The sequence below is a fragment of the Hibiscus syriacus genome, unplaced genomic scaffold, assembly GCF_006381635.1.
Source record: "Hibiscus syriacus cultivar Baekdansim isolate YM2019G1 unplaced genomic scaffold, ASM638163v2 tig00110676_pilon, whole genome shotgun sequence".
Classification (NCBI taxonomy): Eukaryota; Viridiplantae; Streptophyta; class Magnoliopsida; order Malvales; family Malvaceae; genus Hibiscus; species Hibiscus syriacus.
The window spans coordinates 2,438,485-2,510,573 of record NW_024062820.1 but is presented as its reverse complement, the minus strand read 5'-3'; the positions used below and the strand labels follow the sequence as shown (position 1 = coordinate 2,510,573).

At 34.4% G+C, this 72,089-nt stretch overlaps 2 protein-coding genes, 1 long non-coding RNA gene and 2 pseudogenes across 6 annotated transcripts; 3 read left to right on the top strand and 2 right to left on the bottom strand.

Moving 5' to 3' along the window:
- Positions 1-23,520: 23,520 nt before the first annotated feature.
- LOC120137708 lies at positions 23,521-25,300 on the top strand (annotated as a pseudogene).
- Positions 25,301-25,750: 450 nt separating this feature from the next.
- Positions 25,751-28,434, bottom strand: LOC120137709 (bifunctional bis(5'-adenosyl)-triphosphatase/adenylylsulfatase FHIT-like). 2 transcript variants are annotated; one of them, XM_039153405.1, is made up of 5 exons: positions 28,284-28,434; positions 28,087-28,198; positions 27,033-27,178; positions 26,222-26,320; positions 25,751-26,135 (listed from the first exon to the last, which is right to left on the bottom strand). In XM_039153405.1, the coding sequence occupies exons 1-5, from the start codon at positions 28,404-28,406 to the stop codon at positions 26,013-26,015; spliced, it is 603 nt and encodes a 200-aa protein (XP_039009336.1). In that variant the 5' UTR covers positions 28,407-28,434; the 3' UTR covers positions 25,751-26,012. The 2 variants fall into 2 exon arrangements, with proteins under 2 accessions (XP_039009336.1, XP_039009337.1); XM_039153406.1 differs by having other exon boundaries at positions 28,087-28,201; positions 28,296-28,434.
- A 5,218-nt stretch (positions 28,435-33,652) lies between these two features.
- LOC120137707 lies at positions 33,653-43,241 on the top strand (annotated as a pseudogene).
- LOC120137710 lies at positions 42,960-54,523 on the bottom strand. The gene is made up of 4 exons (XR_005517448.1): positions 54,511-54,523; positions 54,315-54,316; positions 44,949-44,955; positions 42,960-43,044 (listed from the first exon to the last, which is right to left on the bottom strand). It is a non-coding gene; the product is annotated as an uncharacterized LOC120137710 (long non-coding RNA).
- A 14,109-nt stretch (positions 54,524-68,632) lies between these two features.
- On the top strand, positions 68,633-71,610 carry LOC120137659 (guanine nucleotide-binding protein subunit gamma 2-like). 3 transcript variants are annotated; one of them, XM_039153357.1, is made up of 6 exons: positions 68,633-68,810; positions 68,916-69,060; positions 70,836-70,888; positions 70,965-71,009; positions 71,098-71,193; positions 71,552-71,610. In XM_039153357.1, exons 1-5 carry the CDS (start codon positions 68,746-68,748, stop codon positions 71,180-71,182), a joined length of 393 nt encoding a protein of 130 aa, XP_039009288.1. In that variant the 5' UTR covers positions 68,633-68,745; the 3' UTR covers positions 71,183-71,193; positions 71,552-71,610. The 3 variants fall into 3 exon arrangements, with proteins under 3 accessions (XP_039009288.1, XP_039009287.1, XP_039009289.1); XM_039153356.1 differs by having other exon boundaries at positions 68,634-68,810; positions 71,098-71,185; positions 71,544-71,610; XM_039153358.1 differs by having other exon boundaries at positions 68,648-68,810; positions 68,919-69,060; positions 71,098-71,185; positions 71,544-71,610.
- The last annotated feature ends 479 nt before the right edge of the window (positions 71,611-72,089 follow it).

Here is a 72,089-nt window from a genome sequence, read left to right as displayed (position 1 = left end):
GTCAGGATGACAGAGACGGAGCTGTACCTCATTAGCAGCTGACACCGAGGACCAATTCGTCCTAGATATATACCAACATGAGGTACACGTAGACAATGGTTGATGAGGTGACATTCTTTAGGGACATCACCTCAATTCATGGGTAGAGTGTTAGGTCATACCTAGCGCCTCAGCTATAGCTCCTCCCCTATCGGTACCTCCAGCCCAGCCTGCAGTAGTGCCCTAGGTGTCCCAAGTCGAGAGGCCACATATAAGACAACCAAGTTCTTTGGTTTTCCGTACCCTCAACCAGTTGCACCTTACCCTGGATGATAAGCTTGAGTATGCCAATGCCTTGCTCAAGGGAGGCACCACTGACTGGTGGGAGACGATAGAATTAACATTGGATCCAGAGAGGCTGACTTGGGAGATGTTCTTATCGGAGTTCAGACATAAATACATCGGCAAGGCTCACACCGATTACTTGAGGGAGTAGTTTCTTGCACTTAACTTAGGGGGACAATATTATGATGGAGTACGAGAGGGAGTTATTCATGCTGATTAGATACACACTAGAGTTAATATCCATAGAGGAGCACCACAATCTCAAATTCTCCAAGCCTTCATTTTTTTAGATAAAACCTGTCACATGAATTTGATGTAGTTCAGATTTGCTCCAAAGCTTCAATATACAGGATGTTGATTGTTAATTGGCAAAGCACATCAATAAAGGCTTTATATTACTGGTCCTCTTTTGTCTTCTTGAAGCGTTGAGAAAATGGATGAGGTATTATTGATTGTGATTGCTTAGCATTGGGATTAAAAAGTTTGGCAGTCTGGTAGGTGATGAAGAAACAGATGGACACCTATGAGCATGGTTCCAATTGTACATGAACGCAACAAGAAAAAGCATGGAGAATTGGAGAACTTAGTATTACTTCTGACAAGTCTACTGATTGCAAGGATTAAAACACCATAAAATAGTCATATGTTTATAATTTTATTTTAATGTTTAAACTGTGTGTAAGGTTTGTTATTTATGTCATTAACGTATTGTGTTAGTGTTAATTTTGTTGTTTTTATCTTCTTAATGTAATATTGTTTTTATTTATTACAAGATATAATTTAGTGTCCAATCACATCATTTAATACTTCCAACTAAATTAACCCACAAACTGTCTTGTACAAACAAACAAAGAAATCGGGCATTGAGAAAGCACCAACCATGTATTCAGTGAAAAATAAATACCAATAAAGAATCTGTACCGAGAATCTACAACACTGGTAGTCATGACACCCTTTACTAGAAAAAGGGCCAATGAAAATTATTATTGAAAATACGATAAAAAAGAACTAAAAATGACCAGATGGTGGCCAGAGAAGACCATCACCACTGCCATGAACAAAGAATTTTAAAAACTGACCGGTAAGTTATGTAACTTCCGCAGAGGAGTTTGTAGTTTAGATAGTTTTATATTGATTTGGTGATTATTTCAAGTCATACAAAGATTTCTTCGATTCACGTATCTTGTTGGTTTTGGAAATTCTTTTAAACCTGAGAAAATTTTCATATAGACATCTTATTTAAGATTTTTATTTAAAAAGATATTATTAATGTTAACTAGAAGAGGGATAAGTCTTCGTTTATTGCTAGTGATAACATTACACAACAATATTTAATTTTGTTATTGCTGCAATGTCTCTTGATAGTATATTTCATAAAATTATGTGAATTTTTGTCACAGTCTTGTCTTGAATCATTTAACACTTCTGAGTCATATTCATTGTTTTGAAAATCAGACCGGACCGGCCGTTCAACCGGGAATCGTTGACTAGTCCGGTTCAATTTACACCGGTTGAATCGTTACTAGTGAACCGACCGAAACCGTTGAACCGTTCAAACCGGACCGGCTGAAAATCGGAAAAAATCACCAATTTTGTATTTAAAAAAAAATTAAACCAAACGACGTCGTTTGGTAAACGAGCCAAGTCGAACTCGAGTATTGCTGAGCTTGACTCAAACTTGAAAACTTTAAAAGTAAGCTAAACTCGACTCAAACTCATGAGCTAAAAATTATCAAGTTCAACTCGAACTCAAAATATAATATTGAAACTTGAACTCGAAAAGGCTTGAACTAAAAAAAATTTAGAAGCTCGATTGAAGCCTAAAATTCGAGCTGATTAAAGTGAAAGAATAGTTCACTCAATGCTCACCAAAAGGCTCCATGATTTTGAATGCCAAATTACCTCTATTATTTATAGAAGTTATTGAGATGCTCTTTTGTTTCTTAGCCATGTAGGATTGTTTTTTCTCATATTTTACTCTTTAGACTTCTGTAATGCTCTTCTATGTTTCTTAGCCATGTGAGATTATTTAAAAAAAAATTAACCAAACAATATCATTTGTTATGATTTTTTTAGCCCTAAATTTATTTTTTAATTATAGTTATATAATTATATTTATTGTTTAATATGTTTTACCTAAATATTATGTTGTAGTTAATTTGAATCATTTTGTTTCACTTGATTTTATGGTTTTTAACTTATATATGTTATGATTTGCTTTGAATATGACTTGTGATATAAAAAATTATTTTTATTAAATATTTTTATATTTTTATTTAATTTTTTAAATAATTATGACGTCGTCCGGTTATTCTGATCGATCGAACCAATTCGATCGGTTGAACCAGTGAACCGATAGCATGACCGGTTCGCTAACCGATCTGGTTCTGAAAACCATGGTCATATTAACTACTTTCTTAAAGGTAGATTAATATGAATTCACATATCATTATTTTCTAAGACTGATGATTTCTTCTTCCACAGTTTTCCTCCATTATGAATTTTCAATCGTTTCTGTATGGTATTTGAAATTTAAATTTTGTCTACTAGGTTTGTAAGCGAATCGAATAAGATAACTGTTTAATAAAAAGTTTATTTATGTTCGTTTATTTAATAGACGAACGAACATGAACAAGATTTTAAGTTAATTTAATTAAATGAACAAACAAGAACAAAAGGCTCATTTGTTCATTTACGTTCGTGAGCGTTTAATAATTTGTTTGTTTATGTTCGTTCATTTATATTTGTTTGTTTATATTTAGTCCAATCTCCAAACTCATTTAACATATTAAGACCTAATAAATTTTAACCTTAAATTCATTAATATTTAAAATCCAATTAATTTTAAACTCAAATAAAAAAATATCCAAATCAATTAAAGAAAATAAAACCTAAAATTATTTAGAAAGAAAATACTCTTCTCAAATATAAACCCGATTAATTTTATGTTCGTTCATCTGTGTTAGTTTATTATTTTAACGAATAAATATGAACGAACATGAACAAGTTACATTTCTTAATGAACGAACACGAACAAAAACTTTTGTTCATTCAGTTGTTCGTTTTCATTCGTGTGTTCACTTAAAATTAAATGAATGAACATAAACATACTGTCGTTCATGTTAGTTTACCGGACTAGAACTGACAGTCACAATAGGCATCGAAAATTGATGGTATTAGTTTGAATGTCATAAATACTTTGAATGATGGGATTAGTTTTCTATAAGCAAGATATGTAACATCCCAATCCCTAACGACCTTGAATCTTTTCTCCCATCCTTGAGCGATTCTCTCGAGGATCTTGCTGCTGCATACCGAACCTATAACTCCTACAACATATTTTTGCAGCTTCCATACTATCTTCATCAACATGACCTTTCTTTAACTTGGAGCTTTCGCCTTTTCCCAACCTTATCTCCTTCTCTCCTATATCGCCTTTTCTACCCATATTTTTAATGTATCTTCCGATTCGATCCAAAAATTGATGCTGAATTTACACGTTCATGGGGAGACTGCTTTTTAATTAGGCTTATATATGTTTGTATATTGAAATCAACTTCCATAGATGCCCCCCAACCCCACCCTCTAAAAGAAATGAAAAAGAAATCAATATCCATACATTATTGGAAAGATAAGAAGAGGACTTCGATTTATGAAGCATCCATAGCTTCTCTAGTCTTTTTCGTTAAGGTCCCAAACCCCAGCTTGGTCTTTAGGTTTCAAACAACAAATAGTGCCCTACTGAGTCACCCGGTCTATGCGCTCTTCTTTACCAAATCTGATATCCAAAGATTCTTACTTTTCTACTGAGATATCCCCAGGGTCAGGTCTTCTTCTAACCTACAACCATATTCACTTTAAGTCTTTTTATTTATACAACACTTCATATCCTGGTTTGTTTCTAAAAATAGATAAAAATAAATAAATCTTGTCGGTCATTAACGGTGCATTATCTATAATTTAAACGATAAATCTCAATTTAATATAATAAGTTGGTTGATGTTTTTCTATGAGAAAAATAAAAACATAAAAGAAAAATGAGGGAAGATGAAAAATTGACATAATCCCCTTCCAAACTTTTTTCGATATATAGAGCGATTGGTATCACATTTATGATGACAATAGTAGTTTGTATGTTGACTTAAACAAGATAATTACAGTTGTTGAAACATGTATAACTCGAGTAAATCATGTAAGATCGTTAGAGGTCTAATTATTAAATTATATCATGTGAGATCATTAGAGAATTATAGTCATCTAAAAAGTATAAAACTTCAAATGAATAATAGGCCAAAATATTATTTTTAGAGTATATATTTGTAGAATGTCTCCAAAACATAACATGCTAATAAAAATAGAAGACCCATTCAATACACTAATATCTCTCCTTTTATTCACCTAAACAGTACCCTAGCCTAGTGGTTAGGGCATGGGTAACCATGTTGCAGAACGTGGGTTCGAGACCATGGTTGCATTTAATTTCCTAAAAAAAGAAAATCTCTCCCGAGTAAAATTGGGCAAGGAGATGCTACAAACTAATCCAATCCAAGAAAAAAAAAGCAAAATTTGGGGAAAAATGTGATAAAAGGCTCGATGAGCTTAATCGCGGCAAAGCAGCAGCAGCTCACTAAACCCATCTAGGATAACCTCAGGTTCATTAATTTTGGGTGTGATTGACCAAATGTAATTTTTATATCGAATTTATATTATAAGATTATTTAGCATGTTAATAAATGTAAATTATATTATTAATTATTAAAATTTAAATAAAATATAATTTCAATCATTCATTATATTTGTCAGTTAACATTTTGAATCATTTTTCTCAATCATTAACAACATTATAACATCATCATTATTTTCTTGGAAAAAATCCTAAATTACATTAACTGTTATTATCATTTGACTAATTTCACTTATGATAATACTTGTACCAAAAAATATCTTTTTATCTTTTTTTTTCAGTCTAATTTTATAAAACTTACTCAAAATTGATGAATATGTATCTAAATCCCTTTTAATGCCTTGATATTCTCTAGTGATTGTCCGATAAGACTATTTTTAAGATATATTACTCGTCTTATCCAAAAAACTATTAAATTTCAAACCGTCATCCTAAATTTCACAAATGTGACTTCTTTCAAGCTCCAAAAATAATATAATTTATGTTTAATTTCATGAGTTTTAGAGGTTTTGAACAACCTAAATTGATTGAATGATAAAAAAGACAAATTCATAGAATTTCATAAGACTTGATTTAAGTTTTGTTTTATATTCGATATTAAACAATTTTTATCTAAAATAAATTATTTTATTCTTCTTATACACGTATCAAAAGTTAAATATAAATAATTTAAGCATTTCGTTTTTAAACAAAATAATGAGATAATTTTCTAAAAATCAACATAATATTATCAATATTAAAGTGTAATTTCATCAATGAAACAAGAGCTAATGGCTCAATAATAAAATTGTAATATATCAATAATATAAATGGACGAAATATAACTTTTAAGAGTTGAATTATTTAAACTAAAAATCAAAATTGACATTAATTTTGATGTACCCTGTAAAAAGTTGGATTATGTTAAAATTCAAAATGATTATAAAAAAATTAAAATAAAATGTTGAAAATTTCCATTAGTTTACAAGCACACATTATTTTTCTTTAGTCAATTTTTCTTCAGTCCCTCTATTATTAGAAAGCATTACTTTTATTTATATTTTCTTCAAATTTTGATTTCGTCTCTTTATTATATTAATATTTATAATTGTATTTGACATAACTTGATCTCCTTAGTCAACAAAACTACTTTTGATTAAAATGCCAACATTCACTTTTAAAAATTAAAATTGAGTTCAAAAGGATGGTTTGGAAAAATCATTGTCAGTCTTTTAATCAAAATGGTCAATATTTTGAGCAGGTAATAATAGTAATATACAAATAAAAAATATAAAGTATATAAACTAAATTCTAAATCAGAGAATTTAGAGGGACGGAAACCAAGATTTCACATATTTTCTCCAACTAAAGGTTAAAGAAAATAAAAGAAACTAACATATACACCAAGTCTCCTTGAAGCAGCCAAGCAAATATAAAAAAATTAAATACGAACAAATTAGCTGAGACATACAAATCAGTAAGCAATAAATATATATTTGTGAAATGCATCTCAACGTCCCTCTTAAATGTACCAGATTTTGTTTAACAAGTCAAACTAGTTTAATATTAGTGGATATCAAACCAAGTGCCCCATACATTCCAGACCAGATTCAGGATGGAATTTCCTGCCTTTCATTCAGTTTCTTAGGAATGTTTAGGTCCCAACAGCATGCATTTTCTTAAAACTTGTGTGTGTGTGTGGGTGGGGGGGGGGGACATTGACCTTGTTTTTTTGTCTGCATTCTCGCTTTGAACTCTGTGGTCTGTACCATGAAAATGTTAATTAATTGTTAGAAGGACTTAATCAAACTTACCTCGTCTATATGTCGAGAGTACATCATCTCCACCCCACTAAACAGTTTATATAATACAAGTAGTTTTATTTATTTATTTATAAAAAGTTTAATTGAAATTCATGTTGAATTCATTCGCCTTAATGATAAAAGAAATATTGTTCTTCTTAAATGATCTGGGTTCGAGAAATTGCATTTACAGGATGTGTATGTATTATCGATTAGTTATAAAGTTTCAATTTGATCGTTTTGAAAATTATAATATTATGAACTGATATAATGATAATTTGCCTTTTGACAATCTCAAAATTTTACAATTTAATTTTCACTCTAATATAAAATTTGGTTTAATGGGTATTTTTTTTATCTCATATTCGATCAAAATTACTAATAGAGAAAAAACTCAGTGACCGAATTGTCTTATAATATACGATTTTAACAAACTTTTTTTGGATTTGCGAAAATGATCAACAAATTCGCAACGCGAACTCCAATTTCGCAACCCAATTTCCAAATTCGCAACGCGAATATGTAAATCGCATTGCGATTTTCCAAATTCGCAACGTGAATATGTAAATCGCATTGCGATTTTCTAAATTCGCAACGCGAAAATGTAAATCGTAACGCGAATCTCTAAATCGCAACACTGAATTTCAAATTCGCAACTCGATTTTCGATTTCGCAACTCGATTTTCGAATTCGCAACATGAATTTTAATTTCGCAACAGGTTTTATTTTCGCAACACAAATGTTTTGGGTAGATAACTACGTATCAACAGCAACTCATAACCTAAATCCCTAAATCGCAACTCATTCCATCTCCATCTATCACTCTCTCCGGCGACATTCGTTCCTATATCCAACGACATCCTTCCTTATCTCTAATTTTTTTACATAATTTTATTTCTATATAATTTTTCAATGATTTCTCTCCCAAATTATCAACTATCAACTTAATAAAGGTATGTTCTTCTCTAAGTTAGTGATGATATGTAGTTTATAGCTCGTTTGTTTAGTAAATTAATTTACAATTTGTAGAATGAAATCATCTAATGTTGATCATGTTTGGATAGATTTGTGTTTTGGAGGGTCATGAGAGAATGTTCATGGTGTTTTACGATATATGCCTTTACCCATGAATCTTCAACTAAAACTGTCATTAAAAAAGTTAACTTATGAAACTCTAATGTTACGTGTTGCAAAGAAATTGAATTTAGAGCCTCTAAGTGGATTTAGGCTATCTTATCAGAGAAAATGTAAAGTTTATTTGTTAACCGACAATGAAGATGTTGAACGATTTATTGCTTACATTAATGTTTCGCAAGAAGATGATGTTACATTGTATGTTGTTGAACCTAGAAGTAGTGAAGTTGGGTCAGTAGCAGGTAGTAATCAACTAAGTTCTTCAACCCCAGTTTATGGTGCTCACAATGTACAACGTTATTATCAACCTCAAAATTTAATGGTTCCACCACAATTTCATCGCCAAGAAAATTTTGTTTCACCACATTTCCAATACCAAACACAATATCAAAGACAATCTCAAAACCCACAACATTTCCTAATCCAAATCCGAATCAACTTTTAGCACCAAATTTCGATTTTCATATTGACCAGTTAGACGTTGATGAGCCAACAGAAAAAATTGTGAGTACTAGTCAGTATTCGAAATTTGATCTTGGTCAATACCCAGACTTTGATCTTGGTCAATACTCGAATTTTGATGATGTTTCATAAGAAGAAACAGACTCTCGTGTAATGATTTTGATATTGGTCAATACCCGAATTTTGATGATGAAACAACCGCTGCCGAGGAAGATGTTGGATGATAATGAGGAAGAAGTTACGACTGTGAATGAACATGTTGAACATCCATTCTGTAATTCATATAACCCTGAAGAAGAAAAAGAAGAAAAAAAGTCCCCGAAGAAAAAAAAAAGAAGAAAATGCCACGGGAGTATAACTGGAATATGCTAGAATTACTTCAGATACCGGAAGAAGAGTTGGTAAAGATAGCAGTTGATTGTTACACAAAAGTTATTCGTATCAAGAAAGATGATTGTTTTGATATAAAGGAAGACTTGAAGATAGCTTTGTATACGAAATGTGTGGATATGGCTATCAAACTAAAAGTTAACAAATCAAGCAAAGATCGTTTCGAAACAAGGTGTATGATTGACAAAAACTGTACATGATGTATGATTGCAAAGAGGAAAAAAGATTACGAAATGTTTCAAGTTAGGACTTTTATTGATAAACATAAATGTTCAAGAACCCAAGTTTTTCCTCACTATAGACAAGCAAACAAAAAGGTATTGGGTGGTTTTCTGGCTGAGTTAATGTTTTTGAATGACAGGGTATATCGGGGACATGCAATTATGACTGACATGAATGCTCGTTCAAGATTAGTATCTCATATCTCAAGCTTGGAGAGCCAAATGTTATGCCTTGGAATTGTTGAGGGGGTCACCAGAAGCATCGTTTGCCCAACTGTCGACTTATTGTCACAATTTAAAGCTGAAAAATTATGGGTCGGTAACTCATATCAAAACAGATAGAGATAGACGCTTTGAGTTGCTGTTTATCACCATTGGTGCTGCGGTTAGTAAATCAATATAATTTTGTTGACTCATTTTGTTAGTTACATGCATTTCACATTTAAATGATTATATTTCTTGTGTATATTATTTTGTAGATTCGTTCGTTTATTACTTGCATAGTCCAGTTATTATAGTTGACGGAGCATATTTGAAAGGTCGATACCTTGGAGTAAACTTATTAGCAGTAGCCATGTATGCTAACAATGGGATACTGCCAATAGCTTATGGGGTTGGCAAATCTGAAACCTCTTATTCATGGACATGGTTTATGGGGCATCTTAGGGATTGCATAGGTCCTATTAGCAATCTGACAATCATATCCGATAAGGCAAACTCAATTGACAACGTTGTTAGAAGGTGTTTCCCATATGCTTTTCATGGACTTTGTGGTGTTCATTTATACAGAAATCTAAAATCAAGGTCTGCTGGTATAAAAAAATCACAAATGGACATACTAGAAGGTGTAAATGCTTATTGGGAAGTGGATTTTAATAAGCATATAAATTGTTTAAGACGTGTTTTGCCTCAATGTGCTCAAACACTAGAAGATGTCGGGTTTGAAAGAGATCAAGAGTACATCAACTTGGAGCATGATATGGTTTCATGACGTCTAATAGTGCAGAATCAATCAACGCTCTAAGTCGTCATTCCCGAAAATTACCCATTACTATGTTAATGGAGTTTTTTCGAGCCTTTATTCAACATTGGTACTACAAGAAAAGAAAACATGCAAGCATTATTTCTTTAAATTCGTAACTTATCATATTTATATATTTTACTAAATATTATTATTTAAATTTACAGGAACATTGGAAATTCGTGTTACACCATGGACTGAAAAAAATAACGAAACGTGTTGTGAAGTCAACGTCATGGAGAGTTGAACCATGTTCAAACACTTTGTTTAAAGTATTGGATAATAACTTAAATGGGCTTGTCGATCTAAATGAAAAGACATGTAGTTCTATGAAATGGCAAACATCTGGTTATTCATGTGGCCATGTTATAAAAGTTGTCTTCATCTAAACCAAGATGATTCAAGCGTATACGCTATGAATTGCTACACTACAGAAGTATATCGACAGACTTATGCCGAGATTGTCTACCCTATTCCACATCCTTATGAGTAGGACATACCAGATGACTTACAAACAGTTTTGCCACCAGTCATGGACAACAGGCTACCTGGCCGACCAAAAAATCACAATCGTATAATGTCTAAGGGTGAAGAGAAGAGGATATCAACATATAGTCGGTGCAAGGAAGTGGTCATACAAGGTTGACCTATGGATCATCAGTGCCATCACAATCATCTTTTCCTCTACCAAAAATATGGATCCTCATCAAATCCAAAGCTCATATGGTGCCAAGTAAAAGGAAATCAAAATCAAAATCTCAATCACAACCGGCTTCACCTTTTGAGAATTATTAACTTAGGGTGATTTTTAAATGCAAACGTTGTATTATGTGTATTTTATGTGTGAATGCATACATTTTCAGTTAGACATGCATTAGTAACTTGAGTTTGAACATTGCTATGATCTGTTCAGTTGTTATCACTTATTATTGTTGTCTTTATCTTTTTCAGTTGTATTTTATGTAGTCAAATATGCAACGTGAAAATCAAATTCGCAACACAAAAATCGCAATGCGAATTTGACTTTCCCAACAATCGCAACGCGAATTTTACTTTCGTGTTGCGAATTTGACTATCGCAACAATCGAAATGAGAAAATCGCAACGCGAATTTGACTTTCGCGTTGATAAAGTGTATCTTCAACAGGTCTTTTTTACCTTCAACATAATGCAGATTAAAAATTAAACAACAAATCAATTAAACATTGTTGTGGGTAAATTATTTGAACATTGTTATGGGTACATTATTTGGAAAATAATGTTCTGAACTTCGTTAGAAATAACCCTTTTTCATCGGATTAATTTTGTTATTGTGGGTACATTATTTGAACATTGTTATGTATAAATTGTTGTATGTTTTGGTTTGATTATATTGTATGTATATTTTCATTCAGATGGGATGAGCTAAGCATAACAAAATAATCTATCTCTTCCATGTGAGTACTTTATTCCCACCATGTGAAAAATGTGACAACCTCATCAACTCACAACTCAGCTTGAACTCAATCAATATTGTCTTTTAACTTGATGATTCAAAGCATGTTACTTAAACAATATGAATCAATTATGCAATTTCCATGTTCAATTTAACACTGCATTTCAAATTCATTTAATATGTAATTGGAGTTTGAATTTAAATTTCAATTTGAGTTTGAATTTCAATATAAATTTTGGCTCCACTATAAATATTAGCCCAAGCCTTTGTTCCATCCAAACAACAACTTACTCAATGAAATAACTTAGCCAATATGCATTTTATCATTGATTATTCCTAATTTCCATTGTTTTTTTCCAACTTTAAACACGAGGGAAATCCCGACCATCGTAATTTTTGGTTAACAAGCAAGAAGATTGAATATCCGAAGAATGCCTTTCGGATATTATCCATTTCAGTCAGCTCACTGAGGTAGTTTAACCCTAAACCAAAACTTCCTTAACTAAACATACTTGATGTAGAAGCAGTTGCAGATTTAAAATCTCAATGGTGATGCATTTGGTTCTCAAACAGTTAAAGCGTCAGAAACGTTTTGGACGTATGATCTGGAATGTAACACCCCCAACTATATCCAACTCGAATACGAGTCCGAAGTGTCACATTGACTTTTCATTCAAATAAAATACTTAATTTACATAAAGAGACCATTTAATACAAAATCTATCAATTATTCATAATTAACCACTTGTTACATGCCAACACTATACATAACCAAATACCTACTTTGTCAATTACTTTTGATCTGATCTTCTAGTAATGATACTGTCTTTGCCACTTCTATTCTTGCTCTTCTCGTTTCTTGGTACCTACGTGTAAATCACTTACACGCTAAGTCATAGACTTAGTGAGGCATATAAACATAATAAAACACAAACCATTCATATAACATAATGCATACTTATACATATATCATTAATATACTTATCAGTACTCATATCATTATTACTAATTTCTTTCTATCATGTAAGCATATATGAACCTTTCTATACTCACCATCGAGTATCCATGTCATTTCACAACAAAGCATATATATATCATAACAAGTTATTTATTATCTTTAAATCCCTTGCATTAGCCCATGTATACATTTGAGAACTTAAGGTATGTGACTATATTGAGGTTGTGCACTAATGCTGTCACCACAGCTCGTATCAATTCCCTCATGGGGCACCGAACCTTAGTTCAGTATTCGTCCCGAAGGACCAGTCCATAGATCCCGAAGAACCTAGGTAAACAGTCCATATGTTCCGAAGAACATATGTAAACCCTCGACCTTGGCATGCCACTATACCACTAGCTCTCTTATCACATAACATGGGCATTAACATAGCAGTTCAATTTACTTATTCATATCCTTTCTCTTATGAACATATATTTTCTTTTCAGTCACGTACCAAATGTACGTGTAATCATGATCTTATAATCACATGTTCATTCTCTTCGGTCACATACCATATGTATGTGTAAACATATATCTAATATCATAACACGCATCACAATGCATGTATTCACATAAATCATTTCTTATAGCTTTATTCATATTACATATTCATATAAGCTCATATCTTATTTCACATATACTTTCCATATAAACTTATATATCTCATAATCACACAAATCATAACATTGATCACCAATCAAATAACATTTTAGGAGTTACTTCTTACCATAGTAACTCCATCACTGACTCATCGCAAGCCAAATGTTTATTCAATAATAAGTACAAATTAAATTGCACTCACCTTAGCTTTGCTTTGATTCGATTATAATCCTTCAGTTGATTTGGAACGGGATCACGTTCTATATCTACATAATCATACATAGATCTATATCAGTATCATAACTAATATACTCTAATGGTTCACTCTTTAGACTAAGAAAAGTCAATTTCATCTTTTAATGAAGGTATGCATCGATGCTACTAATGCATTGGTGCATAAAATGTATTCGATGTTTCATTATTATGGATGCATCGATGCACTACTTATGCATCGATGCACGAATTGCATTCGATGTATTTATTTTAAAAGAGCGCATCGATGCACTTCTTGTGCATCGATACACCTTCAAACGATTTCTGGGTTTTAACCTTGATGCATCGATGCACAATGAATATGCATCGACGCACTCTACCCAGAATCCTCTTTTTGAACCCGAAAATTCATTCATTTTGGATTAAATCCTTCATGTTTCATCCCCTTTTCATTCTTAACTCTAGTACACATTCTTAAACCAATCTATATTCATTTATTTCATTTTAAACCTCAAAATCCTATATTCCATATGTAATTCAATAATTACATCAATTTTGTAACATGTTTCAAATCCAATTCTATTACTTCATATCTCTTACTTAGATTGATAACAAGTCAAATCCAATTCTTGTTATGAACTCTATTCCAATATTTCATTCAAGAACCTCTAATCTTTAATTCTCTATCTCCTTTATCTTTTGATCTTAAGATAACTTAAGCTTTCCTTAAGCTTAGTTATCATCTAATGATCAAAACCCAATCTTAAACTTAACAAATATTAACTAAGTAGAAGACCCACCTTTGAGCTTGGAGATACGGGAGGAGAGGAAGAAGAAGGAGAAGAAGTTATGGAGAAATATCTCCCTACATGCTTATCTCTTATAAAGAGATAAGATAATTATCTTTTAGATAAAAAGACCATTTTGCTTTTTAATTCCTTTAATAATTACTAACTTTTAGGATTTATTTCCAGATAAATCATTGAACTAATCCATTCTTCTACTTTAATCACCAAATTCTAAAACTTTACAATTAAGTCACTAACCCATAGTTTGGGATGTTACAACTCTCCCCTCCTTATAAGAAAATTCCTCGAATTTTCATTGCACAAGGAGCTAAAATACTTTCTATACTTCTATTCATTTTCACCTATTACTTCTTCAATAAATCTTTCGTGATATCATAAAACTTCACTTCATTGCTTAATTCTTTTATTAACATTTCCTTGAATTCTAATGGGACACCTTCAACATATCCTACTTACTCAAACACTCTGCCCTAATAAGGTTGTCATTACTACATCACTATAATAATTTTCATTCTCAAAAAACTAAAAATGCAAATCTAATGTATATATATAAAAACCCTATCAAAAATAGTATAAGTATATTATATCGAGGAGAGTATTTCCTGTTGAGTAGAGGATTCAAGTTGGCTTCTTCCTCTACCTCTTCCTCTCTGAGACATCGAAGCATATCGCTCCGATTGTACTGGCCCTTTTGTTCCAAATGGACAATCTTTTACGAAATGTCCCGTTTCACCACATCAAAAACAAGCTCCAGAAACCATTATACATATTCCACCATGGTATTTTCCACAAGTCTGACAATGTCTGTTGTGTTCTGCCCTCAACAGATCCTACTGACTGAGTCTGTCTCACTTTCATTTGATTTTATTCCCTAACGGAGGATACTACCGATCCAGATCTTGCCTGAGACTGAAAACCAAAATCTCTACCTCTCTTGAGTGGTGCAAAACTCGATGAAGCCCCCATTCTTTTATATAGTTGGGTTCTTGATCCTTAAACCTTTCATTCTGAGCTCTCTCTAGAGCTTTAGCACGATTTACGATTTCTTGAAACGAGGACAAGTTCAACACTATTACCATTTCTTTCAATCTCGGCGCAATCCCTCTACAAACCATTCACACGCATCATTCTCTGTTGAAATTAACTCGGCCACAAAACGACTTAACTTGTTAAATTCACATCATATTCATATACAGTGAAATCTAATTGCTTCGGATTTAAGAATTCTTGCTTCATTTTGTCTAATAAACTGGTCTCCTATATACTTGTGCTTAAATTCTTCTAAGAACAAGGACCAGATCACTTGGTCATTTGTCATTCTCAAGTGACATTTGTCCACCAGATTCCCGGTTACCCACGAAGCAAGGAGACCACTCCATCTAACTTTTCCACATCAGAACAGTGGAGTCCATCTAACATTATTTTCACATCATTGAGCCAAAGGTCCGTAATAACAGGACCTTCCTCAACTTCACCTTTGAATTAGGAGCTCCTAATCTTTTAATTCCTTTGCTACATTCATCCTGATAGAGGAAGTAGGAGGTTGAAAACGCGTCAGAATAGCGTTCAACGTCCTGAAGAAACATCTTGATCTTGTACAGGCACTCCAGTAGGTGATTGTTCTTCACCTTGCCTGGCCAGGGCAGGTGAATTACTACTTTCCGCGGGTCGATCATCTCCCTCTTCATTTCTAAAACTACCTTGTTCAGACATCTATAAAAATACAACCATAGTTCTATTAGCTAAACAATATACTTACTATTCCATCAGATCAGAGTTTCCACTATTTTGTTGGCATGTATCCTTATAAGACACTCTAGACTTCGGTTTATGTCGAGAATCGACTAAACCGTAGCTCTGATACCATTTAAATGTACACCCTCAACTCTATCCGACTCGAATACGAGTCCGAAGTGTCACATTGACTTTTCATTAAAACAAAATACTTTAATTTACATAAAAGAGACCATTTAATACAAAATCTATCAGAGTATTCATAATTAACCACTTGTTACATGCCAACACTCTATACATAACCAAATACCTACTTTGTCAATTACTTTTGATCTGATATTCTAGTAATGATACTGTCTTTGCCACTTCTATTCTTGCTCTTCTCGTTTCTTGGTACCCACGTGTAAATCACTTACACGCTAAGTCATAGACTTAGTGAGGCATATAAAACATATAATAAAATGCATATATACATATACATATACATATACATATACATATACATATACCATTACTACTTATCAGTACTCATATCATTATTACTAATTTCTTTCTATCATGTAAGCATATATTGAACCTTTCTATACTCACCATCGAATATCCATGTCATTTCATAACAAAGCATATATAGTATCATAACAAGTTATTTATTATCTTTAAAGCCCTTGCATTAGCCCATGTATACATTTGAGAACTTAAGGTATGTGAGTACATTGAGGTTGTGCACTAATACTGTCACCACAGCTCGTATCATTCCCTCATGGGGCACCGAACCTTAGTTCAGTATTCGTCCCGAAGAACCAGTCCATAGATCCCGAAGAACCTAGGTAAACAGTCCATAGTCCCGAAGAACATAGGTAAACAATCCATATGTCCCGAAGAACATAGGTAAACAGTCCATATGTCCGAAGAACATAGGTAAACAGTTCATATGTCCTGAAGAACATAGGTAAACCCTCGACCCTTGGCATGCCAACTATACCACTAGCTCTCTTATCACATAACATGGGCATTAACATTCAACAGTTCAATTTACTTATTCATATCCTTTCTCTTATGAACATATATCTTTTCTTTTCAATTACGTACCAAATGTACGTGTAATCATTGATCTTATAATCACATGTTCATTCTCTTCGGTCACATACCATATGTATGTGTAAACATATATCTAATATCATATAACACGCATCACAAATGCATGTATTCACATAAATCATTTCTTATAGCTTTATTCATATCACATATTCATATAAGCTCATATCTTATTTCACATATACTTTCCATATAACTTATATCTCTCATAATCACACAAATCATAACATTGATCACCAAACAAATAACATTTTAGGAGTTACTTCTTACCATAGTAACTCCATCACTGGCTCATCGCAAGCCAAATGTTTATTCAATAATATAAGTACAAATTAAATTGCACTCACCTTAGCTATGCTTTGATTCGATTCTAATCCTTCAGTTGATTGGAACGGGATCACGTTCTATATCTACATAATCATACATAGATCTATATCAGTATCATAACTAATATACTCTAATGGTTCACTCTTTAGACCAAGAGAAAAGTCAATTTCATCTTTTAATGAAGGTATGCATCGATGCACTACTGATGCATCGGTGCATAAAATGTATTCGATGTTGTATTATTACTGGGATGCATCGATGCACTACTATGCATCGATGCACGAATTGCATTTGATGTTTCATTATTAATGGGATGCATCGATGCATTACTTATGCATCGATGCACGAATTGCATTCGATGTATTTATTTTAAAAGAGTGCATCGATGCACTTCCTGTGCATCGATACACCTTCAAACAATTTCTAGGTTTTAACCTTGATGCATCGATGCACAATGAATATGCATCGATGCACTCTACCCAGAATCCTCTTTTTGAACCTGAAAATTCATTCATTTGGATTAAATCCTTCATATTTGATCATCTTTTTCATTCTTAACTCTAGTACACATACTTAAACCAATCTATACTCATTTATTTCATCTTAACCTCAAAATCATATCTTCCATATGTAATTCAATAATTACATCAATTTTGTAACATGTTTCAATCCAATTCTATTACTTCATATCTCTTACTTAGATTGATAACAAGTCAAATCAAACTTTCAATTCTTGTTATGAACTCTATTCCAATATTTCATTCAAGAACCTCTAATCTTTAATCTTCTCTATCTCCTTTATCTTTTGATCTTAAGATAACTTAAGCTTTCCTTAAGCTTAGTTATCATCTAATGATCAAAACACAATCTTAAACTTAACAAATAATTAACTAAGTAGATGACTCACCTTTGAGCTTGGAGATACGGGAGGAGAGGGAGAAGAAGGAGAAGAAGTTCTGGAGAAATATCTCCCTACATGCTTATCTCTTAATAAAGAGATAAGATAATTATCTTTTAGATAAAAAGACCATCTTGCCCTTTAATTCCTTTAATAATTACTAACAACTTTTAGGATTTATTTCCAGATAAATCATTGAACTAATCCATTCTTCTACTTTAATCACCAAATTCTGAAACTTTACAATTAAGTCACTAACCCATAGTTTGGGATGTTACAATCAAACTATCCTAATAGGAGACACAAGTGCACTAAAATTGAAGCAATTAACATGGATCAAATCTATCAAGAGAATCAGGACAACCCCCTTCAGTAACGCAGCAAGAGCAGTAGGACGGAAATCCAGACCAGATTTAACATTTGAAGCCAGGGCAGATCGACATGATAATGAAGAACCAACACTGGAAGGTAAAAGCTACCCCAAATGGATTATGATGCCTTGAGGATGAGATGGCTGAGAGATTAGAACTTAAGGATGATATATAGGTCCTCGTACCTTTGGATTACCCTTACAATCGTTAACAGTGTGCTAGTTGTTTTTTTTTTCTTTTTCCATTTGTTAGTTGATATTTGATAACAATTATATGCTAAGAGTTTGCACTAACTTGAAATGCCATCCTTATATCAATTTAGCTTCTTGGCTCACTACTAAACCAATACAGTGTATCATATGAATGTCTAACAGGGTTTTTATTTATTATTAAAATGTAGTTTTCTTGCCTTATTAACTTTTAGCATTTGGGTATTACCATAATTGTTTTTATCCATTATTGATAAGTTTTGTGTAGCATCTTTGCTGAGAAGCCTGTTCCAGTATTTTACAGTATTTTTAATGGATGTTGTAAGTTGTAACTGCATGATTTCTCATTGAGCTTTATTGTTTTAGTATGATCTGCATCTTATTCTTTCAGTTATTTAAATTTACTTTTTCTGATAAGGCATGATCGTTGATGTGGTGAAGCAACATGTGTTGAAAGTCAAGTCATTTCGGTACAATTAATGCACTGAATGGCAATTGTCAAAAAGCTTGGGCTGTAGAAATTGTTTTCAACATTCGGTGCAGCATTTGTTGATTTTCAACAATGGTAAAACCTTAATTTTAGCCATTGTAATTTAGGGTATTTACAAATTAGTCCTTAAAGCTTCAACTATAAATACCCTAGCTCATTTAGCTTCAAAACCATCCCAAATCATTCTAGCTTTCTTCCAATACTAGAGAGAATTTAGAGAGTTTCTTGAGAGTTGTTTTCCTCCTTTTTATCAAGAGAGAATTATCATTGTTTTCTCCTTTGTAGATCGAGAGAGGTTGTAATTCCTATTTTCTCATAGTGAAATTCTTCTACCATTGCCCGTGATTTTTACCCTATATTATTTAGGGGTTTTCCACGTAAATTTTGTGTCTTCTTTATCTTCATTTTTATTTTCTCAAATTATTAGTTGCGATTTTGCTCTATCCGATAGCCTTCTTCCGCAACAATTGGTATCCGAGCTAGATTAGAGTGTGTAATATCTGCTTATTGTCTTTGTGGTTGCCACCAAAAGATGGATCCTCCAACATAAGAAAGTAAGAAGGTATTACCCATTCTTTGAAGGTTCCAGAGAACTATTCACGATAGTGAAATAGTGGGAGCTATCCGTAAAGAAGCTATGGCAATGAAATTTGATATTGAAAAATTCAATGGGAGAAATTTCTCATTGTGGAAATTAAATATGAAGGCCATCCTCAGGAAAGACGGTGTCTAGCAGCTATCAGTGAAAGGCCGATAGATTTCACAGATGACAACAAATGGATCGAAATGAACGGGAATGCTATGGCAAACTTTCATTTAGCATTAGCAGATGAAGTATTGTCAAGCATCGAGGTGAAGAAGACAACTAAGGAGATATGAGATCATCTCACCAAATTGTACGAGGCCACATCGTTACACAATAAAATTTTCCTTAAGAGGAAATGTACACTCTCCGTATGCCAGAATCTACTTCAGTGACAGAGCACTTAAATACGCTGAACACTTTATTTTCTCAGCTTACATCCTTAAGCTGTAAAATAGGAGAACAAGAACGTGCTGAGCTTCTACTTCAAAGTCTACCGGATTCGTATGATCAACTCATCATCAACTTGACAAACAGTAATGTCACCAGTCTAGTCTTCGATAACGTTGCAGTTGCTGTTCTACAAGAAGAAAATCGGCGCAAGAACAAGGAAGACAGACAAGTAAATCTGCAACAAGCAGAAGCGTTGACAACGACGAGAGGGATATCAACAGAACGTGGCCAAAGCAGCAGTCACAAACATGGTAGATCGAAGTCAAGGAGCAAGAAGAATTTAAAGTGCTACAACTGTGGAAAGAAGGGTCACTTGAAGAATGATTGTTGGAGTCTAAATAAAAACTCCAATCCACAAGGCAATACTGCAAACACTTCAGATGATGGAGATGTTCTATGTTGTGAAGCGTCAACCACCGTGGAAGGTATAAAGAGATATGCAGACATATAGCTCATTGATTCGGGAGCAACATATCACATAACCTCAAGAAGAGAATGGTTCCATCATTATGAACCTATCTCAGGAGGATCTGTGTATAGTTACAATGATCATGCCTTAGAGATCATTGGCGTGGGAACCATCAAATTGAATAGTATGATGGAACAATTAAAGTTGTTCGAGATGTGCGGCACGTGAAAGGCCTGAAGAAAAATTTATTATCCTACGATTGTTGCATAATAATGCAAGCAAGATTGAAACACGTAAAGGAATCATGAAGGTGTTCTGTGGAGCACTTGTGGTGCTGAAAGGTGAAAAGATAGCTGCAAACTTGTACATGCTGAAGGGAAAGACTTTGGAAGAAGCAGAAGCCTCTGTTGCCTCATGTAGTTCAGATTCGACAATGCTATGGCATCAGAAACTTGGACACATGTCAGAACAAGGAATGAAAGTCCTTGTGGAGCAAAAGCTACTTCCAGGCTTAACAAAGGTATCACTTCCTTTGTGTGAGCATTGCATAACAAGTAAGCAGAACCAGTTGAAATTCAACACATCAAATTCTAGAGGCAAAAGTGTTCTAGAATTGGTTCACTCTGACGTATGACAAGCACCAGTAACTCCTATCAAACCCATTCAGAGGTTCTATACTAAAATCCATTAGAAGGACCAGCAAATATGAATAAAATATATATAATAATCAGTAGAATCAAGCTAAAAATGAACAGATAAAAGTTAAACAACCGAACAAGATCAAGCTCCAAGCTAAAAATGAGGTAAAACAAAAGAATACTACAATACGAGATCATATCAACGATTCCAGGCTATCCAATAAAAAACCAGATCAAATATACAAAAAAATCTATCAGTGAAGATTAAAAAAATTACATTAGAAAATCAAGGAAAACAAGAAAAGAGAAATTTAAGGGGTTTATTCTATATAGAAGAGAAGTAAGGACCTGCATATCTTGTTGCCTTGGCCGACCTGGTACATCCCATAAGAAAAGACACCGAAAGCAGCTAGAAAGATAGCCATAGCACTGGCCCTTGTTGGGTATAACGGGCGTATCTGACGGGGGAGACCCATCTTGGAGGATCGGCATGTCCTTGACGCTCGCCATTCCTGGCTTCCTTATCATAAACTCCGTCATTTTTCTTTCCTTCTTCTTCTTAGTTCTAGACGAGAGAGAGAGAGAGAGAGAGAGAGGGAATTCAGGACGGTGGTGGTGGCGGCGATATAGAGGATTAGGTTCTTAAATTAGTTTGGGTCCGTTTTGGGCTGCGGCACCTGGTGGGCTCATTTTGGGGAGCAGTTATATTTTGTCACCCAACTATAAGGTTATCATTTTTGCTCTCCCCCAAATTATTCGATAATCAAAATTTTTTATTTTAATTATTAAATGCTTCAAAAATTATTACAAGTGGTATCATTTGTTTTAAAGATTTTAATCATGTTAAACACATAAATATTATGTAATTACTTGTGTTCGAACTCAAAACAATTAAGTGTAACAACTATCCCTTTATCAATTGAATTCACTTAATTCATATTAAAGTGTTATTTATTAAATTAAAAAGAAAAATATTGAAAGATTATCTATTAATTAAATACAGAATAAGCAATTAGATCAAATATGTTTATGTTGTCCTATCTTATATGAGTTTGAATGATAACATTTGTCTTAAAAAATATATATTTATACTTAATAAAAATATAAAAATAATAATATTGAATTTAATTATAAATATTTAATATTTTAGTTAGAATTGAATGTTAGATAAAATTAGATTATTAATAAAAACTATTAATAAAATAAAAGAGTTTAAATTTTAATACTTTTTAATTAAAAGTATACTTATCAAATATAATTTTAATTATAAATTATCAAATATACTTCAAAATATTGATGTTTAACTTTTAGTATCAAAATATTGTGAATTATTATTGAACAAATAATGTCTTGTGTTACCCCATATTAATATAAAAAAAACTGTAACTACTAACAAAAACATTTTTTTCCTGTAAATTCATTAACCATTCGAAACAAATACATGAAAAAATAATAAAGGGGAAACTGTTTTAGATACCACTGAATTTTATTAGTTGATTTGTTTAGATCATTAATTTTTTAAATTTATCAATTATAACACTAAATTTTAGTTTTACATTCAATTATAACATTTTTTATTAATATAGAGTAAGTACAAGATAATATATATTTATAGATAATTTTTTATCATTTGACATTGAACACTCACACTTTTATATTTCTAATGCTAGAACTCAAGACATTAAAAAATACTAATAATTCGTTTACTACGAAAATCATTTAGTTTGTGTCAGTTATATTATTTTATCACTCATTAACGAGACGATATTAGAGATGACTATCCAACTCAGTTGGTAGAGCACAAGGTTCTTAACCATGAGGTCGTGGGATCGAGTCCCACAGAGGACATTTCATAATTCGGAAGTTTTCTACGGAAGCTACTCTTAACTTGATATTAGAGACAACCTACTATCTTACCTCCCTTTACTTCATTATATATAATAACAAGGACATCATTTTTTTTTAACGAGACATAACACAATGAATGGTTGCTTGCGTGACCTGATCATTATATAAATACTCTAATTGAGGACTACCTAATTATAATGAATGGTTCTGATTTCAATAACAGGGTGTGGACACCACTTCCTCATTCACAGCCCGCGTTGCGAACAAAAGCAAAATTTACACAAATTAAGAACCCTAAAAATCGGAATCTCCTCCTTTCCCATTAAAGAGAAACCTCAACGTTTTCTTCACCTTCGTTTTTTTCTCTTTTGTCGGGTAGAGTTGTTTCAGAAATGGAAGCTTTTGATATGGCCGTTTGTTTTAACGACGAGTTATTAGACTCCGGCTCCGACGTCGGAGAGAAAATGAAGACGAAGATGAACAAATCAACAACTTCTCGAAGCTTAACCATAACCGTTCTCTTCCTGTAGGCTATTTTTTTTCTTTTATTGGCTTGTTATGCCTTTTTGCTTATAGTACTAGAATTTGCTAGCTTTCTCGGCGAGGGCTTAAAGAGGCCAAGTTTGGTGCTAACTCGGCCGAGTCTTTGCAGTTTGGTAGGTTTTTCTCAAGGCTTGGGGGAACTAGAAAGTGAGCTGACTCGGGCGGTTGTTCCGAGTCAGGGATGAGGATGACCCGGTTCGGGTCAAAGCGGAAGGCATTTGAATCTGATTCATGCTTGCGTATTATGATTGGTCCCACTATATTTTTTTGGAGGACAAATTTACCCATCACGTTCGTTACATTAATAATGACGGCCAGTTGATGTTGAAGGGTAGTTTTGGGTTTGTGATATAATTTTCCAGCAACCTCTCCATTTTATGAAAATAAAAATTGATATGTACACCCCGTTATGATTTTTTTTAAATCTTTTATTGTGAAAAGTCAATTGTGTCCAACATTCAAACATTCTCTTTTTGCTGTTGCATGCGTATCCTACAAGACCCACCTTTGTCTTTCCCCCCTTATACGGCAGAGTTAGCCAGCTGAGTTTAAAAGCTTTTCTCTCCACTGCTGGTAGTAAAATGCACCCCTAAATATTCATCGAGGAGTAATTTTATTCTTTGTTAATTTAAATATTTATCAAATTAAAGTATATCATTTTTAAATTTTGGGTAAATTATATATTCAATCACATCTATTCTTGTTGTTTTGTTTTGTTCACCTAATTATTATTTTTTCAAAATCATGTCTAACGTTACGTATTTGTTCTGTGTTGTTCACCTGCAGTTAAAAAATAAATAGAACTGTTGATATTGTAATATTTATGTTTTTCAATGATGATATGATATTATTTTATAGTGACTCATCAACAACATCAATTAACGACGAGTGATCAAAATAAAATCAAATTGTTATGTATGATTTTGAAAGAAAATAATACATCAACAAAAACAGAACAAGAAGAATAGGTGGATAACTAAATACGTAGTTTACCTTTAAATTTTTGTTAGTTATATTAGATGTTAACTTTGAGAATAGATAATGTAACCCCTACACTACTGTTGACAGGAATTTGGAGAGGAAGAACTAGAATGGTTATCAAACAAGGATGCATTTCCAGCCGTGGAGACATCGTTCGTGGATATTTTAGGGGCCACAGCTAAGCACCAGAGCCCGGTATCAGTACTCGATAATAGCAACAGCAACAGTTCAGGTAGCACAATTTTAAGCAGCGGAAACGTTGTGATGCATTGGTCCGACGAGTTTAAAGTACCGGTGTAGGCAAGGTCGAAGCGTGTGCGTAAATGCCGGGACATGAGGAACCAAGAAAACAGGTGGTGGGTAAAGGAGAACGTGAAGAACGTTAGAGGGGGTCGTGTAGGAAGGAAATGCCAGCATTGCTTGGCGGAGAAGACATCTCAATGGAGGGCGGGGCCTCATGGACCTAAAACACTTTGCAATGCTTGTGGGATAAGATATAAGTCGGGGCGATTGGTGCTGGAGTATCATCCGGCAAGTAGCCCTACTTTCTCCGATGACTTGCACTCCAACTCCCACAGGAAGATATTGGAAATGAGGAGGCAGAAGCAGTTGGTGTTTTCTGCAATCAAGCCCATGGATAAAGGGTAGTTTTCTTGCTAGCTGAGCACTGCACATTTCCTTTTGTTTAAAATTTTGGGTTTTTTTTTTAAGTTAGTGTGCTTAGGAGTTGGTTTGTAATGGGGTTAGATTGGATTCGTGTTTTTTCAAAAAAAAAAAGTAGGGGAAAATGAAAGTTTTTGGCTTTTATCCAATTCTTTTTTGGTTTTAGACAAAATGTGTATTCCAAGAATATGTGTGTATCATGGTGGAGATGTGCTCATGTTGATTGTTTTGAGCTAACTTATAGGTAACGGGGAGTTTCCATCTGTAACGTGGATTATTTTCAATGTATCTGTCCATAAGAAGATATTGTTGCAGTTTTGGATAAACTCTGTACTTCAATGCTCTTGCAAGTCTCTAAGCTGTTCTGTCTTCCCAAGAACAAAACATGTGTCCAAATGGAATAATTTTTCTCTTTGCTTCCAAACAGAGTCCAAATTCTAGTTCATGCAAACAATTCAATTATAATTCATTGAAACACTTACCTTACTTTCACTGTTTAACATAAGCTTTGTTATTACAGCACATAAATGCTGGCCACATTAACTACATGCTGAAGTAACTACATCATCATCAACAACAACAATATATGATAATATTCTTCGTCCAGACACACGAAAACGAAAGAAAGTTGCAAAAAAGTTAAGAACTATCAACGACGGGGAAATCCAGTGCGATGTGTTCATATGCAACATGGCTGTCAGGGCAACACAAAAAGCGACCTGTATTCCTCTGCTTCTTTACACATCTCTTCCATACTTCTGTCCTTCCTTTCTTTATCTAAATCGAGCTTTCCTTTCAGTTCCTTCTCCTTTGCATCTATCTACACCACGAACAGCAGACAGTTAAAACGAGCTTATCCAATCTTTTAGCTAATAAATGCTAAGCTAATCAGAGTATCTATCTTACTGCATCGTAGATCTCATCGTTATTCTCAAAGTCACCATCTTTCCTTGGAAGGATATGAACGTGAGCATGAGCAACAGTCTGCCCTGCCTTTGGTCCATCCTAACAACACATTGCTAGTCTTTAGACTTTAGGTTTAAGTGATCCTTTAAAAGTACCAAACAGCATAAGCATTAACACATGGTCATAACAGCAAGAACTTCCGTCCGTATCGCACCATAAAATTCTCATACTCAATTTTCTATAAGAAAACATAGTTTTCAATCACATATGGCCAATCACACACTAATTACTGGTTATTGCGTGAGAAACCAAAAATTAGAACTCAAAATGGGAGATTGTAGCTGTAGGAGTCGACACGAGGTACTTAGCAATCGCATTGAAAGAGTAAAAAAACACAAATACCAAGTAAGGGTCATCCCAAATTGAAGGGGTCTAACTTGGCCAAGAGAATAATGAATAGGATGAAGATTTTACAATTTTTTTTTGATAAAAAAGGGAGGCCATCGTTAAAAAACCCCTTCATAACAGTCAAGCTACGAAAATTGCTTAACGGACTATATATGCAAGCTTTGGAAACAAAAATAAGAAGTGAGCAAAAAAGAACAGCAGATTAGTAAAACCATGAACAAAGAGGTCCACATCCCCATCACCTCAGTAACAGCCAGACAAGGAGAATAAATAAAATTTAATATTGGCCAACATATGATATGTAACCAAAACAATGTCATCTACTACGACAACACTAGTGCAGAAGCCCTATATGTACTTGATCAAAAGTAATAGATCAAGACTACAAGTCTTATCTCCTTACTTGGATGGTAAAAGTGAGTGATGACGCCTTATGGAAACGCTCAATCCCTCCACCGATCCTCTGTGCTGTTAGCCATAAATCTTGCGTCTCTTCAACAGTGAGATCAACAAACCGCTTAACTTCACGCCTTGGGCAGACAAGCACATGTGCACAATGTTAAGGAAACTAGATTCAAGCATGAATGTTTCAACAATGAAGATTCATGGTTTCCTAACATATTTTTATCAAAAACCATAGCAGCTCACATGAGAAAAATGCATCATATATTTCAGTACCATTTTAGCATGCAATGCTTTTTTTTTCTTTTTGATACAAGAATGCAATGCTTTGGATATATAGTTAGAATGACATTGTACACCATTTTCTTTCGCATCTTCCTAAAATTGTGCGTGAATTCTACATATACATACAAATATCCACGAATACATACATATATGGGTGTGTGGGTGCACATATACTATCAATACTCCTCTGCCACAAGCTGGCATACTTCCCAAAACATTAGTTTTATCTATGGAAGACATTGTTTCTTACTATCAAAAGATCAAATAAGGCAACCTCATCATTAGGATTTTTTTTTGGTAGAAAGAGAGTAATATAACATAACTTGGAACAAACAGTAACAAAAATTGTCTGCAACTTGAAGTCGGCAACCGGAATAACCTAAAAACAAATAACAAATGAAAGTAACCAAACAGAAAAGCCCACCATCCCTTATCTTCGGGACATTCTTCCTAGCCACAAATACACTTCTCAACTTTCCAGCTTTCCAGGTCCATCCATCTTACTCTGATCCTTTTAGTATCTACCATGTTACATGTAAATAACTAAAATGTAAACTCGTAGAATACAGTAGTGAGAGAGGCGAGATTAACGTAAAAGGATCAAAAGAAAGCAGCCACCATTTATCTAGATGAATGCTCAATCTCGGAGGTAAATCATGCTTAATATCAACAAATTACCACCATTTATCCTGCTTGTAGCCCAAAATAATACACGTAACAAAGTAAAAAAAAAACTGATTGGATTTAAATTCCCGAGGGTAAAAGGATATGACCTGGAACAACAGGACGGAGGTTGACCATGGCATAGGAAAGGGGGGTGGAGAAGAAGACCTCCTTGGGGTCTATCTTGTACGGGCCGAACGTATAGAATTCCGTTGACATCTGCAGCAACAATTTGGTCGTAAATACCAATTTTTAAATTGTTGGGTGAGCACCGATACAAATGAAAAAATGTTTTGGCACTTGCTTTGGCAGAGGAGGCGGCGGCGGAGAATGAGGTGGTCTGGAAACCTCTCGTAGAGAAGCTGATAGAGCAGCAACGCCCACCCAGACCCGAGCCTATGGAACAAAGCAACCCAAGCTTTGTCATTCATTCATTTAGGGCTCTTACTATTAGGTTTTAGTTTCGTCAAATCATGTGCGCGATTTTGCTACTAAGTAGTTTTGTAAATTATTAAGGGTAAATAACACATTTAGTACATAAATTATTCTGTTTTAGTATATAGTCTTTCAATTATTTTAAAATCATTTAACATTTAGTCTTTGTTTCATTTTAGTATGACATCATTAAAAACTTAACGTGTTTAGCCACTTAGTACCTAAACTATCAGTTTTATTATTTTAGTACATAAACTTTCAAATTTTAAAAAATTAAGTTAAAGTTTGAACGATTATATTAAAATGAAATAAAAACTAGACTTTATATATGATTTTGAAAAAAATAAAAAAATTAAATATTAAACAAACCAAAACTAATAATTTAAGTATTAAATGTGTAATTTACTCAATTATTAACTAAAAGAATCTATCTGGTTTTATAAAATATAAATTGTTTTTATATTTTAAAAAACAAAAAACATTAACTAAAATGTGTATGATTGTAAAACTAAAAATGGTTTTCGAAAATAAAAAATAATAAGTGAAAATATAAAACATAAAAAAGATAGTTTCAATATTTTTATTAAAGTTATTTTAAAATTTAAAAAAATAATAATAAAATATAGAACCTAGATTTTTAACAATATTTAAAGTTTTATAACTTTTAAAAGTTAAAATAATTAAAAATATCATTTTATTATAATTTAATAATCATTTGTAGATTTTACTTTATTTTAAACCGATACACATAAATAATAGCATTCGTTGTAAATTCATCCTATTATTTTCAGTTAGGATGAAATTTGATTTTTAAACTATAAATTATCTTTAAACTTTAAAAAATAATAAATTAATTTATTATTTTTTAAATCAAGTAATTATTTGAAAAACAATTTATAGTTGGAGGTTATTTGAATATTTTATTCTAAAAAATATAATGAAAATTCAAACACCTTCTTCCTTTCTAATAAAAATGTAACACTCTCAATGATTGGTTGATTTAATGGCATAGAACTAAATCCCTTAACAAATTTTTTTTTACGTTTATGAATTGGGTAAATTAAGTTGGAAGGATTATCCTCGTATATAAAAAATAAGATAAATTATACGTTTAATGTCTAAACTACTAATTTTAGTAACTAAAGTTTTAATTTTTAAAAATAATACCTAACATTTAATATTTATTTCATTTTAGTACTCGTCGTCAAAAAACTTAACACGTTTAGTATCTAAACTATCAGTTTTAGTCCGTTATAATACTTTAACTTTTATATTTTTTTAAACTTAACGTTAAGTTTTTTAACGAGTACTAAAATAAAACAAAAATTAAATATTAGAAGTGATTTTTTAAAAAATTGAAAGATTAAATACAACAACAGATCGAAATTGAATGAGGATTATATAAAAATATAGCACTTTCAAAGATTGGTTAATTTAATTGGATGAGGATTAAATTTTTAAATAATGCCAGATTTGTGAATTGAAAAATTGAATTGAAAGAATTATTTCGATTTTTAATATTTGTCTTAAATTAATTAAATAATAAATAAATATAGACGATTATATATATAAAAAAAAGACTGGATTTTCTACTTGATTGCGTCATCAGTCATTCAGACAAGCAAAGGAACTGCATATGTAACAGACATTAGTCATTTATTCCCTCTGTTTTTGCTTTCTATTCTAAACGCATCACCCTCTCTTTTCAAAATCCGAAGAAATAAGCTTTTTCTTCTTCTATTTATCGGTAAATTCACCTTTTTGTTTATCCCTGTGCTCGTTTAGTTCTTAATTTTCTACGGTTATGGCTTGTTTCTTCAAACAGTTACTTTTAACGACGGTCTAATTAAGGAAATGCAGCAACTCTGAGTTTTTTTCCCCTGAAAATTTTAGTAATTTTTAGTTTTATCTGTGGTTCTAAAGAAAGTTTGATGTTAGTAAGGTCAATAAATTCCGGTTAATTTTGCATGGTAATGAAATCCAGTTATTCTTGGTTGGTTTAGGGTTTATAAGTTCCCTTTGAATGTTTTCAAAATGCCATTTTCTTTCACCATTGCTGCTTAAATTTAATCAGAGTATTAATATTGTCTTCCGAGTGTTTGCTTAAATGATTGACTGAAGCAAAATTTAAAGCTCAATCAATAGCTTAGATGGTGAGTTTTCGAGGTCGATTACAAGAACCGAGAGTTTCCTTTAAAGCCCAATCATAGTAAATTTTCTTTATTAACAGGAAAGAAATCAAGGAGTGGGGAAATTAAGGAATAAAGAAAAGAGTTTCCTTTAAACATGTTTGTTGGGTTTATTGTCTGGTTTTGTAATATTTGTTTCATTGTTTAGCACATAAAAGTCCGCAATCCATCGATTAAGTATCTCATTTCGTCGAACTCAACAGCAACTGTGAATTGCTTCATTGTCTGATTTCGTCGATAAGTATCTAAATTTTAAATATACAAAGAGTATGAGAACGTGTATCATATTTTAATATTTTTCAATTCATACACAAATATTAAATAAAGTACAAATAGTCCACGTATGGATAATAAAATGGGTCCCGCCCACTAATATTTTATATAATTGGAAAAAAAAAGTAAGAAAGATTAATCTATGTACGATTGTTCCCAAATTAATTAATTAAAAGATAAACTAAATATTATTAGTGTTGGTTTATTTTAATATTTAATTTTTAAAAAATTTAAATTATACTTAAAGTTTAATTTTTGTTTTATTTTAATTATTTTTTTAAAAAAAAATTAACGTTAAATTTTAAACGAGATAATAAAATGAAACAAAAATTAAACTTTAGATATGATTACGAAAAAAATGAAAATTTAAGTAATAAAACAGATCAAAATTAATAATTTAAGTTTTAAACACATAATTTTCCCATAATGAATTACAGTAACACTAAATTAGAGAAATAATGGGAAGTTTTGTTTGTTATTTGCTGACGATTAGGGTTTAAACTCACGGTTAGGAATGTTGCCACGTATTCAAGTGACATAGCACATCGGCTGTACACGTGGCATAGCTATGGGTATTTTGCGATAGCGTAGAAATGGAAGGTATCACAAGGAGACAAAAGGTGACCCACCGTAGTGGGTCCCACATTCTGACGTGGCGACCATAACTCCTGAAAAAAACGAGTTTCTGTTTTATTTATTTATTATTGCTCGAAAGCCTTCATAAAATGACATCCTCGTGCATTGAACCCCTTTTGCTCACCCACTAGAAACTCGCAAGTGGACGACAGGCTATGAATGTGTGTCATTAAACGTCTAATTATGCCCTCAGTCCTTTTATCCTTAAAATTATGATATTTAATCCCCCTGGCTTTAAAAATTGAATTCTAACTGATAAACTATGACTTCTGTCAAATTTGAATATGTATTTTTAATTAGGTTTTCAGTTTCAGATTAAGCATTTAAATAATAACATCTGACATATTTATGCTGTACATTAGCCTTTAATTCTTAATAATACACATAAATAATGGTGTAAATGATCGTTTGGTAATCTGTTTATGAATAATTCGTATATCATTCATTTTATGTTTTTCTATTAGATTAAATAAATGTATTAAAAAATTTAAGTTTATTTCATAAACGTACAAACATGAAGAGAGACGTATTCGATTTATTTATGTTCACGAATAAGCTCGTTCAACGACTCATTCGTTCATATTTATGAACAAACTCGTTTGATGACTTGTTTATAAACTCGTTTTTCTTTTACAATTTGAATATAGATGAATGTGTGGACTAAATTGAACATACTATTAAAATTTGAGTTTAAGCACTAGTGGAGGTTAAACAAATATGTTCACGAACATCGAACAAACAAACATGAACACGAATACGAAATTGAAATTTAAATGAACACGAATCGAACATAGATACCTTTAAAAAAATAAACAAATGAACACGTCCATAAATACTAATATAACCTTATTCATTTAAGTTCTATTTTTCAAGCCTACTTGTAAAATAATTAATTTTTCAGAATTATTAAAGAGGAGGATTAAATTTTAAGTTTATAAAAGTTATAGGGACAAGGGAAGGGTTAATCCATAATAAAATAGATGGGAAAGCCAAAATGATTTCTCCGACTGCCATGTTATTAATTGTGTGCAAAAACATCCGTGTCGTATTATCTTATATTTTCACCCATTTTAATCTGCAAATATTATATTTATCGAATGCAAAAAAGCAGCCAATAACAAGATCCGAGGCAACTAATAAGCGGGAAACATAAACCACGTGCCTCCTTTAGAATCCGACACATAACGAAAGGAACATTGCCACGTCAGATTGCCTTTTTTATTTACAATTATTTATCTCTTTTCTTTTGCACGTTTGTTTGAAAGTGTGAATCCCACCACCCGTAGCGCGCGTGACATAAATGCGTGGGGCGCTTTTATTTCCTCTTTTCATCTGCGCGGTGAAATTTGACCGAACGCATAGGTTCCCCATTTTTTTAATTAAAAAAATATTTGTGGGGGCCGATTTCACACGTCATCACTAGCGGCCACATATCTCGAGCGTGAAAATAGGCCAAGGCGAGGAAAAAATATATGATCGGCAGATGAACGTGGGGCCTACATTCTCGGAAGTTCCGTGACCGTGACCCATCCATCGGACGGTCCGGATCCGTTCGTTGATCCACAACCACGAGTCTCCTGTTACATTCAGCCCGAGGGTGTTTTTTCATGGGTAAATTAAATATTTATTATTTAATTTATTAATTTTAATTTGTTTTACCGTTTAAACTTTTAATTATCTAAAATTCTATTTAATATTTTTATTTTATTTTATTTTAATACTCACCTTTGAAAATTTAATGTGTGTAGACACTCATTTTCGCTCGGAGTTATTTTGATTTCTTTTTATTATATATTATATATATATATATATATATATATATAGTCTTTTTTCTCAAAACATTTTTGACAAAGTATAATATATAGTTTTCAGAAAACGGTTTTTCAAAAATATATATTGTATAATTTTAAAAACATTTTTTATATAGTTTCGAAAACATTTATATATTATATAGTTTTTAAAAGTCATTTTGAAAATATATATAATATATAGTTTTTTAAAAAAATATTTTTGAAGTTATATATGTTGTATATGTTTTTAAAAAACGTTTCTGAAAATACGTATAATATATAGTTTTAAAAAAAAACATTTTGAAAAGTTATATATTATACGTTTTTGAAAATTTTTTATATAGATTATTATTATTATTATTATTATTATTATTATTATTATTTCCTATTTATTTATTTATTTATTTTTCTTCTCTCTCCAGGGTCTATCGTTTTGGTCCAGCAAAAGTCCAGTCAGGTTTGGGCCTGACCCAGCCCGTCTAGGTTTAGGGTTTGGGAAACCCTAAAGTGATATCAAGTTAACAATTCAGGCGCCGCATGGAGAACAAGTCACGCATCAGTCAAACGCCGAAACGGCCGGCCGATTATCCCGGGACTGACCCATCCCGGGATGGTCGATATCACGAACGGCATGCATGGGAATAGTGGAACCATCACAGCACTCATTTCGGGAGTCAAGCGACCAACACCGGGGCTATAAAAGCCCCCGGTGAGGCCAACAAGGGGAGGACGGTATCACACAAAATAGAACCCACAGATAGCATCATCAACAGAAGGGAGAACCCCCGAGAAACACAGAAACCAACGGCAGAATCACGGCCACAAAAAACCAAACATCAACACAAAACAGAGAACATAGATCTACACCAAACGTCAACCACATACAGAACCACAGTACACCGAGAGCCATAACCAAACACAAGTCCAAACGAAACACAACCAGAATGCAAAATAAACCAAGACAACAGCAAAAAAACAAAAACAAAAGCAGACAGCCCCGATCTAAGCCACGAAGGGCCACCGGAAGCGGAAAGGTCGCCGGAGAAGGGTAGGTGCCGAACGGTTTTTGTAGATCTACGGTTATTTGGGTGTGTTTTAAAGATTTGGGGCTCAGAATCGGGTGCACGACGTTGAGGGAGTTGTTTTGGTAGGTTTGGGTTTCCTACGGCCGCCGACAGCGGCGGCCGGCACGGCGTTGGCACGACGGGGAGACCACCGGAGCTATGGCCTGATATCTCCCATTTAAGAGAGTTTGAGAGACGAGAGAGAGCGCAGAGAGAGAGCGCAGAGAGAGAGGGAAAATGGCCAAATGAGAGAAATGAAAAACAAAACCCTATTTTCGGCTTTAAATACGAGATTCAAAACGGCGCCGTTTTACGAAGGATTGATTTGCAAATAGAGGATTTTTAAATCCTCTACGCAGTCCCTGGTATTTTGGATCGGTTTTCATTTTGGTCACTATTTGTAATTTTGACCCCGAATTTACAATTCAATTAATTTGGTCCCGGTTTATATTTCTTTTATCTTTGTGAATTGGCTCCTAACTTTTTCATTTTTTTTGCAGTCCATTTTAATGTCAATTTGGCCCGTTAATTCTATTTTTTTAATTTGGTCCCCCTACGTCTTACTGTATTTTATCGCTGTCATTATTATTATTATTCCTTCATATTTTTTGTTACTATTAAACTTTACCTTTTTTTTCTTTTTCCTGTTTTAATTTTATTTTTATCTATCATATTTTTCTTTCCTCTTTGACTTATTTCTGTTTATTTATTTCTTTGTCACTTATTAATTTTTTTTTCTTTTGACTTGTTATTATTATTACTATTTTTGTTTTCGATTCAATTAATATTTGTTTATTGTTTTTTATCTAACATTTTCGATTTTTCTTTTAGAAGAATTTCAACCGATCAAAGGTAAGTAATTCGAATCGGATTTCTAAATTTAAATTTAAATTTTCTAATTTTCGTAATTAAAGACAACCGGCAAATTAATTGGTACCGAAAGGGCGGTTCAAGGGTGCTAATCCTTCCTTGACCGTAAACGACTCCCGAACCCGATTCACTTCTGATAAAACGCAGATCAGGTAAGATGGTGTCCGACCTACCTAAATTCGTTTTAAAATGGTCGGTGGCGACTCCAATCCACATTTCTCAAGTCGAAGCCCAATTCCGGAACCCAACCAAAAGACGGTTCCGACAATGTGTTTAATGCGAAGTAACGAATATTGACCGGTTGTGAGCATATATTTGGCGGTCACCTCACCTGATTCCTTGGATTGGTCAAGTTCAAGTAGCCTTTTTTATCAAGGTCTTTGCCACTGGTAATAGCCGGTCATCACATCGCTTCGGCAAATCCTAGAGCCGCTTCCTCCCCTAACCTTAAAACTACGTTCTTTATATATTAGGGTAAACTAAATTTTTAGTCATTAATTTATTTTTTAGTTTCATTTTAGTCACAAACTATTTTATATTTTTAAATCACACTTAATGTTATATTTATGTTTTGTTTTAATCACTCAATATTAAAAAAATAAATATAATAATTGATATGATATTTATTTTTATTTTTTAATGATAATCTGATATTATTTTATAATGATATATCAGTATTTCTGTTAATTTTTTTAATGATGAGTTATTAAAATAAAATCAAAATATAACCTTCAATATGATTTAAAAAAAGTAATTAAGTGACTAAAACGGAGCAACAAGAATAGATGGTGACTATATAAATAGTTTACCCAAATAGTTATTTATTATTAATTAATTAATTATTTGTTGCCAAATCGATAGGGAGTGAGATGAAACTACGGAGGCTTAGGTGGGAAGGAAAATAAATATGACACGTTGCGATATGGAATAATTTAGAAAAAAGGAGATAGAAAAGATAATTAATCAACAGTTAGGATCTTGCCATGTTGGTCTAGAGACAATGAGAATCGTTGGATTTGTCTAGGAATGAAGGGTTAGGATTTTGGTATTATTTGGCAATCAGAGATCTTTGGCCGTTCATTAAGGCTTGGAGTGGTTTTAGTTGAGGGTGAAATACCCAGAAGACATTTAGAGCACAAAAAGAGGAAAGAGAGAGTTAGAGAGAGGATCTAAAATCTTTCAAGTCTGAGTGTGACAGATTGTTTCAACACCAGATCTTTGAAAACTATTTAAATCGGATTCTCGCCGGAGATTGTCACCGTTGCTCTGTTTCCCGGTGGACTATGGTGGATTTTAGACGATTCACTGATGAGGGATTCGATTACTCTTGTTTCTATTTCAACTGATTTATTATTATCTGCAAAGAAGATTTATTTACAGAGATGGATAGAACCAGAGAGGCCAGGAGAGTCACTATGGCCGCCGTTGCAGCCACAACACATGGCCTTTCACGGCGGCGGCATAGAAGTAACTCTCATAGAGACTCACCAGGTTTTTCTAAGTCAGATCTGGTCCTCCTTTTCCCTTTTTGTTTCTTTAAAGTGAATTTTTCTGATTCGTTTTTGTTTCTTTTCCCTTTCTGTTCGGTGCAGAGGATGATGGACTGGTGGAGTTACAAGAAACGACACGTTTAAGGGATCGAAAGAAGGATCGAAATCGAGAACGGGAAAGGGATAGAGAACGGGAGAGAGAAAGAGAAAGAGATCGCTTGAGTAGAACGAGTAAGAGAAGAAGAGGGGATAGATTGATAAGTGACAGAGAAGATGGAGCTGATGAAAGTTCTGAAGAAAGTGTAAACGACGATGAAGATGATGAAGACGGCGTGGGAACCACCGCTGGTGGAGGTTCTGTTCGGATGATTCCGCGAAACAACGTTGCCGGGTCTTTGTCGATTCATCATCAACAGCATCAAAATCAACACCAACATCAACCCCGGAAGAGCTTCCAACTACCGGTGAAAGTTATTAGAACGACAACGCAAGCGGGCCCTGCTATGGTTACCACCACAACTACCTCATCTACACGGAAGGCTGCTGATGAGATGATTGGCATGTCGGTGCCTAGAAAAGCTCGGTCAGGTAGAGAGATGCAAGAGATCGGCGAAATTCTTTCTTTCTGTTAGCTTCTAATTCTATAGTCACTGATTTTTTGTGTTTTTCTTTTTTTACAGCTTCAACTAAAAGGTCTCACGAATGGGCATCAAGTGCCGGTGCTGTTGGTGTAGTTGGCGGAGAACATATTCACCGTCAAGCTTCAACTTCGCCGGTGAGAACAGGTGTAGCTGGGATGTTAACATCACCGTCGCCAGTTTCTGCCTCTCCATCTTCTTCCAATGCTTCTGCGAGGAAGAAGATGGTTAGTTTTCTGGTTAAATTTTTTGTTCCTTTTTTTTTTCGTTCAAATTATTGACGAGGATTTGGTTTTTGATGTAGAAGCCTAACGGAGCAAAGCAAAGGCCACCCAAATCATCGTCGAAATCGTCATCTTCAGCTCAAGAAGAGATTGAGATAGAGATTGCCGAAGTTTTATATGGTTTGATGAGGCAGCCACAAGTCCCATCGAAGCAAGATATAAATGGGAATGATTCAAGCGAAGTTAATAAACACAATAATGATTCTAAATCAAGAGTTTCTTCACCGATCTCCCACTCCGCATCATCTATTCCTCAACCATCTTCCATTTTACCTTCCAATTCTCTCTCGTCCGCTATTCCTATCTCTGCAATTGGTTAGTAACTTTTAGATTAGAAGAAATAGAAGCTTGTACCTTTTTGAGCATTTGGGTGACAGATTTTGATTCGGGTATTGTTTTTTTGTAATGTTTACGCAGCTCCAAAGAGTAAAAAACCAAGACCAGTGAAGTACGAGGATGAAACTACGCAGATAGCACCACCTCCTATTTTCCCTGTTATGAACAATTCCATTTCGTCTACTACAACTAAGGTTGAAATCTATCAACCTGCTAAAATTGAAGCTACCTCTCCCAATTTTGAAAAGAACATTGTACAAGTGGCTGAAAATTTGGTGAATTCTTCTCAAGCCGGACCATCTTCATCAGGGTTGGATCAGGCTGAACCAATGAAGGAAGTGAAGTGCAGTTTGGTAAAGGATTCTAAGCCTTTGACCGAAGAATCTGAGGGTAGAGATCTGGGTATCTGTAAAAAAGAGGAGTCTCAATCGCTGATGAAGGAAACTGCACCATCTCCTGTTAATAATAATCCTTCTTCCGCTGGTCTCCGATTAGATGATGAGCGTTATAATTTGACCATGACGAAAGCGTGAGCATTGCTCCCTTTGCTCATTTCCTTTATTTTTTAATGAGGTGTTATAAGTCTGGAAACCTTTGGTGTCTCAGGAATTCAATGGTTCGTGAGATTGAGAGTCAGCGGGAAGAGAAATTCCAGATTGATCTGATGGTACGGATCCCATTGTTGTTAAAAGATCCAACTTTATTTTTTTTCTTAAAAAAATCTCCTCCTTATTGATTCTTAACTATGGAATTCTTGGTTTCTCCCACCGTTTTTTGGTTTTAGGCTCTTCCTCTATCTAGATCATCACCAGAAAGGGATGATGAGATTGGTTTTGGGGCTTCAGATCCTAATCCAATGTCCACAGATATGGAATTGGTGAGTCACCAAGCTGTCATATCTTTCACTATGATGTTTGTCATTAACGGCTTTTGGTTTGTTTCCACATTCAGGAGATGAAGTCTGCGGTTAAGAAAGATGATAAAAGAGTGAAAATCGGAAAGGAAGATGTGAATGTGGATGCTGATAATAATAAGAAGCCCAAACCGATTGCTGAAGAAGCGGAGTCACATAATCCAGTTCTAAATAGTGAGAGGAATATTAATCTTGAGCTTGATTTGGAGAAATCTGATAGAGATAGTGGCACAGGTAGTGTCTGTGCCAACAAGTGTAATCACCATGCACAAAAGCAGCAGCATCAACAGCCTGATATTGAGAAATCCGGTAAAAAGCAATCCCTTTTTCTTTTCATGGGAAAACTTCTCTCTGGTTTCTGATTGGATTTCTGTTATTTGTCCAGCACAATCTGGTGCTCCTCTATCTTTGCCGATGTCATTGGCTAGCTGGCCTGGTGGATTTCCTCCAATGGGGTATAACTTGTTGATTTATTATTGGGTTTTTGTGCGTATTTGGCATTAGATGATATAAACCTGTGGTTTAGATGTTACAATGGGGGTAATGACTTCCCCCCTCCCCCCCCTTCCTGAGCAGATACATGGCTCCTCTACAAGTTGTTTCCACGGACGGGAGCGCTGTATCATCAGCATCTATTCAGGCATGACACAATGTTCTTTATGTTCTCTTGTCTTTGTCATTATTATTATTATTATTGGTCCTAATCTATCTTTTAACTTTCGGACCATGCAGCCTCCACATTTGCTTTTTAATCAACCAAGGCCAAAGAGATGTGCAACCCATTGTTATATTGCTCGGAATGTACGCTATCACCAGCAATTCATGAAGATGAATCCTTTCTGGCCAGCAGCACCTGGCTCAGCTTCACTTTATGGACCAAAGGCAAATCTAAATATTGTGCCCCCTTCAGAATTGAATGGGAACATTCCTGGGAGAGCTATGAATTCTGTACAAGATAAGGGGCAGAGTCTTGCAATTTTCCCTGGTCATGTTGGTAAAGATAAAAGTTCGCAAGCTGCTACCAATACTGTGGATGGTGCACAGAGAAAGCAAATACTTCTCCAGCCAGCTCTACCCACTGGAGCACCAAGTAATATTCTGGTATGCTCTTGACTGAGAAAACCTCTTTTCTATTTATTTATTTTTAACTGTCTTATGCTGCATAAAATTCCACAATTATATCTGATAGTGTTGTGAACTTGCCCTTAACATTATACAATAAAATTGCCTAAGACCCTTTTGGGCGAGGCCACTTGATCAGGCACACGGCTGGTGCATTCAAACACTATTTATCAACATTTCTTGTTTTTATGGAGGCACTGTGTAACACCGACAGTAACACTTGTATAGGTTTTTTCAGTATATAATAATATAGAAAATACTTTTAGAATTTAAATTCTTATTAACTGCTGTTCACTCATGCTGTCTAACAGATCGAATCTCTTTACACTGAAAATTTGTTAAATTATACAAATATTTTAATTTCATTTTCCATTGTCGAATTTGATAGTCTTGAGATTTTATTTGAATGTCAAAAAAGAAACATTTTAGTTAGACTAAAATTTTATAAATCTAAATTTTAAAAATTTTGTAGCAGATTCAATGTGACGGAGTATTTATATGTATTAATGGGGTAAACACAAATAAGGTTGACAACTTAGAGTCTGGAGTGATATTTATTTAAGGATAATTATATCATATGGACGATCAATTTGATATTTTTCTTTTTGATGTGTTCTATTTCAGCATGGCCCTGCTTTTATTTTCCCATTGAGCCAGCAACAAGCTGCTTCTGCATCTGTCCGACCTGGTTCTGTGAAATCTCCTGGTGCTGGCTTCAACTATGCAAATATGCCAGGCAACGAATCCCAGTACTTGGCAATTCCGCAGTATAATGCATATCCATTTCCATCTCCTGCACATGTTGGGGCACCGCCTGGATATCGAGGAAATCATGCACAGCCTATGCCTTTTATTCCTGGATCTTTCTATTCTTCCCAAATGCTTCACCCGTCACAGATTCAGCAACAGCAGCAGCCTACACAGTTACAGCAAAGCCAACAAGGTCACCAGAACCCTAGTGTGTCCAGTGGTGCATCCTCCTCCCAGAAGCATTTGCAGAGGCCTCATGGAACTGGGGTGGGTGGTGGCAGTGGAAACTTGCAAGTTTTTCCTACTTCCAAAAACCACTCACCTCATCCCCTACAGCTTCTGCAACGGCCAAGTCAGCATGCTTCTCATCAAGCTCGGCGCCGTGAGGGTGAATTAGGTGGCAAAGATAGCCCATCAACTGCTGATAGCCGAGTATCTGGTGTTAATATGAATATTTATGGTCAGAATTTTGCCATGCCCTTGCAACCTCCGAACTTCACTTTGATGACTGCTGCGCCATTGGGTGGTTCCACCGTTTCTGGTGGTAACCATGGGGAAAAGAAGCAACATATTCGACAGCCAAGTTCGAAGCCTGGAGTTGAGCCTCTTACATCGCAATCTTTTGCCATGTCATTTGCCTCCATTAATGGTACTACTACTGCTTCTGGACTTGATATTTCCTCCTTTGCACGTGATCATGCAATTCTTCAAAGCCTTCCAGAGAATACAAGGCAAAGCTATCAACAGATCATGGCAGCTGCCGTAGCTGCCCAAACAGCACAACAGAAGAAGAAGAATTATCGTGCTTCTGAAGAAGGGAAGCATGGAACTAATGATGCATCTAGTGTGGAAGAAGGGAGGAACGCAATGGCAGGAAATATTTCTGCTACTGCTGGGCAGTCCATTGCCTTCTCCAGACCGGATCTGTCTGATTCGTCTGTTTCCACTCTTCCAGGCAGCAATGTTATTGATAGTTCAGCCCGCACAATTAATCTTGGCTCTGCTCCTGGCAGAACTTCAGGTTCTGTTATGCCAGCTTCGATCAGTGGTGTAAATTCTCCTAATGCTCAGCAGCAACTTCAGCGGAATCAGCAGCAGCAAATGCTTGGGACTGCCGCCGCTTCTCGAAGTAAACTGCTGTCAACAAATAACGGAAGTGCTTATTCTGATCACCTTCCTTCGTCTTCTATGGCTGGAAAATTTCCAAATCACCTGTTTCCTCAAAATATGGTGCAAACCGGCAGCAGTCCAACTCAATCTTCTCAGTTGAAGAATTCTGCAGGAACAACTACTTCTCAAGTTTCTCCATCTCTCATCTTCAACTTCATCAACCCTTAAAAATATTTCCCTGCAACAAGCCCGGCCACAACAAAACCACAGAGATTTCTTTTACAGCTAATCCTAAATCAACACAAGGTCAACAGCCTCCTAGTAGCACTCCATCCCCCTCTTCTCCGATGGTGGTTGGCTCTCCCATAACTTCAATCTCCAGGAGTGCAGGTGGTAGCCCCAAGACAACAGGTTCCGCTTCTACTGGCAACAAATCTAGTTTATCATCTCAGCAGACCAAGAACACACCATCTAGTCAGATGTCATCTCCTATTGGTGGGAGTGTGCCTTCCGTCCTGGGAAACCCTCGCTTAAGCTCATCTTCAAATATGGGTACCAAGCCCCAGGTGGTGCTACAGCAACAGCAACAACAGCAGTACCAAAAGCACGCAATGCATCCTGCACAGCTATTCTTCTCAAATGCTTAATGAAGGCCCAAGCTCAACACGCACCAAGTATCACAGCTGCAAGTGGGTGCTATCTTCAAAGACATCATAACGACCAACAACAGGCACAACCTCCAGGATCATCAACAACTTCAACGTCCATGTTGTCATTGTGTTCTACAGCCAACACTGGTACCACCGACTATGCAAAGGCAGCTGCTGCGGGAAATACAGAAGGTGGCATAATAACAACACAGGGGCTTATCCATGCTGCTCAATTTGTTACCACACAGTCCTCTGGAAAGCCTTATCAGCTTGTTCCAGGTTTGCAGTACGTTCATGCCGTCCCTGCAGCTGTTTAGGTGAAACCAGCAGAGCAGAAACAACCTGCTGGTGAGTCGAATTATGCCCTTTCTGTGCTTTTCGTATTGGTTATTGCCTTGCAAGGAACAAGAAAAAGATAGGGCAGCGGGAAGAGATGTTTGTATCGCAGAGTTTCTTGTGGGTTGTACTTACTATGATATTTATCCAACATATATGTATACACTTGTGTTGATAAACTCGATCATCCTCAAGTCTCTAATTAAATAGAGTGGTTTGATGGGGAGATAGGTTGTCAAAAAACTGTTTTTGCAAGGCAAAAGATGTAGTAGGGGAAATAGGGCTGCAAGGGAGGCAACACCAAACTTTTCCATCTATTGTTTTGGCAGTAACGATGGTTCTTTCTGCTATATAATTTTATTTTCCTCTTTTTTTATTTGGGATTTTGAATAGACGAGTAGACAAGATCTTTTGACATAATATATGTAACTGAAAGGTGTATATGTATATGCACATTTAATTCTCTCCATTTTTTGCTTCTGATCTACTTTGCATTTTCATTTTTTCATTGTTATACTTGATGAATTTTTTTTTTAATTTACGGGGAGTCAAAGTTGCGGGACCATTCATTTCTGTGCTGCGCTGTGCCGTTCTGTGCAGTGCTGTGCTGTCCATCGTTCTTATTATATTTTATTTTCCCCTCAGCCGAATAATGATTGATCGGAGCACTCTATTTTTCCACCCAAGGTTTGTACTCTCTCTCTCTCTCTCTTATTAATTGTAAAAAAAATTGACTTGCAATTTGATTAGATTGGTTGAATAAATCATGTTCTGCTTCTAATGTAAATCATCTTTATTATTAATAAATTAAATTATTTTTGGGATAAATATTTTAATATATGGTGGGTCCCACATTTTAAGGAAAAACTGTTTATGTATTGTAGAAGAATAATTTTAGAGCTACTATATTATATTGTATGTGTGTAAAATAAAAATAAATAAATTCAAATCCTTAACCCCAAAAATCTAATAAAAATAAATACCTATTAGGTCTTTCACGACGTGGGGAGTCGGTCTCTTTCTATCGGAAAAAGAAATTCAAGTAGGTCTCTATGATTAGCTTAACCTATTGTTTTACAGATAAATTAAACAAATGATCATTAATGTTTAAATACATTTTTATTTTTATTATTAAAATTTTAAAAAGTAACAAATTGCTCATTAATATTATAGATTTATGACAAATCGATCACTTATCGTTAACAACTGTCACTAGAGATAATAGAATTAATCAGTTAATTAAAAACGCAACTCGATGATTCCTCTTGATTAATTTAAATTATAATTTAATTTAATCATATTAAAATTGAAGGAAAAAGGGTACGCAAGATCCTTATACTTTAAAAAATAATGTGACATTCATACTATTTTTTCTCTCAATGTGATCTTTCAAATAAAATAATAATAATATACTGTGGCTCTTTGGTTAATGTTTTTTGCCATTAATCAATGAATATGTTAGTTATGAAGATACTTTCTTAAATCTGTTACCAAGGGAATTTGTGACTATTAGTAGAAACAAAAATAACCATTTTTCGTTTGCATGGAGATTTGTTGAAGGGGAATGAGAATAATCATGAAGATTTTTACAAAGACTTGTGGTTGACTTAAAGCATCCTAATGACGAATGACTTACACTAATATTAATCAATGACAAAATATATTGATCAAAGGATCACATCAAATTCTTTTTTTTAAGTCGGAGGACTGCATCAAGAAATAATAGTACGATAGCTGCATTATTTATTTTAAGAACAGGAGCTTCACGAACCCTTCTACCAAAATTTAAAAATTCAAATTCATCTAATTTGAAATATAAAATCATCCGAACATAAAATTAATTTAAACTCAAAATAATTTAAATATTTAAAATCCAAATTAATCCAATGCAAATTAACCCAATCCAAACCAACCGACATGTCTAATTGAAAGGTCAAATTAGAATGAATTGTAGAGTCAATTAGAAATAAAATGGTATTCAGTACCAATAAATATGAGAAAGTAGGGGGACCACAAACTCCCAAATGTAACATAAATTTAAGAACGCCCCAAGGACCAAAGTTGAAAATATATATTTAAACACCTTTCTTCTTCTTCCTCCGGGGCGTAAACCACATTTTACAACGGCTGCAAAGCGAGTTATGGCCCGGGCTTTTCTGCTTCTGATGGCTGCTTTGCTTCGATTTTCCTATGCAGCTGTTTACTAGGTCGGAGACTCCGCTGGTTGGACCACCATTGGCAATATTGACTACAAGCAGTGGGCTGCTACCAAAACCTTCAAACTTGGTGACATTATTAGTAAGTTCTTCTTCTTCCCTTAATTTGCGTAAGTGTTTTAATCGCAATTCTGGGTTTGTCGAGGTGCTTGTTGGTGTATTGGATTTTCTTTCTATTCTAACAAAATTAGATTATTGGGTTCCGCATAATATCTCTATTTGGAACTGAATTTACTTTTAAATAAGAGTAAGTTGGGAATTAGCTTATTATAAAATTTTAGTAATTATCAATAAAAAATTAAAATATAAGAGAATCTGAAAAATTCCGAGACTGCTCCCACAAGTATTCCCTCTATTCATCACAGCAGCCAAGGGTATTTTCAGATATTTTTGTTGTTGATAATTTATCTTTGATTCTGAAATGGGATTGTCTCAGAAAAGGCGGGTTAATATACGGCGTTACCGGATATATTAAAAGATATTTAACAAATTCGGTTTAGCCGGAAATGTTGACTAATAATAATGTAGTAGGTCTAAGTCATGAAGAAATATTAAAAAATTGTGCAACTGGCAAACTTAACTTGTCGGTTCGTGTCGATCCAAATTAAAAATGTGTCGATCCAAAACGATATAACAGGTAAAACTATGACAAAACCGGTATTGAAATGATAAAACCGGTAAAGCGCTACCGGACACATTTAAAGTGTCGGTACTTTAATATAAGGATCGACACTTCGTGAATTTAAAAGAGAAGCAGTTTTAAATCCTATAAAGTGTCGATACTTTTAAAAAATGTATCGATCCAAAACGATATACCATGTAAAAATATGATAAAACCGGTAAAACGTTACCAGATATATTGAAAGTGTCGATACTTTATATAAGGATCGACACTTTGTGAATTTAAAAGAGAAGCAGTTTTAGCTCCTATAATGTGTCGATACTTTAAAAATATATATCGATCCACAACGATATAACATGTAAAAATATGATAAAACCGGTATCAAAATGATAAAACCGGTAAAACGATACCGGATATATTGAAAGTGTCGATACTTTCATAAGTACGTGTAATAAATTATCGACACTTTCAAAGAAATAGGTAATTATCCTTTCGAAAGTATCGACACCTGACATAAAAGTATCGACACTTTTGTATTTGTATCGATTAAATATAAATAACATATCCGATGAAAATATAAATGCCATATCTAAATATCCTCTGAAAATCGATAGAACGGACGAGTTTTTGAAATCGAAGCGTAATTGTTGCTGCATTTCAGAAGGCGTTTCTAAAGCGATGTTTGTTTGTTTGTTTGTTGATGCAGTCGAATCGAAAAGTATGTTGTCGAAACCCTAGTTTTTTATTATTACAGTAATCGCGAATAAGGTTTTTATGTGTTGTTTGGGGTTTTGGAGTAAAGAAGCATTTGGGACCGATTGCAGGTAGAAAGTGATATTGAAGGTAAAATATAAATGTCGATACTTTTATTAAATATTATAGGTAGAAAATGATATTATAGGTTGTATAAATGTGCCGTCACATTTTGTAGTGGCCATTCAAATTCTTTTGAAGAAAACCGTTTTAGCACAAGAGTAGTTATCTATATTTGTATATTGAATAAAGTGTATGTAACAAAATAATTTGATTTGCGTAAACTGATATATGAAGGAAAAATGGAGTCAATGGGTTGGAAATTTGTTGGTGGCGCAGATGACTTTGAAATTGAGGCTGAGACTCGAAAGCAACCAAAGGGTGGATATATGTACTTCTAGTAAGTATCAATGTCTTTTTGTTATTATTGTTGAAATGGTAATTGGATTAAAGTATCGATAAACTTTAAATTGATTACAAATTTTAAATGTTGACAGTATGGCCGAATGCAAAAGGATGAAGGAAGATAGCACACAGAGCGGTTCGATATGTAAAATGAAATTGACATTGAGTACTATTTAGTGTTAATGTATTGATTAATAAACGTTTATGTTTAATATTAGGTGACAAAAGATGTGAGGTCCAAATGGAATTCAATGAGTGATTCTGAAAAGGAACCTTACATCACACAGTCAAGGAATGATAGTAAAGAATACAAAGAACGGAGGAAAGCACATGAAAATAAGGTATTCATTAAACTTGTAAATACGTTGATACAAAATATATAAGAACTATAACATTATATATTGTTAAAAAATGTAAGAAGTGTCGACAAGATGCAGCATTAAAAGGGTGAATTCATTAATTAAACACCTTAAGGAGAAGGGTCAGTTGAATGTGCTGGGAGAAATAGGTTTTGGATCGTTGGTAGGAGTAAGGGATCGACCTATTCGGAGGGAATTGTGTCGATCCTTGATGGCGCAATTTGATGTTAGACAATGTATTGCTAAGAATGGTAATTTTTCATTTCCTCTCGGGATCCCATGTGCTGCAGCCGTATTGGGGGTAGAAAATGAAGGCAAAAGTGTTGTAGAAGTCTGTAAGAGTAAGGACTGGAAAGCACTTGCCTCCAAATATGGTTTGAAGAAGAAGGTGACATATGCTGAAATTGAAGAGGAAATAAAAAGTGGATCTTACGTTGGGGATGAGCTGAAGGCCAAAGTTCTATTATACCTTGTCGGTATCTTTCTTTGTCCAACGGGTCATACGTCAACGAACAAGGAACATATGAAGCTCATTTGCGATGAAGGCTTGAAGGGTGAATTCAATTGGGCTGAATATATCCATTCGAGATTGATTGAATCAATAATCACCTTTAAAAAGGGCAGCTAGAGATACCTCAAAGGGTGCATAGCAATCTTAGAGGTAAATGAGTTGAAGAACTTTTTTGTGTTTTTATATAAAAATATAAATTTTATTATAAATGCAGGTTGCACTGTTCGATTTTTGGTCGGGCTGTGAGGCAGTGCCGGCTTATGAAAGAACCGGAGTGGCACGCATCCGTGCATGGGGGAAGGAAGAGGTGGTTAGAGTTATGGTGAAGTTGAAGTTGGATAGAGCGAAGAAGCAAGAAAGGGTAATAAATGTAATTAAATAATATTAAGAATATAATCAATGTCTTAATATTGTAATTTAATTTTGAAGGTTATTGGCAAGGATGTAGAGGAGGCAGTGGAGGCAGAGGAGAATAAAGGAGAGATGGTTGTATTGGGGGATGACGGTGAGTGGGACGACGGTGAGGGAAAACATAGTAACTTCGACATTTTAATGTCTGAATTGGCTGATATCAAAAAAATCCAATTTGATATCATGCAAAGACAATCAAGAGTCGAAGAGAAACTTGATAGAGTCGAAGAGAAACTTGAGAGAGTCGAAGATACACTTGAGAGGCATAAGGGGGTAGTGGAAGGAAAAATAGATGGAGTGGTGAAAGAAGTAGAGGTGTTGATGGGTGAAGTGGTGAAAGAAGTTGGGGTGTTAAGGGGTGATATTAAGATGGTGACGGGTGAAAAATTTGAGGGAGTGGTGAAGGAGGTTGTGGAATTGAGGAGTGAACTTACGGGGGTGAAGGGGGTGGTTTATAAATACTTGGATGAAGGAGATCAATTGAAGGGTAAAATAAAAGAGATGAAGAGTTATGTAGAAAAAAAATACGATGAACTGAAAAAATATGAAAAAGAAAAGAGAGAGGAGGAAGAAGAAGAGATGGAAGAAATGAGGAGGAATGAAGTCGATGTCATTTATACACCGGTTTTATGGGAGAATTGGTATATAATATGTATCGACACTGTTTAATGTTTTGTCGATACTAATTTAAATATCAAGTGTTTTTCCACCGTTCATTATATATAGTACTCTAAATCCAAAAACCCTAAACATAAAGGCAAGCAGGCAGAAGATAACTCTTCAGGTAAATTTATCGATATTTTATGGGTTTGATTGATTTCTATATTGGAGTTTTTTTCCTGAATGTGTTTGTGTTCCATTGTAATAGCATCCAACCAAAATGGCTCCAAAACGTCAGCGTCAGAAGCGCGGTCTTTCTCAAAGCTCTTCTCAACCCAGTTCTTCTCAACCACAACCTCATTCTGAAACAAACGATTCTTCTGAGGAAATCAGGTCCTTCAAAACTCTGAACTTTAAATCCGATATGGAGAAATAAAGATGGCAGACGAGTTTTAAAGTAAGGAAGATTCGTCTCGAACGTGTCATTGACTTGGGTTTCTTGTTTGATGATAAATATGCATTTAGTTTTAAATCCACATTTACATCTTGGGGTTGGCTTGAATTCCTTGGTGTAAAACCAAGATATTATCCCAACCTAGTTAGAGTCTTCTACAACAATGCTTCCTTACAGCACGAGCCTAATATAATTGGAATTAATACACATGTCATGGGGAATGATATATATATATCTCCGGAAACTATTGCGGAGGGTTTAGGTGTAACGAATAAAGGGGATTCAGATGAAAATGGTGTAGATTGGTCTACAATTAAAAGGGTTGCTAGAAATAGCCCAATTCACCTCGATGTAGAGTCGAGAGTGTTTCACAAAATGCTCACATGGTATATCCGACCTAGTGGGGGAAAACATTCAACGCTTTGAGACAACAATTATTGGTGGATAGCAAAGTATAAATCCAAATCCAAAACGGCTCCAAACATTGCAAAACTCATATTTAATACAATTGTATATATGGTCACAAAGGGAGCAACAATTTCAGCTACACTACCATATGGATGTTTCATCATCCATCTGTTGAAGAAGAAGGAAGTTGATTTTTCGCATGACGCCCCTGTTCGATTAACCCGCAAGATTGACATGGTATTTATTAAAAAAGCGGGATATGATTTTGTTGAAAAACTCGGTTGGAAGTGTGTCAAGGAGGTCGGATTAGATCAAGAAAGGGATGAAATGGACCCCGTTGGCCATGAAGAAGAGCAACCAAGTGGAGACGCGATGATAGAAGAAGCTCCAGTTGCAGAGGATGTCACAATTAAGACCGTGATAGAATACATGGTCAATTTTCGGGAGTATATTGATTCCCTTGTGAGTGGAATGCGATCCGATATTTCATCATTGCAACATGAAGTCTCCATGTTGCGTGACGAATTACGTCAACGACATCAAACGAGTTAGGTAATTCATTATTTATGTTTATAAACATTTACACGTTCTGAACTGTATTTTATTTTCTTTTAACAGATGTGGACAACCAAGCGGTCAATGAAGATGAAGCTGACGATGAAGATGACGATGAAGATGATGATGATGATGATGATGATGATGATGATGATCCAAACAAGTATATCGTGTCTGCAACGCCGCCTTCAAGAAAACTTTTAATTTTTGATCTCAATGGTTTCCTTGCCTACATCCCAAGACTGCCTGTAGGTTTTAATTCTATTCTTTTGTATTCATTATTTTTACATATAAGCGTAGAACTTTAATCTCATTTTCTTCATGTTGTAGATGTTGTCCTCAGAACAGGATTATTTGAATTTATGCAATTTTGTGTCGACAATTTTGTTGTTGCCCTTTGGTCTTCAAAGATGAGGTTAGAACATGTTTGGAGCAATTGAATTACTGTAGTCAAAATCGTTAATATACATTTGAATGTTAACATTCAAACTTGATTACAATCTCAGGCATAACGTCGACCGTGTACTTGAGAAACTACCTTTATTTTCTGAGCATTTTCTATTCGTGTGGGTAACATGAATGTCATTACAGTTTGCTGACTTTTTGTTGTCTATAATTCCTACATATTTATGTTCGACTGTTTGTGAACAGGATCAAGCAAAATGCAAAACATACGATACTGTTACCTACTGTAAAGATCTCAATGATGTTTGGAACGCGTGTCCAGATTTTAACGAGCTAAATACACTTTTGGTCGATGATTCAGCGGAAAAAATGATTTATAATCCGGTAAGTTGCATTTATACAATATGTTTTTCCAGTTGAACAGGTGTTCAGACATTGATTATTTTAACAACTTATGTGTTTATATAGAAATACAATTACATATGTCCACATACCTTTGACGCTGCTTCCCATTCGAACGACAATGCTCTAGGTATGTCACAAATTTATTCATGCTTATGCGAATTTAGTTTATTGTTAGTAAAATTGCACCTCATTAGTTTGATAATTGAAATTATTTATGTATGTCCTCAGAAAAAGGCGGAAACATATGAGAGTATTTGAAAAATTTGTTGAAGGCCTCTAATGTTCCGGACTTCGTTAGAAATAACCCTTTTTCATCGGATTAATTTCGTTTGTCGGTACATTATTTGAACATTCTTGTGTATGTATATTTTGGTGTGATTATATTATGTGTATATTTTCATTAATTATTCCATATTTGCTTCTCTGTATACATATACATTTGAGGATTGTTGAAATATCAATACTAGTTATTAATGTATTTTACATCTGCTTGCAAATGTATCGAAACACTTTACTATATCATTGTTTTCCATGATATCCACAACAAAGTTTTCACACTTTTTAATATTGTGTCGGTACTTTATGTCCATAATGGAAGAAAAATGTGTCGATACCTTTTCAAAAAGTGTCGATTGAAAAAACATCGGAACCCATAATTATAATGTAATAGATAATTTTGTAATATAATCGGTATAAATATACCGGTTTTATGAGCGAATAGGTCTACAACCTATATTGACACTTTTTAATATTGTGTCGGTACTTTATGTCCAGAATGGAAGAAAAATGTGTCGATACCTTGTCAAAAAGTGTCGACATTTACACATCGAAACCCATAATTATAATGTAATAGATAATTTTGTAATATAACCGTTATAAATATACCGGTTTTATGAGCGAATAGGTCTACAACCTATATCGACACTTTTTAATATTGTGTCGGTACTTTATGTCCAGAATGGAAGAAAAATGTGTCGATACATTGTCAAAAAGTGTCGACATTTACACATCGGAACCCAGAATTATAATGTAATAGATAATTTTGTAATATAACCGGTATAAATATATCGGTTTTATGAGCGAATAGGTCTACAACCTATATCGACGCTTTTTAATTTTGTGTCGGTACTTTATGTCCAGAATTATAATATACTAGATAATTTTGTAATATAACCGGTATAAGTATACCGGTTTTATTAGCGAATAGATCTACAACCTATGTCAATACTTTTTAATATTGTGTCGGTACTTTATGTCCATAATGGAAGAAAAATGTGTCGATACATTATCAAAAAGTGTCGACATTTACACATCGGAACCCAGAATTATAATGTAATAGATAATTTTGTAATATAACCGGTATAAATATACCGGTTTTATGAGCGAATAGGTCTACAACCTATATCGACACTTTTTAATATTGTGTCGCTAATTTTAAGTAACGCAGTTTTTCTTCCTTCATTCAAAATATTTATATGTACATATTTCTTATACACAATAGGAGTCATGTTGATACTTACGATATATGGAGATCGTTGCCATTCCATTCCGTCTTCGAAAAAATCAGTTGATGTAGGCTGTGTGCTTGTACTCAAACTGAGCTTGACTTGAGGACATGTTAGTTTGTTATGTCTCTCACCGTTGCAGTACCCACATCGCCTAATTTTCGTTGAAGGTCACGAACGTTGTTTACTACAATGCTCTGGTTGACTGAATCATTCAAACCAAACGAGTTTTCTAATTCTTCTATTAGTTTTTTCATCTCATCTCTTGCGGTTTTGAAAGACTCGTATGTCTTTGATGCAATGTAGCATAACCTACTTGACGTTGAACGTAGAGCAGCGAACCTTGCCATTTGCATCACTTTTGGAGACACATTCAAATCAACATAACTGGGTGCAGAAGCCTTCGCATCATTAGTCCACCTACTTTGAATCAAAGTCCCGGGCAAATATGTGTAGTCCAAGTGCTTCAAAATGTGAAGTTGATGGCGACACGGAAGTCCAACGGTCTCGAATTTTTTGCAGGAGCAAATTAGAGTTTTCGTACGAGAATCAAAACTAATTTCAAATTTCCTATTTTTTTATGCGTACTTTGACAAAATATAATGTTGGCATTCATCTGATAAGGACTTAATCTATGCCTCAATCTGCTACAATATCTCCCGTATAAGTTCATCTTGGAACACACGAAAAGATTCGCGGGTAAAAATCGCAGCGGCATGGCTTTCAAGGTCGACCAGTTTTGTGATCTGGAAGGGCTTCGTATGGGAACTTAAGTAATCCGCTTTCAACTCGTTCATACGCATTCTACTAATTCCATCTTCAATTGCACGAACAACATCTAAGTATGTCTTCTTGTGTTTCAGTGCAATAGCTAGTGAAGCATTCATAGACTCGCACCTTTGTGTTGAGCGAATATTGGCAAAGAAATGACCGGTTAGATATGCTTGTGCCCATAAGTGTCGTGTATTTCCCTTCTCAATCACCCATGGATGCTTTTGGAAGTTGAATTCTGAAACAACCGAACGCCATTGAATATCAAATTCCTTGGTTGTCCACCAGGAAGCCATGCATTTTGAGAATGCTGCTGTAAACTTTGGGTCACCAATGTTAGCTTGTGCATTGCGAGAAAGATGCCAAGAACATAATCTGTGCTTAGCATAAGGGATAACAGATTTGATAGCCCTCTGCATTGCCCTATCCCCATCGGTGACAACTGAAATAGGTGATTTATTCATCATGGCTTCTAAAAAATTCTGTAGCACCCACTCGAAAGATTGAGACGTCTCGTCAGCGATTATGGCAGTGGCAAACATAATTGTGTTATGGTGATGATTGACACCAACAATAGGCATAATTGGTCGACCATACAAATTATCTTTGTACGTTGTGTCGAATGCAATTACATCACCGAAGCATGTGTAATCCGATCTCGATGTAGAATCCGACCAAATAAGATTATACAATGCCCCTGATTCTTCTACCGAGTATGTCATAAAAAACCCGGGATCATCATGTTTCTTATAATCAAAGTAGGCAATAAGCGCATTCACATCCCCATCGACGATTTCCTTTGCTTTACTCTTTGAAGTGAATTGTAGAGGTCTTTATGTTTAAATCCAACATTATGATAGCCCCCTGCCTACTGGGTTAAATAGTTCATTACTTGTGACGTGCTAACACCGACCTCTTTCAATGTTGTTGCCTCATCGATATCAGCCTTACTTATAGCTCTATTAGAACGCATAAATGGTGCCATAGCAGGTGTGCACAATGCATGATTATGTTTCTGATCAGACTTACTTATAACCCACTGATCGTTTGTATTTGTTGCTGTAACTACGACTCTAGCCTTACATCATGTTCTTGTGACTGGCATATGAGCACGTTGACGATCAACAATATTGACTTTTGATACTCGAAACCCTTCTTTGGAACAACAAAATTCTTGTGTCTTCACATTCCCTTCCACGTCAAGCCGTGTTGTTCCCTTACGTGCACTAAACCCATGTTCCCGTGCGAATCCCTTGTAAAAGTACCAAGCTTGATCACGTGAACAGAAGAGCTGACCAACCAATCTGTCAGATTCATCAACATTATGTACTTCATGGCATTCCTCGGTTGGCTTAACATTGTCTACATCAGTATTATCCATGGCAAAAATTTTGTTGTGCAAGTTCAGTGGTCCAGGAGTTGATGGAGATGTAAGCAAAGGTTCATTTTGAACATGTTTCAGTCGTGCTGCTTTCAATAGGATGTGGTATTGGTAGTGGTAGTTAAAGGGTGGGTACAACATTAAATTCGCAGTACATATTTATGTATGTACAATAACTACAAGTATCGACCCAAAAAACATCAAAACCAATAATTATAATGTAATAGGTAAATTAACAATGTAACAAGTATCGACCCAAACGAGGTGCACGCATAATATATTAGGTCAACATAAAGTATCGACACTTATTAAAAGTATCGATCCCAAAAACATCGAAACCAATAATTATAATGTATTAGGTAAATTTACAATGTAACCGATATAAATATAACGATTTTATGCTAAAATAGGTCATCATATAGTATCGACACTTGTTAAAGTTGTGTCGATACTTACGGTCTAGAATGAATGCCAAAAAAGGTGTACCCTTAAAGTGTCGATACATTTATTAAAAAAGTATCGATCCCTAAAACATCGAAACCCATAAGTATAATGTTCAATGAAACCAGTATAATTATACAGGTTTTATGAGAGAATAGGTCTAAATCATGTATCGACACTTTTTTAGTTTGTGTCGATATTTTTGTCCAGAATGAAATATTAAAACCAACGAGGTGCAAGCATAAAGTGTCGATACTTACGGTCTAGAATGAATGCCAAAAAAGGTGTACCCTTAAAAAGTGTCGATACATGATTTAGACCATAAGTATCGACACTTTATGTTTGCACCTCGTTGGTTTTAATATTTCATTCTGGACAAAAAATCGACACAAACTAAAAAAGTGTCGATACATGATTTAGACATATTCTCTCATAAAACATTATATATCAAAACCCAAAAGTATAATGTAATAGGTAAATGGTCAATGAAACCGGTATAATTATACCGGTTTTATGAGAGAATATGTCTAAATCATGTATCGACACTTTTTTAGTTTGTGTCGATATTTTTGTCCAGAATGAAATATTAATGCCCAACGAGGTGCAAGCATAAAGTGTCGATACTTTTATAAAAAGTTTCGACACTTTATGAAATATCGAAACCGATAATTATAATGTAATAGGTAAATTTGCAATGTTACCGGTATAAATATACCGATTTACTTATAAAATAGGTCAATATAAGCGCTACCTATTACATTATATAAGCGCTACCTAATATGTTATTGTACTTGATAATATTTCCCGTTAAATACCTATTTTATTATATAAGCGCTATCTATTACATTATATAAGCATTACCTAATATGTTATTGTATTTGATAATATTTCCCGTTAAATACCTATTTTATTATATAAGCGCTATCTATTACATTATATAAGCATTACCTAATATGTTATTGTACTTGATAATATTTCCGGTTAAATAATATAACATAACCGGTCTAAATTTTAACCGATCACTTATTTAACCGATCACACCGTATATTAATCATTTTTTAAGCGCCGCACCGCAGAACTACCATGAGGAGTCCATCGTCTAATTTAAAATCTTACGCTGTTCACAACAAAGGAATCTTACAGTACACTTGGCAAACATAGGTACCAACATTCACCAACTTGTTGGGGTCCACTGTATAAATGTGCTCCCACAACCCACTTTCGCATGCAATACCTCAGCCCCTTCGGCTACATACACCACCGGCAATGAATCCATTAATATAACTACCAAAGGTCACCACTTCTTTTTCTGTGGTGTTCCTGGACACTGCCAATCTGGACAGAAAGTCCACATCAACGTGCTTCGTATGTCCGAAACCGCTCCGGCCTTGGCTCCCTCTGAACCGACGACAACTGCTACTTCCGTTCTTCACCCTCGGCGAGTACCACCGTCTCTCTGAAAGGTTACTGGGGGAGTTTTGGTAAGCTTTGTTTTGAAATAGCAGGTTTTGTATCATCAGGTTTACACTGAACCTATTATTCCAGTAATTGTAGAATCAATTATATTACTTAGTAGCTTGGTTATGAAGGAAGGCTTGCCGTAAACATCCGTTTTTATCTGAGTCTATAAAAACATTTAATTATATTATTATTATTATTATTAATTATTATTAATTCTATTAATTTTTTTACAGGCCCCACTGCCCCACCATTATCTCAACTACATATCTACCCACATACTCCATTACCACATGTATCAGGAAGCAAATGGCGTGGATTTAGAGTGATTGAAATCAACTTTAAATAAGGTTGGTGGGGGAGACCTATGAAAGAAAAGAACACAAAGGCAGGGGAGAGTACGAACAAAGCATCCAAGGCAGAGAGAGGAGGAGGCAGAAGCTCAGTTGTTTCTCCCCAAAACAACTTTGATTGTTTTTATTTGTTTGTTCAAAGCTTTGTTCCTCCGACAAGCTTAATATATTTTTGTTTCGTATTGTAAAGCTGTGATTTTTGGGTATTTTGTTGCAGTTGTTCTGTTTCTTTTAATATAAAAATCGAGACGGTTTCCTTATCTTCCCCCGATTCACTTCAAAACGTATAACGTTTCCATCTTCTTTGTCAAAAAATTTCAGAGCGAGTTTAGCGAGGAAATTAGTCCGAAATTCATTTTACCGAATCGGGGAAGATATCTGGTGCCCTTGATGCGAATGGCCGATTAATAAGTATTAGTGGTTTTGCCAATGTATCCGACACCTTCAGAGTCCTCGACATAGCTCCTAATTCTGATTAGATTGAATATCCTGATGCACTTGGAAATGGGAGATGAATAAAGAGAACTTGGCTTTGTCTTCTCTTCAGCAATTTCATAGGGCCTCCCTACCATGGAATATCTTCGTTTCCTCGCTAGTATCGCAAACGTGGAAGCATAAAAAACGCAAGCATCCTTCAAAATGCTATTCGTTCAATTGATGCCTTGCTTTCTCAAGGTCTTCACTGGGCAAAAATCTACCACTCGGGTGATGTCAATGAGTTCCACCATTCTCACGCACACACAATTCAGTGGGAGTCGACCCATAGATATTTTCTTCTTAATCACCGATGGTGCAGTGAACGTAGGTAGAGGAAGCTCGACCGACTTGCTGCCTGCCTATCAGACTGGAGTTTGAAAGCTCATACTTTGAGCAGCATGGTAAAGGAGAAAAGCCATTATTTTGGCTTTTTGTGGCGTGGAATTAATCAAATAAACCAATGGTTTTGAACTTTGGGTAAATTCATCATATGATCCTTTTATTACTTTTATTTTATTTTTTTTTTCCTTTTAATTTATTTAATATTTTTTATATTATTATTATTATTATTATTATTATTTCTTTTATTTCCTTTCATTTATTTAATTATTATTCTTTATCTAACATTTTTTATTTTTAAGGATATTTCCGATCGATCAAAGGTAAGTAATTCGAATCGGGTTTTTAAATTTAAATTTTTGGTTTTTCGCTATTAAGACAATCGACAAATTAATTGGTACCGAAAGGGCAGTTTAAGGGTGTCAATCATTCCTTGACTGTAACCGACTCCCGAACCCGACACATTTATGGTAAAACGCGGATCAGGTAAGATGGTTTTCGATCCACCTAAATATTTTAAAGTGATCAGTGTTGACTCTAACCCAATCAATTCAAGTCGAAGCCCAATTCCAAGCCCAACCGAAAGGTGGTTCCGACAGCTTGGCGACTCCACTGGGGACAAGTATGTGAGTCAGGCCGAAATTAATTTTCGGTTGTCTTTTAGAGCGAAAATTACAAGTTTAAATTTTAATTTATTTATTCGATTCCAATTATTTATTTTTGATTATTTTTTCAAATAAATAGTTGTACTAACGTTTTTTCAATGATTTAATATTTTTAAAATTGTCATCTCTAGCTCTATACTCGAGCTTTGAACCCTATTTATATGGGGGTAAAAGCGACGCCTTCGTGTGAATTTATTCACCGCACAGACATAAGGGAATGTGTCATCTCTAGTTTAACTTAGTCTACACAAGTCTGTGATGAGTTTATGACTAAGGGTCTGGCAAGCCCAATGGGGCACCAGCAAGGAGAACTCGAGTACCTTTTAGAACCTAAACTGGGAGACTACATGAAATTAGAGTCCACCCCAAAACCTTATTTCAAACCCTAGGTTGCTTTGATATTATTTCATGCTTTATTTCATGTTCAACACATGTTAACTAGAAATTTATACAGTTATGATTTGCTTAAGATTAGCATGTGGTTTAGAGATCATGTCCGGGTAGAAATAATAAGCATGTGGAGTAGATAGCATGTGGGGTAAGACTTTTTATTTTCATTATTTTTTTATTATCCTTATCTCACTATTTTTTTCTCCTTTCATTTTTCCCCTTTTATTTTATTTTATTTTATTTTATTTTATTTTATTTTATTTTATTTTCATTTACATCATACAAAAGAGGTTTTGATCCACAAAAACATGTTCGTTAAATGTAAATAGTTTGCATTAATGGACAAAAGGGTTGTAATACAAGAGGTAAAAAAATATAGAGGTCCGACTATGGTCAGAAAAGACTCAGAAGAAAAAATGAGACACTCTGCAAGGCAATTATCTGTCACGTTCAATCAAGAAGACGTGGTGCTCACAATCGAAAAGTATACCACTTTGTTGCATTATGAATGACTCGAAATAGACCGAGTTTTACACCAAGCACATCAAAAGTCCATTTTTTGAAAATAATTTGGCAAAGGTTGTACGGGCAAGATGAGAAAAAGGTTGTTAACCTGGAGAGTCCCTTCAAAGATAACAAGAACAAGATGACAAAGCGATAGCTGAAATTTGAGGCCATTATTGACAAATTCAAGAAACATACAAATGAACTTCAGATAGTCTCTTTTATGGAGGTTTCAAATGGAATTCTCGTTGGGAACATGCTCAACAAAGGATGAAAGCTAGAGATGCAGCCATTTGAAACTTTGTGAAGCAAGTATGAAAAGTAGCTTGTCACTTACATGGTATAGCCAGAGAAGCCAGAGTGTTTCGACAGAGTATTCAACTGGTGACAGACGAAGGCAGAAGACTAGTAAACCTGTTACGGGTCTAGAAGACTTAGTCAGAATGTACATTTAGGATCTTTCTGTCTCTTAAAAGATAAAACACTTTTGTCCCAATAAAGATTATTTATAATAACATACATGTTTTCGGATCAATGCCTCGAACATTTCATGCATTTTTGCATTTTGCATCTACATTGCATTTTTAAGCATTTCATAAACATGAAATTTCTTCATGGAGGAATCGATGAAGTGGTCTTAACCACATGACACCACATGGAAGTAAGATTTTAACATTTAAATAAAAAATTGAAATCAGTACAGTGGGAGCCTGATCAGCTGATTGTAGGACTAAGCCTGCCAGGATAATATGAGAAAAGAGTCCCCATATCCTAAGGGCTACGGTGTTGAAGCTGTGTGCAGTTATCACATAAGAAGCTCCAGACATTCCTCTGAGAACTATAAAGCACTGAAGCGCAAGATCCAAAACCTGATAAATTCAGGGGCATGGACAATCGAAGAAGGGGCATTACATCTACCATTTACATTAGGGAGCATTGTCTTGTTTGAACACATTTTTGATCATCCATGTTTGCTTAATCTTTTAAACGACTGAAGTTATGCTACCTTTTAAGGTGAAATAATTGAACGAGTTTTAATCTTTAGTTCTTTGAATATTAAATGAATTAAGGATTCTTTTAATTCTTCAAGAATTATAGATTTTTGACATATGACAAGAGTAGACCTTTCTTATCCTGTCTCAAATCCCAAAATAAAATGCCTTGATTCTTTATCCAAAATAACTCATGGTCATTACCAAAAGACCAGATTTTGACATTACCACTCTTTGAAACTTTTGAACCTTTCTTTGAGTTAATAAAGTCACACCACTGTCTTCTTAGACTCAAATTTGACTTTTTTATACCACTAAAACCCAACGCATTGAGTTCATTTGAACATGAGCATTCTTCTAAGACACAACATGGGGCATCTCGCAGGGAGCCTGAACATTGAGACATGTTGGGAGCAAGAAGAAGAAAGAAGAATTCATTCGAAATAATTCTATCATGCATTAATTACAATGTTTTTATGTAAATGAAATTAATCCTGAAAATCTATTCCCCTAGGGATGCCTCTTATGTGAAAACTTCCATGTATGAAATGATGAATGACTTTATTTCTTTATCCCTTCACAATAGAAGAAAATATATATTCCTTGTGTCCCCTTTTGAGCCTATGATATTTTTCTTCTGATTCAACCCTAACCAAGGATCGCCCTCCACACTGGGGGGCAAGGTGGAAGAAATCTGCTCAAATGAGTGAAGGCATCAATCCAAAGGAGATACCAAATTCCAAGTGTGAAGATACAATCAGAACAAAAAGAAAAAACAGAAAAAAAACAAAGAAAAAGCAAAGAAAATAAAAAAGAGAAACAAAAACAAAGGAAAGAGTGAAGAAAAAGAAGACAAGACGCATATGCAAAGATTCACTCGATTCAAATTACGCGTCGGGATTCAAATTATGAGATTGATCAAGCACAATCATTCCAGAATCACTTCACTCGAAGATCATGGAACATCTAGAGAAAATCAAGAGAAACACATACGAGTATATTCAAATTGAACAAGACAAGATTGAAGGCATCAGAATGAATTGATCATTGGTTTAATACCCTGAAACAATTGTTTGGGCATATTTATCATTCTCTTTCATAACCATGAACCATGGCCTACATTATGTGCCTTAAAAGACCCTTCTAATCCTACATGAAGTTCTGAACATAAGAGATTATCTTCAGATTTCATCCCGCCCATCAGGATTAATCTTTATTTGCAAAAAATAATGTAATTAATGCATAATAGAGAAAAATAACAAAGGGGGTTCAAGACGTAAATTTTGAATGATGTCTTGAAACCAAAGGAGGATTCGAGTTGAAAACCTGAAAAGACGGCTCGAATATAAAAATTGGGCAGCTGAGGTGATCGCACAAATTCCTTGATAAGGCATCGCACAATACGAGCGTGACCATGAAAGCTGGGAGTCGGAGAAAACTTCCAGTAGAGGAGTATACAAGCTACCTTATAAAACTTTTGAGCATCAAATAAACAAAAATGTCAACCCTTTGACCAAACACAATAACATAAGACTTTTTTCCTTACTTAACAATTTCCCAAAGATAGCTTTGATCGTGGCACTTGTCAAATAGCTATAATTTATTAAAGGATTAACAATGTAATTAATTCTTTGATATCCAATGAACTCTAGTTTTATGATTCGTCTCAATTGTAAAACTGTAAAAGGGGCAATATTTTCAAAACTTTTGATTAAACATTTTCCGAAACTCTTTTTTGATATTTTCATAACTTTGAAAGAGAAAGAAAAACATTTTTTTACAAAAACAAGACAATCTCTCTAGAGTGGATCTTGGTAAAAGACATGTGGCTCTCAAACACAAAGCTCATGCTTAGAATCAATACTGTAGCAAGAAATGAGGAACAATGAGGGCATCTTTGAAGATTCAACATCAAATGTTGGGGCATTTTTTGAGATTCAACATAGAATATTGGGGTATCTTTGGGAATTCAATATCCTGACGGGAATTATCAGATCTTCCGAAGATCTTTCTCCACGTGCAGGAACCAGCAGACAAAAAATGAGATTCTGTGTGATAAATAAAACAAGAACTAATTCATTATGCATGCATTTTAGAGCATCATTTTTTCACATACATAATTTTTACAGCTTTAGAGTCAAGTTTCAACTTCAAGATGAAAGATACTCGATTCAAAGCACATTGATAGTGGTTGCTCAACTTCACAGTGAAGGGGCAACTGTCTGTCGACAAACAACTTTCCAATTTCATTCAGAGTCAATTTCAACTTCACAGCGAAGGATATTGGACTCAAAACGACACAATTTGCTCGAGAGTAGATTTCAACTTCACAACGAAGGATATCTAGCTCGAAGCCAAACTTCACAATAAAGGGGTCATTTACGGTTTCAACTTCACGGTGAAGGGAATCGTGTCCACCTGCAACATACAATGCTTGGATTTCAACTTCACGATGAAGGATATTCAAGTCAAGGCTCAACTTCACGACGAAGGGGCCATCCGCGATTTCAACTCCACGACGGAGGATATCGTACCTATACATCCATGATTTCAACTCCACGACGGAGGATATCGTGCCATTTGAGGCTCAACTTCACGACGAAGGGGCTTCACAGTTTCAGAGATAATTTCAACTTCACAGCGAAGGATATTGGACTCAAGACAACACAAGCTCAACTTCACAACGAAGGGGCGGCTGATTGTCAACAAACAACTTCCCAATTTCAGAGCCAATTTCAACTTCACAACGAAGGATATTGGATTCCAGACAACACATGCTCAACTTCACAACGAAGGGGCGGCTGATTGTCAACAAACAACTTCCCAGTTTCAGAGTCAATTTCAACTTCACAACGAAGAATATTAGACTCGAGAATAACTTCACAGCGAAGGGGCGGCTGGTTGTCAACAAATAATTTCTCAGTTCCAGAGCCAATTTCAACTTTACGGAGGAGGATATTGGACTCGAAACAATACAACTTACTTGGATTTCAACTTCACGATGAAGGATATCCAATTCAAGGCTCAACTTCACGATGAAGAGGCCATCCACGGTTTCAACTTCACGACGAAGGGAATCGTGCTCACCAACAAACATGCCATACACAAATTTGACTTCCTTAAGTCAACGATTAGAGCTTCTGAAAGGATTTCTTTAACATGTAGGAACAATCAGATTATCGATCACCTTTGAGATTATTTCTCTCGAAACAATGGGTCATCTCGCTTAAGACTAATTTACTCAAAACAAAATTTTGTCTCTCTTGAGACAGTTTCCCTTGAAACAAAATATTTGATTATGTTTTCCTTGAAACTAATTTCATTTCCCTTGAGACAGTTTCTTTTGGAACTAAGTTTTGTCTCTCTTGAAACAAATTGTCTCCCTTGAGACAGTTTCCCGTGAAACAAAATATTTGAATATGTTTTCCTTGAAACTAATTTCGTCTCCCTTGAGATCGTTTCTTTTGGAACTAAGTTTTGTCTCTCTTGAGACAGTTTCTCTTGAAACAAATTTTGTCTCCCTTGAGACAGTTTCCCTTGAAATAAATTTTCTCTCTTGAGACAGTTTCCCTTGAAACAAAATCTTTGAATATGTTTTCCTTGAAACTAATTTCGGCTCCCTTGAGACAGTTTCTTTTAGAACTAAGTTTTGTCTCAATTGAGACAATTTCCCTTGAAACAAAGTTTTGTCTCTCTTGAGACAGTTTCTCTTGAAACAAAAAAAAACATTTGAAATTGTTTCTCTTGAAAAAAAAAACCTTTGAAAATGTTTCTCTTGAAACACAAAGACCTTCGAGTTCGACTACACTCAGCTCCAAGGCACATCATTTGCAGCATAACTCAAGGCTAGAAGGGTTATCTGCCAACCAAAGACCTTCGAGTTCGACTACGCTCTACTCCAAGGCACATCATTCACAGCATATCTTAAGGCAAGAAGGGTTATTTGTCAACAAAATTGTCGAGTTCGATTTCATTCAGCTCGATGAAAAATCAATCACACTACTTTCCGGTTACAGTCAAAGTTTTCAAGTCGAGATGAAGACCTGGGTTAGTCGTGCCTTAGTGACAAGCAATCATTTTCAAGCAGAATAGCTTAAGTCAAGAAAAGCTATCTGTCAACGAAGATTTCTAAGTTCGATTCCGATCCGAGAAGAAGACAAAGGCCCAATTCCAAGAAGTCCAATCACATTTGAGAACACTGTACAAAAATTGATTGTCTTTTTTCGTCTTTGCCCAATTCTTGTTAACACAAAAATAAGTAAAGAGGGGCAGCTGTAGACATCCGTTTTTGTCCGGGTCTACAAAAATATTTAATTATATTATTTATTTATTATTATTATTAATTATTATTAATTCTATTAATTTTTTTACAGGCCCCACTACCCCACCGTTATCTCAACTACACATCTACCCACCTACTCCACTACCACATGCAGCAGAGAGCAAATGGCGTCGATTTGGAGTGATTGAAATCAACTTTAAATAAGGTTGGTGGGGGAGACCTGTGAAAGAAAAGAGCACAAAGGCAGGGGAGAGTACGAACAAAGCATCCAAGGCAGAGAGAGGAGGAGGAAGAAGTTCAGTTGTTTCTCCCCAAAACAATTTTGATTATTTTTATTTGTTTGTTCAAAGCTTTGTTCCTCCGACAAGCTTAATCTATTTTTTTTTCATATTGTAAAGATGTGATTTTTGGGTATTTTGTTGCAGTTGTTCTGTTTCTTTTAATATAAAAATCGAGACGGTTTCCTTCTCTTCCCCCGATTCACTTCAAAACGTATAACGTTTCCATCTTCTTTGTCTAAAAATTTCAGAGCGAGTTTAGCGAGAAAATTAGTCCGAAATTCATTTTACCGAATCGGGGAAGATATCTGGTGCCCTTGATGCGAATGGCTGATTAATAAGTATTAGTGGTTTTGCCAATGTATCCGACACCTTCAGAGTCCTCGAATAGCTCCTAATTCTGATTGGATTGAATATCCTGATGCACTTGGAAATGGGAGATGAAGAAAGAGAACTTGGCTTTGTCTTCTCTTCAGCAATTCTATGGGGCCTCCCTACCATGGAATATCTTCGTTTCCTCGCTAGTATCGCAAATGTGGAAGCATAAAAAACGCAAGCATCTTTCAAAATGCTATTCGTTCAATTAATGCCTTGCTTTCTCAAGGTCTTCTCTAGGCAAAAATCTACCACTCGGGTGATTTCAATGAGTTCCACCATTCTCACGCACACACAATTCAGTGGGAGTCGACCCCATAGATGTTTTCTGCTTAAACACCGATGGTGCAGTGAACGTACGTAGAGGAAGCTCGACCGACTGTTGCCTGCCTATCACACTGGAGTTTGGAAGCTCATACTTTGAGCAGCATGGCAAAGGAGAAAAGCCATTATTTTGGCTTTTTGTGGCGTGTAATTATCCAAATAAACCAATGGTTTTGAACTTTGGGTAAATTCATCATATGGTCCTTTTATTACTTTTATTTCATTTATTTATTACTTTTATTTTATTTTATTTTTCCTTTTGATTTATTTAATTATTTTTATTTTTTATTTTATTATTATTATTATTATTATTATTATTATTATTTCTTTTATTTCCTTTCATTTATTTAATTATTATTCTTTATCTAACATTTTTTATTTTTAAGGATATTTCCGATCGATCAAAGGTAAGTAATTCGAATCAGGCTTTTACATTTTAATTTTAATTTTTGGGTTTTCATTATTAAGACAACCGACAAATTAATTGATATCGAAAGGACAATTCAAGAGTGCTAATCCTTCCTTGACTGTAACCGACTCCCGAACCCGACACATTTATGGTAAAACGCGGAGCAGGTAAGATGGTTTCCGATCCACCTAAATGTTTTAAAGTGATCAGTGGCGACTCTAACCCAATTAATTCAAGTCGAAGACCAATTTCAAACCCAACCGAAAGACGGTTCCGACACCATATTACAACTAAAGTGCCTTGTCTTTTTGGCTTTCATTATTGTTGATGCACCGATGTTTCATATTTGCAATAATTGGAAGTGTTTCTTCAAGCAACAAAAAGTTAAACCAACCAACCAACAAAAATAAATAAGAGAAAAGACAGTTACTTCACTACCCTACCAAGGTGCCATTATATCATCTCTGCTTCATTTTCTGTCAGTCATGAACCTTTTATTACAGTTTTTGATGTTTATGGTATACTCTGTCAACCATGGCATCGGTTAGGATTGAGTAATGAAATTGAGAAAATTAAAAAATCGACTCGAATTGGATTATACAGTTCGGTTTGGTTTGGGTTTTTAATTTGTGGTTTGATTTTAAAAAATAAATATACAATTTGGTTCGGTTGAGTTTGAAAAATAGTGAATAGTAAAAAATCGAACTGAAAAATACGCTTTTTATGCCATTCAATTTCGGTTTCAATTTTTAAAAGTCCACAAAGTACGGTTCAATTCATATTTTAGTGAAAAATCGAGCTAAGTCAAACATAATACATCCCTAGCATCGATGCTCCCATTTTTCAGTTGAAGTAAGAACAAAAACATGAGTATCCCCATGCAGAGACGAATGTAAGATTTTATACTATGGATGTATTTATAAAATTTTAGAGGACGATGAACTTAAAAATTTTCAGAGGTCACAAAAACAAATTATCGATAAAAAATATTTATGATATATAAAAATTTATAATTTTTAAGAAAAGACGTGTAAGTGAAGAATAATATCAAGGCACATATACGACCCAACATTGATAAGAATACTTGAGCTACGATGAAGTTGGTTAGGTGAAAAGCATGTTGGAGTTAATGACAAATCTTTTTACGTCTCAAGGGGGAATGTTTCACTAGGTATCGACCAACCAAGAGGATCCCAAGTCATACATAAAAACAATCTAGTGCCACATAAATAAGCTCTTTTTTTTTGTTTCTTTCTCTCTTAGGTGTAAATATAGATTAAATTTGAAAATTTGGGATCTTTCTCAAAATTATTGACCGCGATGACAATACTATTCTATTGATTGTGATATTAATATTGTAAATTATTATGTCAATATCGTAACAGTCAATTCTGCACTTGAGGACCATGTTGAGTGTAAAAATAATCAGAGAGTCAAACTGGCTTTATTGAAAACATTTGAGGGTCTCACATACAGTCAAGCCATGAAAAATTGATATGGGAAAGTTCCATGTGGCAAACGGGGACATTGGAGGAACAAACTTGTCAAGATATATTGTGGACAAAAGACAGCCCGTGAGAATGCACGCGCTCCTACATTTAAAAGAGAACTGCGTGTAGTACACGGCACAACCAATACGGCGACGTGTTAACCGTTTCCATGAACTTCCATGTGACCGCCGTCGGCCGGCGTGCCATAATGTTTTGAAAAAGCTCCACACCAGTGGGTCTCACATAACACGATATTCCCTTTTACTTTTATTTTTTCTCCCACTCAGAAAAACAAATAGCACTATATTTACAAGGAAATTAGAGGACATCGTTCATTTATAAAAGAAATTATTTTATATACATATTGTATCAAATTTATTTTATTTAGGGTATAAAATTTTGCACTTTAATATTTGGGTTTAAATGTGAAGTTTATGATTTTAAAGCAATTTAAAATTCCGTGTTATGAGATTTAGGATTCAACTAGATAGATCGTGTAAAATTATTTCTATTTATAGAGATCAATTTATTCACTTGTTCAATTATTTCTTCGATGTTGTTAAGTTTATTTTTAATTTTAGATATTATCTTTTATTTAAAATAATTTTATTTACTATTTAATTGAAAAGTTGCATAAAAAGGTAGAACAATCGGTAATCGTGTAAATGAATAGAGCTTGAACGAATAAGATTGTGTTTGTGTTGTGTTCATTTATTTACTTTTTAAAGTGTTATGTCTGATTCTTATTCGTTTAAATTTTTAATATAGTCTTCATTTTTTATATATATTTTTAAAAGTATTCGTGTTCGGTTCATTTATCGCTTGAGAACACGTTCGCCAACATATTCCTTTAGTATTCACAAATATTTTCATTTATATATTCAGAAAAATAGTGAAAATATATTCAGAAATAATTTTGGTCCAATTTCAACAACAAATACTCAAATGAAACAAAAAATAAATGTTAGATATGATTTAAAAAATAAAAAATTTAAATATTAAAACATATTAAAATTAATAATTTAAATATTAAATACAACTTTACCCTTAATTTTATTTTCTCTTCGTTTTAGAACTTAAAATCCTACTTTTCTCCTGCAATATTATTCTCTTTCCGACTTTTCTTGGAATTCCCAGAAATAAACAGCAGTGAGGGCATAAAACCCAACTCTGTTTCTCCACTGTCAGCCAAAAAATTCCCTCACAGCCATTCTGTAGTTGCCAAAAAAAAAAAGATTTATTTTGTTTTGTTTTTGAAGATAGTATTCATTTGACTAAAGATTAAAGCTTTCATGGGGTCCATGAAGATTTCTGGGACATCTTTATTGGCCTCCCTCCTCTTATGTTTTTCCTAATGCCACTAAAAAGCTTCAACTTTTGTCCCTTCTTTTTTTTGTTTCTTCACAGGTTGTAATTTGCTCAGACCAAACTCTTTTGGTTCCTTCCTTTTATCCTTTTTCTCCTGTTGTTGTTAGTTGTTTCGGATTGTACTGAATTGATTTAATTATAAAGGAGAGAGATGCAATCGGGTCGCTTAAAAACCGTGGTGAGTCCGATTCCCCAGCGGATTCGGTCTTTTCAAGCAGCTGATACTAGAGGGAAGCATAGGGTACAAGCAGAACTCAAAAGGCTAGAGCAAGAGGCTAGATTCTTAGAGGTTTGTAAAAAAGATATCACCTTTTTTTCTTAATACAATTTTTGGGTTAATCTTTTAGCTACAGAAACGTTGGTGTTCTTGTTTGGAATGTTTGATTTTCAGTTGCTTTGATGATTGGATTTGGATTATTTGATTGTTTTTAAATTTCAAATTACAAGTCACCTGAATTTTGTCCCTTGCTCCGGATATGGAGCAGATGCTAGACCTTGAATTACTGTCACTTTATTTGTGCTAAACAGATAGGGATACCCTGCAATTATTAGTTGTCGTTGAAGGGTATTAACTCTGGGAAAAAATAGAAGTAGATGCAACTGATTTAGGTACCCTTTACTGGGTCGGTTGCCCTATGGTTTGGCCTTTTGCTATCGAAATCGTTGCTCGTAGCTCGAAAGTTAACTGCAGTGGATCTTTTCTTCATTTGCGTCAATTCAACTTCTTTGGTTTAATTCAATAGGATCAGTGGACTTGATTTGTTCTGAATTGATTACGTCTTCCTTCCTTCGTAACTCGTAAGTTAACTACAGTGGCTCTTTTCTTCATTTGCACCAATTCAACTTCTTTGGTTTAATTCAATAGTTCTAGTGGACTAGATTGGTTCTGAATTGATTACTTATTCCTTTGCTCTTCACTCGTAAGTTAACTACAGTTGCTCTTTTCGTCATTCGCATCAATTCAGCTTCTTTGGTTTAATTCAATAGGGCTAGTGGACTAGATTGGTTCCACATTGATTACTTCTCCTTTGTTCGAATGTAGCTCCCTCGTCTATAAGACCTAGTTTTTAATTCATCTTTCCAATGACCTTAACTTGAACTTTTATTGTACTGCTATTCGGTTATATAATATATTGTCATAAAGAACTTGCTGTTCACGTTATGTGGCTAGGTTTCTGGTGTTGATACGGATTATTGAGTCCTTGTTTTGGTCCATTAAGTTGATTCATTTATATGCTCACGTTCAATGATTTATCGTTGCACTTCACCACCTTTCAAATTTGGTTTGTTCAATTCGGATGCATACCGACTTTAGGCTGTAATTTATTATATTTGGTTTGTTTAAATATCCATTACTGTGTCTACTTTTTCGGATCAAACAATGATATTCTGCTGTCATGATCTACTGGGTAAATTATTCATTCGGCAAGAAACTCGGTTGTCAATATTAACTGGTAATGAATGTTATTGCTTCACCTGTGGAGCTTAATAATATATAGGATTCACCAAAATCGTGGGGGGCGGGGGGCTTTTTCCGAAAGTTGTATGGACTAGACCGGAACAATTTAATATGAAATTTTGCTTTAGTTGGATTTAAGCGTTTCGATTTATCCATTTGCAAGAGGGATGCGCTTTATTTTGTATCGAGTTAGAATTGGCTATCAAACAGACATCCCACCCCATTATGTGGGATTTATATGTTTTTTTCTGATAATCAAGGGGTTGAATGTTATATACTATGTTACTGGTCTAATCACGAGCTTAAGTTTGCTTACCGGAAGATTTAATGATGCCGGATTATCTTCAACTACTAAGTTCTCTTCCATCTTCTATTCCGAGATTCAATTCCAACGACTGTAGCTATGTCAGTTCTGTATGTTGAATTTGAAGGTTGAAAACACCACTGCAACCATCGTTTTGAGAAGGTCCCTCTATCGATGCTCGGTACCATATCATATATGCTCAAGATTCTATCATAAAACTCTAATTTTGTTAGAAGTTTCTCATCATTCGACCTAATAATTACTATTATCATTGACCTTGCATGATATTCCGTGAATGCAGGAAGAGCTAGAGCAGATAGAAAGAATGGAGAAGGCATCAGCAGCATCTAAAGAGTAAGTATGAAGACTAGGTGGTATTCATTCACCATCTTAGCATGAAAACTTATTGAAATATGCTTATGCATGACAGGATGCTCGGCAATGTCGAAAGTAAACCCGATCCGCTACTCCCCGTGTACGTCGGTACAAACACAGATACATATATAACTTTTATTTTCATTTTTGAGGTAATTCTGAGAATTGTCTTGATCAATTTTTGACAGAACAAATGGCCCTATAATTCCCGTATGGGATCAATGGTTTGAAGGCCCCCAAGAAGCTCAAGGTTGCAAATGTTGGATATTGTGATAGTTTTTTTGGGTAAACTACGTATTTAATAGCTAAATTATTAATTTTGGTCTATTTTAATACTTAAACTTTCTTTTTCTTCAAAATCATACCTAACGTTTAGTTTTCATTTCATTTTAGTACTCCGTCGTTAAAAGCTTAACACGTTTAGTACCTAAAATATCAGTTTTGTTCCGTTTTAGTACTTAAACTTTCAACTTTTCAAAACTTATGTTAAATTTCGTACGGGATATTAAAATGAAACAAAAATTAAACTTTAGGTATGGTTTCTAAAAAAAATTGAAAGTTTAGGTATTAAAATAAACCAAAATCGATAATTTAGGTACTAAACGTGTAACTTGCCCATTTTCTTTTTCTTTTCTTTTTTTGCTGATTTGAAGAGTTAACCATTATAATTATAGTCTTTAATTTGGAGAGGTTTTGATTTAGAGTTGTATTAATGGTGATCTCATATGTTTATAATGTGGAAATTGACAATTTTACAGCATTTTCTTTATTCAGATGTTAATTCTTCAAACAACTTGAAATGGTAAGATTATCTACAAAATGCAAAAACAGATCATACAGCAGATGGTACACAAAATTTGACTTTGTTTTAGTAATATGAATCCCTAATATACGAAGAATTCATTTTGAATTCCTCAAGTGGTATTAAAATGAATAGTTAATCAACAAATGATTAATGTTATAAAATAAAGTGTTTTACCTTAAAGAGAAACATTGAGGCTTAATTTTTTTTTTAAAAAAAAAGGTTAAAATGGCACCAACAGATTGACCTGGATGATAAAGAAATTAGGAAGCTTTTAGGGGGTGTTTGGTTGGGGAAATATAAGATTTTCATATGAATGGAATATACATTCTTCCGTTTGGTTAGCATGGGAATCTCATTTCCGATAATGTAAGATTA

Bases quoted from the DNA above. Each gene is read 5' to 3' on its own strand.
- LOC120137709 (XM_039153405.1), bottom strand. From the start codon at position 28,406: ATGACAAAGCTTGGGTTGCTTTGTTCCATAGGCTCGGGTCTGGGTGGG. The intron at 26,321-27,032 runs GTAAGGAGATAA...ATGTGTTGTTAG, and splicing joins CACTCACTTTTACCATCCAA to GATGGACCAAAGGCAGGGCA. The intron at 26,136-26,221 runs GTAAGATAGATA...TTCGTGGTGTAG, and splicing joins ACGATGAGATCTACGATGCA to ATAGATGCAAAGGAGAAGGA.
- LOC120137659 (XM_039153357.1), top strand. From the start codon at position 68,746: ATGTTTTTCCTAATGCCACTAAAAAGCTTCAACTTTTGTCCCTTCTTT. The intron at 68,811-68,915 runs GTTGTAATTTGC...TTAATTATAAAG, and splicing joins TTTTTTTTGTTTCTTCACAG to GAGAGAGATGCAATCGGGTC. The intron at 70,889-70,964 runs GTAAGTATGAAG...TATGCATGACAG, and splicing joins GCATCAGCAGCATCTAAAGA to GATGCTCGGCAATGTCGAAA.